Source organism: Urtica dioica, chromosome 5 (assembly GCF_054948205.1).
Source record: "Urtica dioica subsp. dioica isolate 48M chromosome 5, U.dioica_male_clone48M_v1_H2, whole genome shotgun sequence".
Lineage (NCBI taxonomy): Eukaryota > Viridiplantae > Streptophyta > Magnoliopsida > Rosales > Urticaceae > Urtica > Urtica dioica.
The window spans coordinates 39,903,125-39,973,532 of NC_142760.1; the positions used below are offsets into that span (position 1 = coordinate 39,903,125).

A 70,408-nucleotide genomic window follows, 5' to 3' on the forward strand; every position below is an offset into this window, starting at 1 on the left:
GAGAACGAGAACGAACAAACTAGTCAAAACGAGAACGAGAACGAGAACGAGAATGTGAATGAGAACGAGAACGAGAACGAGAATGTGACCCCGAATGAAGAACACGATAATGAAATAGGTTCCATTTGTTTTGACGAGGATGATCCGGCGAATTGGAAGCAAAGAAATCAAAGTCTTATCGATTTTCTTGTTGAAAAAGGTCCTAAAAGAAACATTGATATGAGATTTCCTAAAGATGAGTCTGATAGAAGTTTCTCTTCAAGTCATTATTGGCGAGTTTTACCGAATGGAGAGAGACAAGACAGGAGGTGATTGGTGTATTCAGCTTCAGTCGATAAAGTTTTTTGCTTTTGCTGTAAGTTATTTGCAACGAATCGTCATAATGTAGGCCTCTTTGGTGATGGAGGTTTAAATGATTGGCATAATATTTCTGCACGACTTTATAGCCACGAGAGAAGTAAGCTACACGTTGACGCTATTGCTAATTGGGTGGATTTGGAAAAAAGGCTTAAACAAGTGTCAACCATTGATTCGAGTTTACAAGAACATATCAACAAAGAAAAGGAGCATTGGAAACAGGTTCTACAAATGATACTTACTGTTGTAAAAAGGCTTGGGAGAAATAATTTGGCATTTCGCGGGGATAATGAAAAAATATATGAAGAGAGGAATGGGCTTTTTCTACAGATGATAGAATTGCTTGCAGAGTTTGATCCCACGATGCAAGAACATGTTCGCCGTATCTCAAAAAAGGAAATTAATTATCATTATTTGAGCCACAAAATTCAAAATGAATTGATTCAATTGATGGCAAACGAGGTGAAACTCTCAATTGTTTCTACAAGCAAGGTTGGGTCTGTAATAATGTTGATGACGACAACGACGAAGATGATGATGATGATGATCTAGCGAGAGGCGTTGCGAGACAGAGAAAGTTGCTTCGGACGATTGTGGATGGTGGGGTTTTGGTGAGTCAAAGGGTGGTGGTGGATCGGAACGGGACCGGGAATTTCACGACGATTGGGGAAGCGGTAAATGCGGCTCCGAACAACACGGTCGGAGGGAATAGCACCTACTTTGTGATACACGTGGTGAGAGGGGTTTATGAGGAGTATGTTTCGATCGGGAGGAACAAGCAGAACTTGATGCTGATCGGAGATGGGATTGATCAGACTGTGATCACCGGGAATCGGAGCGTCGGAGATGGCTGGACTACCTTTAACTCGGCCACTTTTGGTAAGTTCAACTTGTAAATCTCTCTCGGAGATGGCAGTGTGCAGATTCATTGAAATGGCCATGTTTGTTGTTGCAGCCGTGATCGGGCAAGGGTTCGTGGGCATAAACATGACCTTGTGGTTGAAGAGTTTTTTTTTTATAGAGTTAGCAATGAAGAGCAAATGTCTCTAGTAGTGAGGTGTGTGAATATTTCCAAAAATCCAATTGTGGTTGAAGAGTTTTTTTATAGAGTTCATAAAGGTAGATGACACTTCAGGGCTTGGACTCTTTAATGAACTTCTTTATGTTTTGGAGGCTCTTCATCTTAATGTTGATGACATAAGAGGGGAGGGATATGATAACGGTGCTAACATGAAAGGAAAAAATAAAGGTGTACAAAGTAGAGTGCTTGAAAAGAATCCTAGAGCATTTTATTCACCTTGTGCTTGTCATTCTCTAAATCTTATGCTTTCCCAAAGCTGTGTCATTTTTCGGTGTCATACAACGAATATACACATTATTCTCAGCTTCTACGAAGAGATGGAAAGTCTTTAATGATCATGTGAAAGGTCTCACTGTCAAGCCATTGTCGGAAACACGTTGGGAAAGTCGCATTGATAGTGTTAAAGCAGTAAGATACCAAGCCCCGCAGATAAAAGAAGCTTTAATGTTTTTTGGCAAATAGTAATGAAGATGCCAAGACAAAAAGTGATGCTGAGACTTTAGCCGTATACAATATCCAGAATTATGAGTTCTTGTTGGCATTAATTATTTGGCATGATCTGTTATTTGTTGTTAACAACGTGGGCAAATTTCTCCAAACTAAAGATATGCAATTGGATGTTGCCATCAAAGAATTAGAGAGTCTACTTGGTTTTTTGAAGCAATACAGGGAAATTGGATATGATCAAGCTAAATTATAAGCTACAACGATAGCAATTGAGATGGATATAGAGCCCGTGTTCCTTGAAAAACGAAGAGTACAAAGGAAAAGACAATTTGATGACAACGCTAGTGACGCGCTCTCACATTCCGAGGAAGAGTCCTTCAAAATTAACTATTTTTTCTACATTGTTGATCAAGCTATATCGTCATTCCATACTAGGTTAGATTATTTAATCTTACTATTCAACACCTACTATATCAACAAATATTTTTGTTCATAATTTATTGTCATAATTATCTTTGTCAATAGGTTTGTACAGTTTCAGGATTTTGAAAAACAGTTCGGGCTTTTATTTGATTTGAAGAAATTAAAGGTCGCCGATAAACACACTTTAAAGAGTTTCTGCGACAATCTTGCATCATCGATGGAGCATAATGAGATTTCAGATTTAGACAAGAATGATCTCTTCAAGGAACTGGAAATGTTGAGCCATAGTGTCCCAGAAGATACAAACAAAGCAATCGATGTTTTGAATTACATTAAGGACTTGGATTGCATTTATCCAAATGCGTGGATCGCTTACAAAATTATGCTAACTATACCGGTCACGGTTGCCCATGTAGAAAGAAGCTTCTCAAAGTTAAAATTGATCAAGTCTTATCTTCGTTCAACTATGTCGCAGGAAAGATTGAGCGGTTTAGCTACTCTGTCTATTGAAAAAGATATGGTCGAGAAACTTGATTATACGAATTTGATTAGTACTTTTGCATCTAAAAGTGCTAGGCGTGTTATGTTTTGACGAATTAAAAACTTGATTGTAATTTTTTGTTTATATTTAATTTTTTATTGTTATCAAAAGGCCCCAAAATGTTTATTCGCCTAAGGCCCCGGATGAGATCGGGCCGGCCCTGGTTCCACATATATGATTTCAGATACAGCTATCCATGCATGTATCAATCATCGATCAAGTTTTAGTTCACTGCCCGAACTTAGATGCCCAACATGTAATTCAGTTTAATACAGAGACTAAAGATGATAGTTGTTATTGATTCTAACTAGAAAACAACTCACTAATCAATAATGCTAATAAAGTAAACTTCTTATTAAATTCAGTAATCATTTATGTTTATTTTATAATCTTCAGTGGACAATAATCCTAACAAGTGCGATGGTTGAAACTGATGGGGTTGATGATTTGGTGGATGAAACAGCTTCGACGGTGGCGAGGACCTTGGTTCTTTCCAAAGGCGTTGCTGAAAGTAACAACAATGAAGAGGTTCATATGCTTGCCGGCAAACTAATTGTGAGGTAGCCGCTCGGAGCGAAAAAAAAAATTCAAGAAGGTTTGGTGAACGTGTGGAGATGCCAAAAGTTGTGAACGGTGAAGGAAGTCAAACCAGGACGAGTTTCATTTCCGAATGCTGGAGGACATGGAAAAATTCATTCGGAGGCGACCGTGGACACCGGACCTCATGGACACCGGACCTGCTCATACAGGAAATAAACTTCAAAATTTCTCATTTTGTGGAAAGCTTCTATGGTTTGTCGTCGACATACTAGACAGAACACTGTGCTAAGAACATGACAAACATGGTGGGAAATTTCAAAGGAATGATTGGTTGATCTGGGAACGAAATACGCGTAAGAGTATTTCTGGATGTGAGTGAAAGTTTATTTTCCGTTTTCTTTCTTAAACAAGAAAACATGCTATTCCTTTGGTTTCAATGTAGATATCAAATTTTGGGTAAATTCTGCTTCAAATATGGTTTGCTAGGCCATGATGAACCTCAATACAAGCAAGCAAAAGTTACAATGATTACCTCGGATCATTCCCCGATTGTGCGGATGTACGGGTCCTGGATAAGCGCAAATCTCAGTCCAAGACATCCTTTCGACGCTCTGGCGAGACTTGTGGGCACCATGAACGTTCATGTCAGGAGAAATGGATATGAAGTTGAAGGGAGTGAAGTCAGAAGAAACGATGAATTGGAAATACATTCCGCTTTGACAAAAGAAGGAAAAAAGGCGTTGAAAATGCCTCCGGAGAAGAATAGGCCCAGCTTTGGAGAAGGTTCCTCGAAAAAAGAAGGTATGGCTGGGAAATACAATGGGCTGAAGCTTGCTACTTCATATCTCTCACACGTGGCAGCTAAAGATCTGCGCCCCTACCTGGGCCTCGGGGGTATTGTTGGAGCGGCTAAAGCGAATAAAGTACTCAGAGATGGTGGAAACAACAGATATCTGGAAACTAAGGACAATGTAGGTACGAGAATTACGCCAGTCAAGGAGGGACACAGAGGAGTTTCAAAACCAAATATGGAAAAAGTAAGATGGATGACATTCCTCGGATCGGAGTTGGCAGCATTATAAACGACAAAGGAAACTACGAATGAGACTCTATAGTTATGGTGCTATATGAAGACAACCTGAGGGAGGTGGGGCCTCATTCCCATAAAAACCCTATGCAAATTGAAGGTGACCTATTTGTTTTGATAATGGGGCGAAAAAGCCCAGATGCGATTTGGAAAACAAAGAGGACCCGATGAATTTAATGAAGCACAAGAATGAGCTCTTTGATGTCGTTGTGTCGGACCAGATGGACTATGACAATAGTAGTGGAGAAAATTTTAAACGCGGGCTTTATTGAATGGAAAAGAGACAACAACTCAACAAAAAGAGTTTTCCAATTTTGCCTTGGATTTCAAAGTGGCTTTCAACCAAGGAAGAGTTTAGAGTGATAACAAAGGGAATTTATCCTTACGGAAAATTCTCAAGGCTAAGAGAAGAAATGGAGGGACAAAAGTTGGAGAGAAAAAGGAAGAAGGAAAGATTGGCATGGCCAAGGAGAGAGAGGTATCTACACCAATTGCTACAAGATTTAAGAGAGCTAGGTTGAGTTTTTTGGGCGAAGAAGCGGTGGGCGCTAATGGTTTGGCTGGGGGTATGTGTATTTGGTGGAGAATAGGTATTATTCTTGATATTTGGAAGTTTAGAAAAATAATCTTTGGGCCGTGATTAGAGGGTCAATAATTCGAGGGATTGGAACCTTTTTGGCACCTATGGGCCTCCTTATGATAGTGATAATTTTTTTTTGGATTCTCTTAGAACTACCATCACTAAAGTAAGGAGGCCTTGTGCAGTTATGGGGGACTTAAACCTCGTGTTGGAACATAGTGATAAACAAAGAGGTAAAAGAGTGTCGTCGGCTAAAGAGGGATTCTACAGAAGTTTCTCCACTTTATGGGGGGTGTAGACCTTGAGGTTAATATCAAGATATTTACTTGGTCGAATGGAAGAAAGGTGGGTCACCGGGATAGAGTGAGGTTGGATCGGGTAATATCATATCCTAGTTGGCTCGAATTCTTTAGCAAGGCCGGAGTCCGGGGCTTGCCGGCGAGTGGTTCGGATCATAACCCCATTCTTTTAGATTTTTTTCTTCTAGATGAAAAAGGAAAAAAAGCCATTTTGTTTTTATGATGCTTGGGGAGATGATTCGGGTTGTAGAGAAAGGAAAAATCGTGGTGTGGGGAAGTCGCCAAAAATGGCAAAATGAAAAATGGGGAATGTACATGCCACCATCAATGAACAAAGAGGATGAGCTCTTGAGGATTCAAAGCGATGTGTGGTCTTTCTCTAATCTTCAAAGAGAGATGGTCATTCAAGAGGAGCTTTCGGACCTATCTACCAAGGTGGAGAAAGTTTGGAGACAAGAGTTGAGAAAGGTTTGGCTCAAAAAGAGAGATGCGGATACTGGTTTTTTCACACAGCTACAATTGTTAGAAGAAAAATAAATTACATTGGCCGGTTAATGTATGATCGGGGGCAAGTGCTCGGGGCTAGGAGAAAGATAGGGAGATTTTTGAATCATAATTTTGGAGAGCTTTTCAAGTCTTCCAACCCCTATTCGTTGTACAACCTTGAAAATCTCATTCTGCCTCTTTTGGGAGACTTGATAACGAGTTGTTAAAAGCTATTCCAGTTATGGTGGACGTGAAAAAGACCATGTGAGCTATGTCCGCGCTCAAAGCTATGGGCCTGGATGGTCTCCAAAGAGCCTTCTATAAGAAGTATTGGGATATTGTGGGTGCTTCTTTGGTTGTCTTCATTCAAGAGTTCTTCGGGGGCAAAGAGCTCGATCCAAAAGTGAGTTTTGCGCATGTGGTGCTTATTCCAAAATGTAGTGGGGCGGAGTTCGTCGACAAGCTTCGGCCGATCAGCCTATGCAACTTTAGTTTCAAGATCATCACGAGGATCATTACGGCTCGTCTAAGGAGTTTTCTCAACTCCATGAATTCTCCCTTCCAATCCGTTTTTGTCTTGGGAAGATGGATAACGGAGAACACTAACGTGGCACGTGAAAATGAGGCCTTATTGGTATCAAAATGGACAACTAGGTCATTATGGTTAGCTTGGCTAGTATGAAAAATTGTCCTTGTTGTCCTTTAAATCATTTGTATAAGTCTGTTGTGGATTTAGTTTCTTAGTCCGAGGAGGTTAATTTTGATTGGTGTAGTAGCAATGTGAATGTTGTGGCTCGTAGCCTTAGTTAATGGGCCAATCGGTCTGATGTTTTTGACTTTTACTCTCTTGGGGAGGTCCTGCCCCCCTGTGCGGATCGATGTCGAGACTGATTTGAATTTATGATAGCTTTCCTGGATCCTTATTGCTCTACCGATCTTCCTCCTAGAATGTGCGCAGAGTTATAAAAGGCCATTGATTTTAAAAAAAGTTATTTTCCTCACATCTAGCACCCAAAAAATTATAATATTGATAAGGTTATTTTGATTGTATTGATACTATAGGACACATATTTTATAATTATTTGCAATATTGTTACTAATTTTATTGATCTAAATTTACTGAGATATCTGCTAATGCAAAAATTTGGATAAACACTTAGAATTCATGTGGATTGATTTAACTTGGATTGTAGTGTGAGGTGATGAGTCAAATTGGTCTATTAGAATTTAGAGAGAGAAGTTGAACGAAGAGTTGCAGAGTTTTGTCAAGTTAAGTGAATTTATCTTTACATTAGATTTTTTTGAGTTATTTATAGACAAGCCAAGAGGCTATAATGTAGAGACGAATCTTCTAGAAGATAATTTTCTAGGTAGGTCCCGTCCAATTAATGAGTTTGTTGGGGAAATCGAGGCAAATCTTTGAAGCTTGCCTTCAGATGACAAGAGAAGGTCGGACTCCTCCTCAAGACGAGAAGGAAAGATGACCCTCATTTTCGAGGTGGAAACTGATCTTTGAGGCCGGTCTCCTTGATTGAGGAGGAGTCTGGTCTTTAGGTTTTACCGATTTCGAAACATTTTTTAGGTTCGGAACCATTGGATCCCATCTTTTATTTTTTTTAGTTTGGGTGTATTTTTCTAAATGAGCAAAACGACTCCTAATGATATTAGTTACCAACATTTTTTTTAAAATCGTGGTATCCGGCTAGATCCGACTAAAGTCCACGAGTCCCTGAAATTATCGATCGGGAGATTATCCAAGTGACCCCAACTGTTGCGTCTAGTTATCCAAGTGATCCCAACTGTTGCGTCTAGTAAAAATCGAACTGGGGAAGTATAATATCCCAAGAAGGATCACCCTTACCATTACCGATATTATATCGACAAATATTTTATAAAATAATTTAACTAAAATAATATTTATCAATACTTAAAATAATATTAGTGATATTTGATTTAAAAATTAAGATCTAAATAGAAAAATGCCTATAAATTAGTATTTTATTTTTCTGACAATTAAAAAATTGTTTATTACAAGCCTTAAATTGAAAAAAAAAAAAAAAAAAATCATCTTTGAATTTTCGCAAAGGCATATCGAACTTGAGTTTAGCGGCTATAGCCAAGGCATTGAACTGAATCCGTCGCCGTTGGAAAAAATGGCCTCGCCGTGCCTCCACCGCAGCAACGCGTTGGGGTCAGCATCAGCCACGTGTCACCCGTTCCTTTCTCTCCCCGCTAAGTTCCGTCGAACTCGGCGAAACGTCGTCGTTTGTCAGCTGCGGAAGAGACCGGGGAGTCAGCGAGGCGTGGAGCCCAAGGGAAGGAAGGAGAACGTTTGGAGCGTCGACAACGCCGCGGTGGCGAGTCGGAGGCCGCGTGGTGTCGCCGGAAAGAGGAGGCCGAAGAAGCGTTCCGGCGAGATCGGCGGCCAGGTCATGGTCTCCGGCGCTATGCTCATGGAGGTCGAAACTCTTCTCCAAGCACAGGTAAAGAAGAACTTGCCGTATATTTGATTATCAACGCTCTCTTCTTTCAATTTTCAACATCGCAAAACGCTTATTATCTCCATTGGATAGCTAAAAAAAACAGATAAACTGTTAATTTCTAGTAATTGCCAAATATTAGCATTTAACTCCAGGTTTCTTAGTCACTCACGATGATAAATAAAAATAAATAAAAAACCACTCTGGTTTATCGGTTATTTTGACTGGATAAAATTTTTGTATCTTTTAGCTAAATAGCCAATTGAAAGCAATAGACTTGCAAAATAGTCAAATTTTGTCTAAAACTAGTTCAATAGTCCAAATTTGCAAAAAAAATGAGCAAGTAACTTTGGCTATTTTGTATAATTTTTCCTAAAATTTTAATCCATCGAATAATTTAGTCATAATGAATTGTTTGATAACATTGGTTTTACTGATTTTTTTCGTTCTGGCGAGAGGTGTTTCTCATGAATCCACATAGTAGTGTTTGGCAATCATAATAATAGGGCATTGCATTTTTCATGAGAGAGAGAGAGAGATGACTGTTTGTTTGTATTACCATGATGCATTCTCACGAGAGATGACTGATTGCATAATAGGACATTGCATATCTCATAATGCATTGTTTGTTAACATTGTTTTTTATCGATGTTTTCGTTTTGGCGAGACGAATTTCTCATGAATCCACTGATTTCAACCGCATTGCTGCTAGATTGGCCATTGGACTCGAAATTGGAGTTTGAAAGTTTGCATTTCATGATAGTAAATAGTAGTGTTTGGCAATCAGAATAATAGGACATTGCATATCTCTTAATGCATTGTTTGATAACATTGTTTTTTATCGATGTTTTCATTTTGGCGAGAGGAATTTCTCATGAACCCACTGATTTCAACCGAATTGCTGCTAGATTGGCCGTTGGACTCAAAATTGGAGTTTGAAATATTGCATTTCATGATAGTAAATAGTAGTGTTTGGCAATCAGAATAATAGGACATTGCATATCTCATAATGCATTGTTTGATAACATTGTTTTTTGATCGATGTTTTCATTTTGGCGAGAGGAATTCATCATGAATCCACTGATTTCAGCCGCATTGCTGCTAGATTGGCCGTTGGATAGTAAACAGTGCCGTTTACTATCAGATTAGGACATTGCTTATCTCATGAGAGAGAGAGAGAGAGATGACTGTTTGTTTGCATTCCCGTCTCAGGAGCCGGTGATAATGCCGGCGTGGAACACGTTTGCGAGCAGCGTGAGCGGTATCTGGAAAGGAGTGGGAGCGGTTTTCTCTCCGATCACGGCTCGGATGGAAGCCATCGAGATCGGGAGCAAGGACGAGAACCTCTACGATTCCTACACGTTGTCCCACATCGTCGAGGCCTCGCCGCAGAAGATTCAGAGGGAGACGAAGTGGGTCACGTTGAACCCCCGCGGCGAGACGCCGAAGCCCCGCCCGAGGGGCTTCGGGGCCGATGACGGAAGTGCTTCTCTGCCGAGATTTTCGTCGTTCGATTTCGAGAAGAGTGACGTGATGGAAGAGGATACCATGGGCAACGAGCCTGGCCTTGTTTATTTCGAGGTATTAATGATAATTAGTGGATAGATAAGTAAGGGGTTAAATATATATAATATGGGCACTCTGGATATACCATATGAAAACTCGGGTTTTGCCATATAGTCAACCATTGGTAAATTTTAAGTAAGTAGCCACGAGATTTTTTTAACAAAGCCAAAAAGACGCTGATAGTTATAAATATTCGTTAATAATTATAAATAACTATCAGACTCCAAGGGCATAAATGGAATGCTAAAAACGTCCAAAAAATGTTGGCTATTTTTACTTAAAATTTACAAAAGGTTGGCTATTTAGCAAATCTCCAAATTTTAGTGGTTTAGTTACTCAATTAATTGTATACAATACTTGGAAGTAAGAGTTAAGTTATAAATAAATTAGTGGAGAATGTCATCGGAGAAGAAAGTCCCAGGATTTTCTTGTAATTCGAATGTGGTTTCAGAGATACAAGAAACTTACCTTCTTTTTATCCAAGTACTATTCCGTGATTTTGTTTAGTATTCTGTTGATTATACCCGGTTGGTTTGCAAACTCGAAAGTAATCCATTATTATTGCACTCTTTTATTGAACTTGTAGGTATGATTTTTTTTTTTTTTTTTTTTTTTACCTATCCATTTTCAGGATGGTTCGTATTCTAGGGGTCCCGTTGATATCCCGGTTGGCGGTGCTGACGAGTCTGAATATTACTTGTCGCCAACTTTCAAATTCGAACAGGTAACACAGAATCTATTAGAGAACTAACGGAACACCCAATTACACGTAATAACTTATAATACAAGAAACACAGAGAAATAATGAATCCACAGATATATAATGCGAAATAATTTTTAATCCTTGGTTCAGATCAACAAGATCCTAGTCCAAGTTAGGGTACAAGAGTCCCTATTTTGTCAGTTACGATGATCGCAGATGAACAAGCTGACACAGAGTCTAAAGCTATTTCCAGGGACCAAAAGAACCCGTTTCTTGCTCTAATACAATATTATATCCCAACCCTCGTGTCTCTTTCTATCTCACTCTAAGCTAATGTAACAACAGTTACATATTAGCCTTTATTCAATAAAAGGCTTTTATACAACAGCTCGGTTACAGTGACATAAACTGCCGGTAATTAAGGGCTTTGACTCTGATGTGGCAGAATGCTGAGAACACTCTTGTCTCATCATGTATCTTTTATGAAGTTCTTGTCATTATTCCTGTATATCACTTAGCTATGTTGATATTAGTTTAATATTTTGTGGTCAAGTGCTTGGTCAAAGGTTGCCACAAGAGGCTACGCATTGTTCACACGATAGAGTTCAGCGACGGAGGTTCCGACATACAGATACTCAGAGTTGCTGTCTACGAAGAACAGTGGGTCTCTCCCGCCAATATGCCCGATGAAAATGAAAGGTAACCTTTTTCCCCTCGGTTTTTATTTTTAATTAATTTATTTATTTATAGCTATGTGATATAATATTTGCACCGCCGATTCCCTCACCCTTCGTTATGGCTTGGTTGATGAAGCCGAGAGAAATCTCATGTCAAAAGCATTTATTCTCCGCACGAAACGTTGAATTTTTTTTTTTTTTTTTATTTTATTTTTCCAGTTTCTGTAGACTATGTTTGGAACTTGAGGGAAATTTTTCGGAAAAGTCCGTCGTGCGAAATCTTACGAGTCCCTGGTTCGATTTCCCCTGGACGCAGCTATTGAGACCATTTGGGTAGTCTTCAGGTCGATAATGCCAAGGCCTCGTAGATTTTATTCGGGTTTAACCCGGACACGACGTTTATAAAAATATAAAAATAAACAAATTTGCGAAATCAGAATCCAGATAATTCGCTTGGGCGCAAGATTTCATCCCTCTAGCTCACACATGTCTGCTCTGCTCTGCTCTCTCTCTCTCTCTCTCTTCAATTATCTAAACATATCCAAAGAAGAACAGAAAAATATGAAAGAAAAAAAAAAACCCCCCTACTATTTTCCCCGCCGTAAATTATTTTGATTCTACCTCGCCGTATGCACCAAATATTCTTCATTTTTATGGATGGTTTGAAAAAAAAATAAAAAAATTCAATAACAGCGACGCGGAGTTCGAGGCGAAGCCGTTCTCGCAGCGGAAGCGGACGCAGCCGGGCCAGCTGGCGGGTCAGTGGAAAGTCTTCGAGGTCAGCGCTACGCCGATATTCGACGAGGAGGACAACGAGAAGAGCGAAAATAACAGCTCGCCGCCGCTGGTGTATTTCTGCCTGGAGACGCTGAAGAGGCGAGGCTCGCCGGAGCAGTCGGCGAGCTTCAGAGACGAAGAGGCGGCGGACGCGCAAGACGTGACGGTGATGTGGCTCCCCGGGGGAGTCACCGCCTACGTGGACGTGAAGAAGGACGGGGTGCTCTGCATCGGAGTCGGTTGGTACTCCGACGAGGGGATCAACCTCGTCATGGAGAGGGACTACGGCCTCGACGGCAAGCTCAGGGAGGTTCGATCCAAAACCGAGGTCAAGAGAAGGTGGTCCGGCTCCGATCCCGACTCTCATCCGATCCCATTGTAATAACAATAATGTCTTTCTCATCATCTTAATTTGTCTTTTATATAGAACTTGATTTTAAGGATGTCAACGTTTCGTTTATTTTAGTAAATTAGCCATTTACCAAAATTAACTTGTGAGAATGCTAGAGACGATCATGTAAAATATTATCTGATATGAGGCCACATAAAATGATGATGGGCTATTGAGGGGATCAACCTCGTCATGGAGAGGGACTACAGCCTCGACGGCAAGCTCAGGGAGGTTCGATCCAAAACCGAGGTCAAGAGAAGGTGGTCCGGCTCCGATTCCGACTCTCATCCGATCCCATTGTAATAACAATAATGTCTTTCTCATCATCTTAATTTGTCTTTTTATATAGCCATCTAGTTGTTAAAATTTAAACTTGATTTTTAAGGAAGTCAACGTTTCGTTTATTTTAGTAAATTAGCCATTTACCGAAATTAACTTGTGAGAATGCTAGAGACGATCATGTAAAATATTATCTACCAAAATTAACTTGTGAGAATGCTAGAGATGATCGTGTGAAATATTATCTGATTAATGAGGCCACATAAAATGATGATGAGCTATTAAGGGGATCAACTTCGTCATGGAGAGGGACTACAGCCTCGACGGCAAGCTCAGTGAGGTTCGATCCAAAATCTAGGTCAAGAGAAGGTGGTCCGGCTCCGATCCCGACTCTCATCCAATCCCATTGTAATAACAATAATGTCTTTCTCAACATCTTACTGCTTTTACTCTTGTAATATAATTTTGTCTTTTTTTTTTTTTTTTTTTTTTTTTTATATATATATATATATATATATATATATATAGCCATCTAGTTATTAAATTTTAAACTTGATTTTAAGGAAGTCTAACGTTTCGTTTATTTTAGTAAAATTAGCCATTTACTGTCATTTACCAAAATTAACTTGTGAGAATGCTAGAGACGATCGTGTGTAAAATATTATCTGATTAATGAGGCCACGTAAAATGATGATGAGCTGTTGAGATGAATATGATATTTAATGATGAGGAATGATGTTCTTGAGTTGAATATAATTATTTGTGATGATAAATTGATATTATGTATTCGTTGTATGAACTATGAATTTTGAACTATTAAAAAATATGTTTATTTTTGCAAAATATTCGTATTGAATACCCCTCGGTTTTTTATATTTTTTGTTGGTTTCTTCTACGGTAAGCAGTTTCCTGTCGATACTGATTTTTTTTGTCTGAATACTTATCGATTTCTTCTGCGGTAAGCGATTTATTCTCAAAATTGAAGTCTCGGTACAGTAAGGATTTAATGCGATAGCTATCATTATAATTAAGGCGAACCTTGTTCGTAATCACATGTATTAGATAGCTATCATTCGGTCAGTCACATCGATGTTGAGGCATGTAACAAGTAAGTGATTTTAATGTGAATATTAGCGGAAATTGTAACTCACTGACCATCAAATGGTAGTGCTTGGTGAGAAAAGTTGAGCTTGACATCTTTTACCATGACTGCGTTGTTGAAATAATGTTGAAGCGCCTCATTATTCGAGAGTTGTGGGGGATGAATGTTAGCGATTGTTGCATTAAAATTATATTCAAAATTCATGTATTTCAAACCGGTATTTTGTTAATTTTCTCTACAAAAATGAACGTATTTGCTAAATTATAATTTTTATTGAATGAAAGACTTTTGTGGACCAAGAATTCAATCATGAGTGGGTTAGGCTAGTACCCCCACTATATCCTATAGAAGGGACCTAGTTCGGATTTCCCTATTTGATTTGTGGAGATCATCACAAAACAGAAGCTTATCTTATGTTTTATAAAAAAATTGCTATTTAACCAACGTTTCGTAAAAGTTTCATATATTATATGGCCACCGATGTTAACATGAAAAAACTAATCTATATGACTTTTACGTAAATAACTTTTTATTTCTGTTATTTTATCCTCATTAATTTTAGTTAATAGCTCAAATATAAAATTAACAGAACCTTAACTATTTTGTAAAATTTAAATTTGTTATTAGTTAGTTAGTTACTGAACCCATAAATAAATACAATATTATATATATAGTCATAGGTAAATTTCTGTCAATGGGTAATGTTCCTACACTCAAATTTGGAAATATTGCACCATCTATATCTAATTTGTTTGCATAAATGTCTCTTGATCAGGGAGGGAAAAAAAAGGGAGATCACCACTCACTATTGCATATTGTATTTAAGAGCAATAAATATGAATACACGTAGTTAGAAGTTATAAATATGTCATGAGTAGTGAAGGTATATAAGTTTGATTTCTTTTTGTCCACCTTTCTACGTTAAACGACAAGAGCTTATTAGTTAATAGTTGACAAGTAGTATCTCCATGAAGCTAAGATTACGTTTGCTTGATGAGTTGGCGAAAGAAATTCGTGGAATCTAAAACAAGCTCACAAACTTGTTTGTACACTCATTTCCTTTTCATCCATTGCCTAAGATCTTCCGGAAAAAAAAAAAAAAAATTCATTGCCTGAGAGTCTAAGATCTTTTTGTTTAATGAGCATATACTCACAAGATAGATTTTATTGTTATCATCCAATACATTATCACCAAAGTTTTTTTTAAAAAAAAGTTATCGCACAGTGACACAATTCCACGACAATATCATTTTTTTTAATCATTTGCTAAAATGAATACGTTTATTTATTTTTGTATGGGAACTTTTTTTTTAGCTCAAATTTGTGAATTTGTTTATTTTTTTTTTGCTTTGAGCTCAAATTTCTGAAAACGATGTTGAATTTCGGAATTTTTCATTATTAGCCTAAATAGTTGATAATTGACATGTAAAGAAAGATGCCAATCAATTTTATAAGATTTAGTGATATAAGAATTTAATTAGCGAATTTAAATATAGGAGATTTAATTTCAGATGCCGTCACAAAATTTCAAAAATATAGATTTATTTAAATCTAGACATTTTTGACGATGATCGTGACCAGACCTAAAAATTACAAAACATAAAGATTGAGATAAAACGAATGGAAGACGATAAATTTTAGATTTTACATCAAATAAAATTGTTTAACCTTACAAATATTGGTGAATTAACAAAGTAACCATGTAATGCAAAATCAATATTCATAGAAGAAAAGTGACTATGATGGTATGTTTGAGAATAAAGTTGAAAAATCGATCTTAAATATAGTTTTTTTAAAAGTAATTTTGGCATATTACATGTGTCGAGAGCCTAATACGTACGCCGAAGCAACTTTCCCAAAATTGCTCGTTCTAACTTCTAAATATGTTTGTAAAAAAAACTTCTAATTCTAAATATGTTTTTTTAGCTTGCTATTAATTGCACTGTTCCATGTCTAACTAACGTGACGTGCACTTTTTTTTTTTGGGTCGTGCAATGAACTAAGCCACAAGTTTTTTCAAACAATTGTAATGCGTATATATTCTTTTGTTTTGTTTCCTTTTTCCTAATATGTTTCAGGCAAACATGGAATACCGTTTGAGGTGAAAATAGGAATGATATCTAAACTTTTAACGTTAAAATAGAGGTAATTTGGATAACTGAGTTTGTAAAATGCCACTATTAGAATACTTTTCGATATAGAGACAAACTTGTTTGCGTTATCCATTTATGTGTACTTAGAATGATTTATAAAATTAAGTGTAAATAATAATCATGTATTTTTTTTTTCTTTTTTTCCATGTAGCTTTGTATCTAAATACTCTCAACGATTTTTTTCATTAATTTTTTTTTTTTTTGTGAAAATAGTTTTAACATTAACTATTCTCAACAATTGTTGAGAATATCTAAATACTCTCAACAATTTTTTTCATTATTTTTTTTTGTGAAAATATTTTTAACATTAAATAAATATCAAATTCAATATAGAAAAATATTAAAAAATAATTATTATTTTGGACATTTTGCGTATGTGTGTGTCGAAATGAGTAAATTTTATGTTATTTTATAACATTACAATTATAATTTTGTTACATGTAAAATGTACAATACAAATAATCATAAAAAACTCATTTGCTGGTATATGTTAAGGACTGTTCATTTAAAATTATGTTTGATTTTATTTTTGCTAGAAAAAGTTATAGTTGATTTATCTATAATTTTCTAACCGATTATGATAAAGAAGACTTAAGCTCTATCTATTATTTGAGGTTTTACTTGCGAGGCAAGCCGTTCTTCCAGTAGAGCATAGGATACTATTTGACGTGGTTTATCTACTCTACTTTGTGGAACAGGGAATCACAAAGCTCTCGCAATCCTAGACGTCGACTGCGTTGACCTCTCAATTCCGCGTACAAGGGTTTAGTTTCAGTACGAAACTATCCACTGGAACGCTCATGGACACGTCCTCTCCAATAGCAATCACCTGTCCACATTATGGCAATCACGTAGCCACCATGTGTATTACTATTTACAACATTTTTCTTAAAAAAATATTTTTTTTGAACTATAAAAAAATTAAATTTAAAATACACAATATAATATATATATATATATATATATATATATATATTATGTTGTACTCGAAATAAATAAAATAAAATGAAATTAGAAGACTTTGTTGGACTAACCAATCTCTTAATTTTTTTTGTCCATTAAATATATAGTCATTTTTACACTTTTATATTGCTATATAACAAATCTTTTGTAAATATTAGATAAATGGTCATGTCCATATATTTATATGCGTAAATTGACGCGAATAACTCACCATTTTATTTAAATGAAAGAGCAAACTAAGGATGTCAAATCATGTTTGTAGTTATTTACTTACTATTTACGAAAAAGTGGTTATATAACAATGTAAAAGTGTAAATATGATTAGTTACCTAATTTTTTTTTAAGATTCTAGCAAAAATTTCATTTTATTAAAAAAAATAGCTTATCATGTTGAAATAAATTAAATTAATCAAAACAATAAATTTAATTTATTTCGATCTGGTGAATTATTTTATTAAAAAAATACTTATTTTTTTTTTTTTTAAAAGAGAGCTGACCATTGAGCTACTAACCTAATTATCACTTAAAATTATTTTTTTAATATATATTTCTTATAGGTACTTCAATTAATATTTTTTTTTCTCATTTAATTTTTTTGCTTGTGTACCAACTTAGATAAATGAGTTTTATTTTGAAGGGACAAAACACTAACATGCAAACCTAAAGAAAAACGATAGATACGATTTTTTTTATTTTATATTTTTAATACTTTTAATGGGTTCTATCGCACATATAATCATACCAAACACGGAAAAAGAAACATCAAAATTTGAATTAATTATCTGATAAAAAAAATTGGTTACCTTGAAATAAAAGGTTAGAAATACATGTTTCTCTCCCGTGTGTGTGTGTGTGTGTTTTTTTTTTTTTTTTTTTACTTTGATCTTCCATTTCTTTTGAAGAAAAAAAGAAGTTTATAATACACAACTTTTATCTTATATAATATGCTCCTAAGAATGAATGCTATTTTTTGTTCATTGCCTTAGCCTAGGTGTATATGAATGGTATTATAATTATTTTCTCCTTTCTCTTAAATATTCCATACTCTTATGAGCTTATCATAAGATTACGTTACCTCAAGATAATTAAGGCTGCAAAGTTACATTCACATCCTTGTTTTAAGCCATTTAAAAGCCTTCTTAGTTTTATTTACAATAATTATATTTCGAAAAATACCAATCGTGTTTGTGAAGTTGCGATTAATGTTGGACTACAAAAATATATCTAAAACCTACAAATCAAAATTACTGTGACTATGGAAATCCAAATTGCAAGTAATTAAAAAATAAATTTATTGGAGGAAGAGTCTGAAGAGAGACAGAAAGAGACGTAAACGAGGTGGAGTGTGTATACTGTATATATAATAATAATTATTATATATATATATATTATATAGATGAAATTTTTTTTCTTCTTCTTAATTATAATTAATTTATTCTCCTAAAACTTCAATAGAAATTCTCACGAGAAAAAAAAAATTAAACGGAAAAGAAAACACTTTTCCATTATCCAAAATCTACTTCTCTCTCTAAACGGTCTCTCTTTCTCTCTCCTTATTGATCTTCTCTTCGTCAAATTTCCGTATAGGAAACTCCAATCGATGAATCGAACAACATCGATAATCCCTAAACCCTAGACTTTGTACCATAGGTTGATTTTGACAATTTATAATTTTTTTTCCTAGTTTGTCAAATTCAGATTAGAAAATCGATATATATATATACACCAAAAATTTCGTTTGTATATCAGTTGAATTTCATTTTTTTTCCCTTTCCATTGCTTTTATTACAAAGTGTTTTTTTCCACTGAATTTATTTATTATTTTTGTTTTTGTTTTTTTATTTGTTGAAGATAAGGCCTTTCGGAATTTGGCCTGAATCGATTTCGCACCGTCTTTTTTTTCGTTTGTAGTTTTGTGAAATCAAAGCAAAAAAAAAAAGGCGTTATTTTGTTCTTTTGTTGTTATTGATTACGTTTCTTTAGGTTTTATTTCTCTTCTGTAAATTTATCGTGTTGTGTTTAAGAGAGAAAAAAGAGGGAAAAAGAGAAAGAAAATGGAAACACAGACACTTGGGACTTGAAACCGCGATTCTTAGACTGTTTCTTCGTCACAAAACATTATTCAATTTTTTTTTAATTTCTTTTTCAATTTTGTTTTTATTTTGGGGGACATAGAGACTTCGAAACAGTTCTCGTTGTTATGATCAAACCTTTATCACCATCATCATCATCAATTCCGTCACCATTGAAACTCCCTGAAGAGTCCTCTCTTCTTGTGGACTTCATTTTCTGGTTTTCGAGTCTCCGGCGATGAGGAGCGACGGCGGTTCAAAGCAACAGGTCGGCGTTCCCCGCCATGGCCGAGCGAACGGTTTCTTTCCGAGCTCGTTCCGCGCCATTTCCGGCTATCTCCGGGTCGTCTCCTCCGGCGCCTCCACGGTGGCGCGCTCCGCCGCGTCGGTGGCGTCATCGATCGTCGACCGTGACGATGATGTCTCTCAAGATCAGGTACGGACGTTTGGTTTGTTTCCGGTTCATTTAGCAAAGCTGAAAAGCGTGTTCGTGATATGTTTATTGAAGCGAGAGATTTAGAGTAGAATATGGGAAAAAAAGATTAAAGGTTGGAACTTTGAGCGTTTTTCTCGTGACATGTTTCAACGTTTGTAATCAAATGAGTTTCATTTATTGCATGTTGTAAATGATTTGACCATGTTTGGGAAAAAAAAGAATGGGAAGTTAAATTACTAGGTTGAGCTAGTAATAGTTTAAAGTAAAGGGTGGAAAAATATCCTATTTAGCCCAGTCAATGGGTGTTGGGAAAGATTCCAGAGAGACAATCTTCTTCATTCGGCTTACTAAGTTTGGCCTAATGTTTGTTGACATTGGGTGTTATGGCTTTGAACGGAATTCTGACCTATTGTACGGATATGCAAGTCTTTGTTCGATATTGTTAATAAAACAGTCGGGGCTTGTACGAATCTGTTAGCGATCAGTAGTTACGATTTGTAGTTATGATGTCTCATACGTTTTGATCACTTGTTGTCATGCGAGGAATATCGGGGTTTTTTGTTGTTTTTTTTTTTTAAATTTTTTGCGTTGGATTGGACGTTATCGGAACATGGTAAGTTCCTTCGTATGCTTTATAGTACCTTTGCATGTGTTTTGACGTATGAAAACGTCTCATAAATGGGTCGTGTAATTGATTATCGGTTTGTGGTATTGGACGTTTCTGCTAGTTTTTTTTAAAGGTTAGATTGTATGGAATATTTATTTGTTTGGTTCGGTAATCCCTGTTGGATGTGGTTTTTAGCGTTACTAGTTGGATGCGTCCAAGACTCGCCGCACGTTTCGATGTAGTTGCGTAGTCGCGTGTCACAAGTTCATTTCCTATTTTAGAAATTGGGGTAGCAATATCGACTTTTTATTATTATTAAAGAATTTTGTCGATTCTCGATTCCCTCTCCGGGAATGGAAAAGCAAAAGAAAAAAAAAAATCTCTTTGGAGTCCTGTTTTTACTTGGAGTAAATGGGCCGCTTAGAATTGTTATTGCTGCTATGATTTGGCTGAGTAGAATCAGATAGATTGAGTGTCTTAAATCTTCATAGGGGCCAATTCTGGATATCATTGGTGTGACATGTTTTTCCTTATTTAGATTGTTCTATGACTTTAATTCCCCATATTTAGAGTGGGTCTACTTTGGCCCTCAGTGCTGTGGCGTATATGGGTAGTGGGGAAAATGCTGAAGATACCTTTATCGACTAAAAAACCCATTTTTTTTTTCTTTCTGTATTTTACTAATTTACGATAGATCCGTATTTTGTTGTGTTATTGAAGACCTTTACCCGCTGATGTTTTCGAGGACTCACTTTCTTTCTTCTCATTTGGTATTCAAAGGTGAATTGGGCGGGGTTCGACAAATTGGAAAGTGACGGAGGACTCGCGCGTCAAGTTCTCTTGCTTGGTTATCGCTCCGGTTTCCAGGTCTGGGACGTCGAAGAAGCCGACAATGTCCGAGACCTCGTTTCAAGGCACGGCAGTCCCGTTTCGTTTATGCAAATGTTACCCAAACCAATCTACTCGAAGAGAACGGAAGACAAGTTCGCAGACAGTAGGCCGTTACTGGTGTTATGCGCCGATGGAAACCTCTCTGTCGGAAACAATAATAATGGCATGCTCGACGGGATTCCTCCCCCGAACCAACCCACCATTATTAGCCACGAGTCGATTAACCGAAGCTTTGTGCCGACCGCTGTTTTCTTCTACTCCTTGAGGTCGCAATCTTATGTGTACAATATAAAGTTCAGATCGGTCGTTTATTCTGTTAAGTGCAGCCCTCGGGTCGTTGCTATCTCTCTAGCAACTCAGGTACGGCCTCGCAATTTAAAATAAATAAAAAATTGTATTAGAGAATTTTCATATTGCAGACCTAATAATAATTAACAAAATATCAAGACTGGACTTGTTATTTGGAACATATCTGTAACTAGACTTCTGTCACATTTTTAGACAAAAATGTCCCCTGAGAGTATTTAAACCATGTTTTCCATCGGTAACCATCGCAAAAAAGAAAATTATATCACGATTTTTTTGTATACACTTAAACTTTCGTATGTTAATTTTTTATTTTTCAAGTACTTTCTTCAATTTAATTAGATGTAAATGAACCATAATTATGTAATCATAACGCTTAAATACTCTCAGGGGCAGTTTTTGTCCGAAAATGGGTGATAAGTGTTGTTTCAGATATTTTTAAAATAACAAGTCCAACCTTGATATTTTGCTAATCATGAGGTCTACGCGATGAAAATTTTCTTGTATTATAGACTGGCTGCTTGAGAATCGAATCTTTTGTGTGTGTGTGTGTGTGTGGTGCAGATACACTGTGTTAACGCTACAACGTTAGAAAGGGAATACACTATTCTCACGAATCCTATTCTGACGGGTTGCCCGACTTCAGGGAACATAGGATGTGGGCCTCTTGCGGTGGGCCACAGGTGGTTGGCTTACAGTGGAAGCCCGGTCGCGGTCTCGAACTCGGGCCGAGTCAGCCCACAGCATCTGGCTCCTTCCTCGAGCTTCGCTGGCTTCTCTTCGAATGGAAGCTTGGTCGCGCACTACGCAAAAGAATCGAGCAAGCAACTCGCCGTCGGGATTGTGACCTTGGGAGACATGGGGTACAAGAAGTTGTCTAGATATTGCTCTGAGCTTTTGCCCGATAACAACAATAATTCGCATCAACTCGGGAGCCCCGTCAATGTCAATGGCCATATGACTGATGCAGATAATGTTGGAATGGTGTGTATCTCTTTTTTTTTTTTTTTTTTTTTTCAATTTTATTTGTGTTAACTTTTTTTTTTTTTTTTATTAAAAAAAAAACAGGTAATTGTCAAAGATATCGTGAGTAAGGCTGTCATTGCTCAGTTCAGGGCACACAAGAGTCCTATCTCAGCATTGTGCTTTGATCCTAGCGGTACCCTTTTGGTCACCGCTTCAGTTCAGGGCCATAACATCAACGTGTTCAAAATAATGCCTGGTCTTCCTGGAAGTTCGGCTTCCGATGCATCTTCGTCGCATGTTCATCTTTTCAGACTGCAGCGGGGCATTACGAATGCGGTAAAAAAAAAAACATACATATATATTTTTTATTTTTTTTTATTATCGTTGATTATGTTGCTATTGAAATAACAGCATTTGATTTTGATGTGTGTTTTCACTACCTTCAGGTTATACAGGACATAAGTTTCAGCATTGACAGCAACTGGATAATGATCAGTTCCTCTCGTGGAACAAATCATCTTTTTGCTATAAGTCCCACGGGAGGATCAGTGAATCTGTCGGCTATTCACTGGATGCCGAATTCGAATGCACAAACGCCAAACCATCAGAACGCTCCGATCACTCTCTCCGCCGTTAGTCGAATAAGAAACGGAAATAATAATAGTTGGAGAGGAACGGTGAGCGGCGCCGCGGCCGCTGCGACGGGCCGGGCAAGCCCTCTTTCGGGCGCCGTAGCTTCGACATTCCACCACTGCAAAGGCAAAGCTTCGTATATGGATTCAAGCCCCTCGAAGGCCAAGTACCACCTCTTGGTTTTCTCTCCTTCGGGTTCAATGATCCAATACGGGCTGCGAATATCGACTGGTTTGGACTCTGCGACGGCTGTTTCTGGGTTCAGCGCTGCCAATGAATCTGGTCAGGAGTACGAAGCGAGACTGGTGGTCGAGGCTATTCAGAAGTGGAACATATGTCAGAAACAAAATAGGAGGGAACGAGAGGACAATGTCGACATATACGGAGACAATGGAAGCTCGGAGAGCAACAAGATATACCCAGAGGAAGGAGCTAGGAAAGGAAACGGCGTGTTTCGTGAGGGTCGAGGCTCGGGGATGAAGGGAAAAGTTACTCCGGAGGACAAGCATCATTTGTACATAGCAGAAGCTGAGCTTCAGATGCATGAAGCTCGGGGTCCGCTCTGGGCGAAACCCGAGGTACTATATAGTATTGGACTTGAAATTTTGTTTTATTGTTGTTAGGATCTTAGGAATAGGAGAATATCAATCTTTAGTAGCTACCTGAGGTACATAATTCTTTCGTTAAGGGGTGTTATAGCCAATTAGGGTAAATGAATTTGCAAAATCGCCATGGTTTGTCTAAAATGAGTGAAATAGCCCAAACTTTTAATAATGTACAAGTACCATTCGTCAATAAAACAAATTATAGTAGTAAATTGCTTATAGACAAGGTTGAATACTTTTTATTGATAGTGTCAAAAAATTTGGAAAACGCAGCTTTGACTATTTTGCTAAAACTACAAACTTTGGCTCTTTTACTAATCAATTAGTTTCAAATGACTATTTTGTATAATTTTTAAATCATAAAATGTTGGCCTATAATAGATGAGATTGAATTGGATAATAGGTGTAAAGGAATGGAAGAAATTTGTAAGGAATTCCGAAAATATACTAAAAAAATGTATTCTATTTTATCATTGTATTCCATTTTATTCAATTTTATTTACTCAAAAAAATGTATGAGGTCAGTATTTGTCACTTAATTCGCGAAAAATGGGAGCATCTTTAATAATACACTGTCTCACGAATTCTCTGTATGTTAATCATTCACTAGATATACTTTCAGTCCATGGTGATGGAGGGTGTGAACATAGATCAAGAAACTCCTTCAGGCGGGGAAATCGAGATCGAAAGGATTATGACTCGTACAGTCGAAGCCAGATCGAAAAACTTGGTTCCTGTGTTCGACTATCTCCAGACCACAAAGTACCAAAAAACAAGGTAAAACATATAAAGTTTTGGGGTCCTCATTTTAATGTCAAATCAAAACACGAAACCCATCCGGTTTCATGGATTTTATCTTTCTTCTTAACACAGGAACTCTGCCACGGATAGCAATCCTAACGGGCGATACCCACAACAGAGGTCCGGTGTGCCTGAAAATGAGAGGCTCTCACGCAGAAGCAGCTCGGCGTCTCTCGATTCGCTGACCGGCGGCGAGAGAGGTGTCGAAGAAACTCTGAAGATGCCGATAGAGGCCAATCACTTTGTACATACAAATAACGACACCTCTAAAACTCAGCTTGAGACTGTAAATAATAGGGAGAGCTTAAAAACGGAGCCTCGACTCAAGTTTGTAAATAATAATAACAACAACAGCGTAGACGAAGGCTTGAACCCGGGGAATCATTTTGAAGACGAGAGCAACTCTATTGGTTAAGAGGTACATAAAGAGTTTAACCTTTTTTTATTTTTTTTTTATTTCTTGCTGTTGAAGTCACAGGGCTATGTTTTGAGTTTTCATCATTTTCATTTTCAGGTGTGCAGGTATTCTTTTATTCTCCATGGGAAAGGCCAAATTGACAGTGTTAAATACTATATGAGTGGATTTTAGAGAAGCCATAATAGTAGGGAATTAAGCTTTACTGTTGCCGGAAAATTGTGGGTGTTACTGTTATGTATGTCATTGGGTTTCACGTGCCATTGACCGTGTAAATAAAATGTACTACATGTTTCGAATACTACAATAATATGTATAACGTGTAAATAAAAGCATCAAACTTCACGACTCTTTTCTCTCTCTCGTTCTGTGTCTTTCCCATATCATGGTATGATTTACATCGTTTTACAGTCACGAGTCTAAATCCTGCTGAAGGGAAGTTAAAATAAAATGAACTACATCTTCGAGTTTGTGGAACATGATTTTACGTGAAGGCTTTTAGTTTATTCTTCTTTTGAAATAGAGTCGTTATTAATCTTCAAAGTATTTGATCACATATAATCTGAGGACTGAAATCATTTGCTTAGTTTCAGGCCATGCACAGCAACACAATTTGTACCCCAAAAAAAAAAAAAAAATCACTCCTCAAAAGTCAAAGTTAATCCTCTTGTCATGTTTTGGTCAACTGACGTAGTCAATGAAGACGGCGTTAGCTGTCTACTTAGACCCTTTCCTATTGCTGAATTGTATTTAAGTTTAATTTTTGCTTTGGTTGACTTTTGACTAGTTTGCTTGAACTATGGCAGAGCCCAGAAAACTTTGCATCAGAACGCCAACTTCATAGGTAAGCTCGCTTTTCTACATGATTTGTTTCAGAAAAAAAGAAAAAGAAAAAAAGAAGAAGGAAGGAACTCGAATTCTCAAACCAAATTCTCAAACAGTGTTCCTCAAAATTCGTGCTTCCGATATTGATTTCCTTGGTAGATATTTGTACAGAGTTTCGAAACCATTTCTTGCCATGGAAGTTTTGGCTTCGATCTTGGGCTCGATAGTCGCAGAAGCTGGCCGATCGGTTTGCGGGTCTGTTAACTCTAAGATCACGAGCCTTTCTCGATGGAAGGCAAACATCCATGCCTTGGAAACGGAGATGAAGAATCTGACGGATCTCAGGATTGAAGTCAAACGCCGATTAGAACCTGCTGATGGAAGAGAATCGAGCAGACAAGTTGAGGAATGGCTTAGCACAACTGAAGAGTTTTTTATCAACACTCGGGCTATTCAGGCAAAGATATCGGCGAAAGCTAACAGACGATGAAGCTGCACTAGGATTAGATTCTGCTGGAAATTGGCAAGGGCTGTTGAGAAGACACAAAGGCTGGTCAAAGACGGTAACTTCTCCGGCGGTTATTCGCCGGAAAAGGTCGAGCACATTCCTGGACCGTCTATTCCGCGGGATCAAACGACGCCGTCGAGGACTTTGGAGAAGCTTGTCGAGATATTGGACGACGAGAGGTACGCGAGGATTGGCGTTTGGGGTATGGGAGGAGTGGGAAAGACCACCCTGGTAAAGAACTTGAACAACGAGCTCAAGAGAAGAAGCGACCGATTCAAGAGACCGTTCAGCGTCGTGATATGGGCGACAGTGTCAAAAGACTCGGACACGAAGAGGGTTCAGACGCAGATAGCCGAGCGTCTGAATCTGGAGGTGAGAGCCGAAGAGAGCGTCGAAAGGACGGCTCGGAGGCTGTACCAGAGGCTCGACAAGGAAGAGAGGTTTCTTCTCATTCTGGACGATCTCTGGGAGGGGATCGACTTGGATTGCTTGGGCGTCCCGCGGCACGGGGGTTCGAAGCTCGTTCTCACGACTCGGTCGCTGGAAGTCTGTGGGTCGATGATGACGAACATCGATGTCAAAGTCGATACTCTCAGCGAGAACGAGGCTTGGCAATTGTTCTGTCGAAACGCCGGCGAGGTGGCGAGTTTGGAGAGAATCAAGCAGTTCGCTGAGGTGGTCGCCCGAGAGTGCGGCGGATTGCCTTTGGCCATCGTAACCGCCGGAGCCGCGATGAGAGGAAAGACGATGCCGAGCCTGTGGAAACACGCGCTGAGCGAGCTCCAGAGATCGGTCCCTTTCGCGGGAGGGATTAAAAACCGAGTCTTTAGTCCTCTGAAGCTGAGTTACGACTCTCTGGAAAGTGAAGACGTCAAGGCTTGTTTCTTGTACTGCGCTTTGTTTCCCGAGGATTTCTCGATCGACGTGGGAGAGCTGGCGAGGTGTTGGTCGTCGGAGGGTCTGATCGACGAGAGCCACGACCTCGAGAGCTCGTACCACAAGGCCTTGGCCATAGTGGAGGCTCTCAAGGACTCTTGTCTCCTAGAACACGGGGATCAAGAGGACACCGTGAAAATGCACGACGTGGTCCGAGACGTCGCGATATGGATCGGATCGTCGCTGAGCGATGGTCTCAAGTTCCACGTCCGGTCGGGGATGGGATTGGGCGAGGTATCCGAGTCGGAATTCTCGGATTCGCTCGGGCGAGTCTCCTTCACGAACAACAAGATCAAAAGGCTTCCGAGCAGCGAAATGCGATGCTCGAAGGCCTCGACCTTGCTGCTACAAGGGAATCTTGCGCTCGAAGAAATCCCCGAGAGCTTCTTCCGGGCATTCCGAGCTCTCAGGGTTTTGAATCTCGGCGGGACCCGGATTCAGTCGTTGCCGCGTTCTCTTCTCGAGCTCGGCGATCTCAGAGCTCTCCTTCTGCGAAACTGCTTCTTTCTCGAGGAATTACCTCCGCTTGGAGGGTTAGTCAAACTTCGGGAGCTCGATCTCTGCGCGACCCGCGTGAGGGAATTACCCAAAGACATGGAAAGTCTGACCGGCTTGAGGCAAGTCAACCTATCTCGAACTCATTACCTGCAAAGTGTTCGATCCGGGACCCTGTCGAAATGGACTTGCCTCGAGGCACTAGACATGACTCTGAGCTGTTACCACTGGGGCACTAAAGGAAACACCGAAACCGGACAAGCCAGCTTCGAAGAGCTCGGCGGTCTCGAGAGGCTCTTCTCCTTGTCCGTACGACTGAAGACGATCCCGAGTCTGGGCGATGACACGACGTGGATCGACAGACTCAGAAGATTCCAATTCTTCATCGGCACGGCTGCGAATTCCTTGCCCGGCAAGCACGACAAGAGAAGGGTCACGATCAGCGGGCTCGATCTCTCGGGGGAATGGCTCGGCTGGCTCCTGAAGAACGCGAGCTCTCTCGTCCTCAACAATTGCAGAGGACTCAACGAGATGCTCGGAGCCTTGTCCGTGTACAGCGCCGATAACTACGTGGACTTGTCCAATGTCAACGCCTGTAGTTTCATGTCCCTGAGATCTCTCACGATCACGAGCACCGGCGATCGGATAAAGCAAGGAGGCTGTCCCGCTCTGTACGACCTCGTCCCGAATCTAGAGGAGCTTCGTCTCCGCGGCTTGGGAAACCTCACGAGCGTGTCCGAGTTCGTGGGCCATTTAGGCTTGCTCTTCCCGAAGCTGAGGTCCATCGAAGTCACGAGGTGTCCGCAGATGAAAAGCCTGCTCGGGTACGGGAACCTCATCCTCGATCTGCCGCGCCTCGAAGTCATCGAGGTGAGCTTCTGCGAGCGGTTAGAGGAGCTCTTCGTCTACACTTCGGACGAGGGTCGGGGCACAGAGCCGGTCGCGCCGAGCCTGAAGGTGTTGGAGCTGAAGAGCCTTCCCAAGCTGAAGAAGCTGTGCCGGGACGGAGAGTCGTGGCCGGGGCTCGATCGGGTCTGCGTGGCAAAGTGCAATCTTCTCGCCCGTCTGCCTATCTCGACCGTGGTCCGCGAGATCAGAGGCGAACCGCAGTGGTGGAGCGGCTTGAAATGGGACGATCCGAGCTTAGGATTGGCCTTGAATGCTTGTTTCAAACCAATCGGCAACACTTAGAAATCTGATGCCATGACATGGAAATATAGTATTTCGAGCGGATTTGGATGGCCTCGAACTCCGTGAACAGCCTCTTCTAGATGGGTTCCAGAAGAAGCTCTGGCATAGCAAGCTCTCATATTCGGTTTGGGTCGTTACCAGAGAGGCTCGGTGTAGGAGACAATGGTGGCTGTGTTGGGTTTGCCATCTTTTTTTTTTTTTGCCCGAAGTTAGTCCCGGCGCAAAGTGATCTTCGAAAACCATTCACTTGTGGAGGTTTTGTCGAGTCCGAGTGGATTGCGAAGATCTTCCCGGTTGACATTGATGGCTCGTAATTACGTTTCTTAGCCAAGAAGGTATATGAGGTGGTGAGGACCGTTGGACTCTCTGTCATTGCTCGCTGCCTCATTTGGTTTGCCTTCGAGTAAACAAATAAGATTTATTTATTTATTTATTTGTTTATTTATTTATCTTTTCATCTGCTATTTTATATCTTCCTATTTTGTCATTAGTTGTCTTCATGTTTGGCTCTCTTCTGAATTGCTCCACCAAAAGAAAATAATGGTAACGTATGTTCTCTTTTTTCTAAAAATAAATTTCCCTTGTTAGTAAAGTGGGCAAGTAAAGATTACAGTAAATATATACTTACCCTTTTGCCCCCCTTTTTTGGTAGCAAATGAATACTTCCAAAATCATATTATATGTTTAACTAACCTACACGGAAGGTTTCATATAATTGAAAATCCATTAATCCACTAATAAATCTCTCATTTAATTATTTGATTTACTAAACTTTTTTTATTATTTTTTTTTGTTTATCTTTTTTTCACTTTTTCTTTACGGTTTCATTTTAAAAACAAAAGCATTAGAAATTAAGAATAGAGTTATTTTAAAAGGTCTGAAAATTTGAGATGTTTAAGGAATTACCATCATAAAAGAAGGTATTTGTGTAATTCTCATTAAGTTTAACGTAACTAGTTGTCTATTTCTGGGAAGTGGCTCGGTGGTAACGAGCTGTGATCTGATCACTAAAAACTAATTATTTTAATAGGGATTATTCCTATTCTATGACTTCCACAATGATTTTGGACCAAAATCAAATAAGTCTAATTTAATCCTATTCTATGACTACCTATTTTCTTTAAGTACAAAAATACCCTCAATTTTATTAACATTTTGTTTTTTATTTTATTTTAGTATTTGAATTTCCTGGTCTCTCTCTTCTTCTCTCTCTCTCTCTCTCGGGTTCATCCCGATTTTTTTTTCCTGCTCAACTCATCTCTCTCTCTCTCTAGTTCTTCTCCATTTCTTCGACAGAAACCACCCAAAATGACAAGCACCCCGACCACTATCGATGAACACCCTTTTCTCTTCTTCTTCTTTCCTTCACCTTCGCGCGCCATCTTCACCAGCCGGGCTCCTCCATTCACGCGCGCTCCAAACTGAGGTAAACGAGTCTCGCCGCGAGCCACGGCGGCGCCGGAGCGAGGGAAAACGTCGGGGAAGAAGTGAGAACTCACCAAGGAAGGTTAATTTCGTGGATTGAGGTAAGAATTCCTCTTTCTCGGATTGAATTCCAAATTTAGGGTTTATGCTCAAATTTGGGGATTTTTCAATTCCGTGAGGATTCTGTGAAATTGGCTGGTGATATTTGGTCTTTGGACTCCATTAGTGAGGATTATGTTTAGAATTTGAGGATTGCTTTCGGATTTCTTTCAACTCATATCTCTCGCTCTCTCAAAAAAGTTTCTTGTTGTACTAGCGTTTTAGTCGTTGAATTCCTGTGGTCTTTGAAGTTAAAAAACAATGAAAGAATGATTATTTGAAGCATGGAAAATCTGTAAAAATTTCTGAAAATTTCTGGAAATTCGTTGAAGATTTATTGACATTGTTGCATTTTTATTGACATCAATGTCAATAAAAATGCAATTTTATTGACATCAATGTCAATAAATCTTCACAGTTTTTTAATTTTTTTGTTATGATTTTAAATGTTTATAAATGAATTTTAAACGTTTAAAATATGAAATTAACATCCCGATTACACTCTTTTATGCAGTAATGGGTGATATTTTAGTGTATGTCAAGCATAGTGGTACATGGGTTAAACCTTCATGCTCTTTCTACTTTAATGTTGGTAGGATCTATACTAATGTGATATGTTCTTTCTCACAATTATTTTTCAATAACTTACTGTGACTTTTTATTGACATTAATACTAATAAGTTCCAATGATTATTGACATTAATATGAATAAAAAAAAGAACATGAATTAATTATTTTTCTATAACTCACAGTGACTTTTTATTGACATTAATACCAATAAGTTCCAATGTTTATTGACATTAATATGAATAAAAAAAAGAACAGGAAACTCACTATGCTTTTTTATTGACATTAATATCAATAAGTTCCAATGTTTATTGACATTAATATGAATAAAAAAAACATGAACTAATTATTTTTCTATAACTCAGTGACTTTTTAATGACATTAATACCAATAAGTTCCAATGTTTATTGACATTATTATGAATAAAAAAAAAGAACAAAAATTACTTATTGTTCCAGAACTAACTATAAATACTTGTTCATTGTAGGTGAGACATTTTTCTGTTGAAGTTATTATTTAGGTGTCATTCACCCTCATGGCAGTGCTAAAGCATGGGACATTCCTGTTGAAGTTGAGCAAAGAAGCACACAATAGAAAGACATGTGACGATCTTGTTCCTTTGTCTCAGAGAAGTAGTCGTTGAATAAGTTTTAATTTTGTAACCATTTTGTAATTCTGAAGATGATGTAATACTTTATAATTATGGATGTTGACTTTTGTGAATATGAAATTCTTCTACTTCTCTTAAAACCAACAGTTTTATTGATAAGGATGTCAATAACGTTGAAGTAACAATGTCAAACCTCTCAGTTTATTGACATTGATTTCAATAAACTATCAGGTTTATTGACATTGATGTCAATAAACTGTCTGGTTTATTGACATCAAATAAACCAGACAGTTTATTGACATTGATATCAATAAACTAGCTACTGTCAATAAACTAGCTACTGTCAATACAAAACACATGTTATCAAAATTGGGTAACAACATACTCTCCAGTTTGCTATTTCATATGAAATAAGAAAATTACAACATATGAATCAGGAAAAAAACTGAGTAACATTACTCTCCTCTAGGCAAGATCTCGACACTCTATTCCATAGTTGTGTAACAAACTGTACATCATTCCAACATTCATGATACTGCTAATAATTACAAGGTAATAATAATTAGATAACTCGTTGAATTTTTAAAACGGACGTTCCGCGAGTGTTCGAGCCTAAACCGAAACGCCGTTATTCACCCGGTCTCGGCTTCGCCTCGTCGATGCTCGAGCGTAGCTCCGTCATTTCCCGGCCTCATCCTCGCCGCCCCGAACAGTCGCTGTGGGCTCTGCGTAGCCCGCCTATATCGAGTCTAGACCCTCGACAAGTAAAACTCACAACAAAGCGACAAAACACGTTAACATGTTAGAGCCTCCGGTGAGTTTGGGCCGGCCATCATAGATGACTACTCTAGAAGGGCATGGGTCTACCTCATCAAGCACAAGAATGAAGCCTATGAAACTCTTCGACATAGCAGAGATTGTACTATGGGAATGTTATAACCTCGCTATCCTCATAAACTCTTCACCAGAAGTCTAGCGTGACCCACGAAACATAATATCATTCTCACAAAGGACATATACAAGGGAAATACTTGACCAATATAAAGATAGAGACATTGTTCAATGGGATTTTATAACCAGCCCTATTAACACTGGACTGACTAAACGACGAGACTTGAACCACACTCTAAAGCGAGTGATTCTAAAATAACTACCTCAGATAGCCAGTACACAAAATAAAATTCACACATGTTTGATAACACCATCTAATTTCCAAAATATCTTCAGTTTCGTAACTATTCTTTGTGGACGATTCCGATAAATGCCCACCTAAGAGTCTCCAAGTTAACACCATGTCAATATTTACAGCAGGCACACAGACCAAGTGGCCACCAAGAATTAGGACATTAAATTGATTCAAAACTATATAAACACAATATCTTTGCGCCAAAAACGAATTCATCGATAACCATTAGAAATATCCATCTCAAATAACGAAAAATAACCATAAGATTCTATAAGGACGATTCTGAACTCGATAAATGCCCACCTAAAATTCAACAAGTTAACTCTCTCCATATTTACAACTCACGACCAACTCCAAAAATTCAAATCAAACCGTCCAAAATTCAAGAATAAATTCAAACCATCAATCTCAATCTCTCAAATCCATATGATAATCATCACCAACAGAGTCTAATCATGATCCAAAACCTGCCAATTTCACGAAATCAAAATCCCAATTTGAGCTACAAACCCTAGAATCACACAAATCCATTTCGGGTTTGATTCCTTACCTAATTTTCGTGGATTTGGACTCTCCGGGGTGTGTTCTCTCTCTCCCGGCGCTCGCTTCCCGGTCGGCCGGCCACGGCGGCTCGCGGCGATTTCCTTTCCCTCGGTCACGGCGTGCACGCGATGACTCGGTGTTGAGACTGGCGGCCGAGCGCAAGGAAGAAGATGACGAGAAGAAGATGGAGAAGAAGAGGAAGGGACGGTGATGGTCGATGATCTTGATTGTTGCTGTTTTTTTCTATAGAGAGAGAGACGAAGAGAGAGAGAGAGCGAAATGGAGAGAGAGACGAAGAGAGAGAGAGAGAGAGAGAGAGAGAGAGAGAGAGAGAGATTTTGATTTTGGACGAAGATGAAGGTTTTAATTATCTAATAAAAAGAAACTAAATAGGAAGGATATAAATGTAATAGCTCATTTTAGGTAGTCATATTTTAGGATAAAATTGGACTTATTTGATTTTGGTCCAAAATCATTGTGGAGGTCATAGAATAGGAATACTTGGTCCAAAAACACTATTTGAGTCATTTTCTTCGCCCTCATTTAACTATTTTTTTTTTGAGCCATTTGGGAAGTCTCCCCGTAAAATTGCATCGGCCACTCGTAAAAAAATGTTATATTAATTCGTATGACTTCGAATTTCCTTTGAACTTTTAGTACTATTTTTTTTTTAATGATTTTGTCAAATATAGATCGATATTATTCACTACATGAAATAAACTATTAAATTATGATGCTTGTGGTGGCTGAAGTCCAAAAAATCGCAACTAAATCAATTTTTACTTTGAAAATATCGTGGTTAAAATCTAGTCTATGTTTCAAAATAGCCGGGACTTCTTGTTGCTATCTCAAGTTGTAACTAAATCATAATTTTACCGTACTGATTCATAGCATTTATTCGCATTCTCAATGTAACACCTACAAGCACTTGTTACAATAAAGAAAACTAACATTTGGTTAAAAAAAACAAACACACCATAAGTGGTCCAAACATTAAGGCCACAAAGCGAAGAATTAATGAGACATATCAATATTGCATGTTCAAACTTTGCATAATGAAACTAATTTATCTAGTAAAAGACTATTCAAGGTCATTTCACAGACTTCTAAATACCAATAAAAATATTCTATGTAAATGAACTCGGATTCACCTCTTAAATATATTAATGTTGCTTTTAATGAATTTGCCAAACACGGAGAAATATTTATAGCTTTCACCGGTCACAAGGTACAATAAAGGAAAATAACATTTCTCAAAACAAACACACCAAAAATGCTCTAACACTCTTAAAGCCACACAAAGCAAAGAATTAATGAGACGATCAATATTGTATGTGCAAAAATTCCAAAATATTAATCACTAAGTTTTTTTTTACCATGAACTAATGTATGGTGATACTTATATTATTGTAGTAAAATAAGCTCAAATGATTAGGGATGGCAACGGGTACGGGTAAGACCGGGTACACCTATTCCGTTACCCGTACCCGCTATAATTTTTTACCCGTTACCCGGACCCGTTTACCCGGATTTTGAGACGGGCCGGGTAACGGGGATACCCGCCGGGTAAACGGGTTAAAAATGTTGGACCCGTTTACCCGGTTTAAAAAAAGGGTAGCAGGTCGGGTAGACCTGCTTACCCGTTTATAAAATAAAAATCCATCAACAATATAAAGTTTAAAAATAATATATCATCTTTAGGTAAACATATGATTTATTATATTTTTAAAAACAATGTTTAAAATATATCATCTAATTATGTAAACATATGATTTATTATATTTTTAAATATTTAAAAGTTAACGGGTCGGGTCCCGGGTAACCGGGTACGAGATGGCTATTCCGTTACCCGTACCCGGACCCGTTAAAACCTTAACGGGTATTACCCGTTTACCCGTTTACCCAAAAAGAACGGGTATTACCCGACCCGAATAAATCGGGTAACGGACCGGAACGCGGGAACATGTCAAATTGCCATCCCTACAAATGATATTATATGATATAAGATATAGTAGATGAAAATCTTATAGAGCCTTAGGGGTGTGACTTACCTTATAGTATTTAACGGAAATGGCATTAAATGTTATCACTAGATGTGCATGATCTTGATTTGCGGTGGGTTCACTTGCATGGTTTAAATTCAATAAAGCGTTGTCCATGGCTTGTAATAATTAATGGTGAGCGTTTTTCATCATTTAGTCTTCACATTGTCCTTGATGCCAAAAAAACAAAAACAAAAAAAAAACAGAAATCACAAAGATGTTGTCTATATTGCCCTTTTCCCAAACATTGAGTCTTCTATGAACGAATGGATCGGATCTGAATTGAAAAATGGAAAGATTTATACAAATTATACCTTTCGTCGAAAGCTTTCTATATTTACAAAAGAGAAACTCTCCAAATGTTAGACATATAGCGCATTCAAACTCGCAGAGTTAAAATTCTAGTCAAATTATTTAAAAAATTAAGAAAGTAGTTAAAATTAAGACATAACGCATGCATCATAAACTTGAGACTTATTGGGTTATTTATTTAATTATTTAAATAAAAGATAACTATTTGGTTAGTTGATGTAGTTTCTTCTTTTTTAAATAAGGTTTTAAACTTTAATATTATTATTATTATATTTTCTTATAATTTTGTGACGCACAACTTCCTTTTTGGCAATATTTAACAGTGTTCTAATTGTCTCTTGTCCAATAAAAAAAAATTCTTATTTTAATCAAGAAAAGAAAGGATAAATAAAAAGAAAAAAACTACCTTTTTAGGTATACTCAACTTTTAAGCCAACAATGGTTTTGGAAGCTCTTTAACCTAATCCAATTTATATTAGCATGTTGAGAAAACAAGTATTTTAGTTTGCTATTATTAGCTAACATAACATTCTTAGCTCACTAACCGAATTATTATCATTTGTGTTAGGTATTTTCCATGCTGTATATTTTAACAATTACAAACGAATACAATGCTTCTAGTAGCACATGAACTTGCTAGTACATTCTACTTTGCTAATAAATTTAGAAGCGTTTTTAATGCGTTCTCACAATATAGATTGGACTTTTTTAGGCTGTTTGTCATTTTATGAATATTTTTCAAAATCTTTTGGGTCCAATAAGAATTGTGCAAAAAAGCTATTTGTGATTGAATAAAGTTTGTTGACTAATAGCAATTACTTCTATGGATTTAGAAAGTGGAAAAAATCAAGATATGTATATATAAAGGTGCAAGGCTTTTTATGATTTAATAATAATTTCGTTTTTTATTGTTCGGACAGTTTGTCAAGTTCAAAATACTTTTATGTATTTTAAATGTCTTATGATAAAAAAAAAAAAATTTAAAGAAAGAAATAAAAGTGTTATTATGTGTGTTGTTGACTTATTTTTTTATCATAAGTTTATTCGGCAAAATATCTTGCAACATGCTTCAGGATATGTTGAGACATCTTGACCGCTCGTAAAATTATAATTTCGACAAGTATCCTGTTTCACGAAAATTTACATCAGAAGACTTTTTGCATTTTTTTCTTTGCGTGAATGGATAAGTGAACCCTATTTTCGACTTCTAGAGATGTGCGGTGGCTGTGGTGTAATACTCTGGATGATATTCATCTTCTTATTAAGCATTAGAGTTTATTTTTTGGGTTTTGCGATTTCGTGATTCAAGATTCAGTTGACATCATAGATTACCAAACACTTGAGGAGTGTTTGAGAGTGGAGTTGAAGGGAGCTCATAGTAAGGGGGAAGGTATCAATAGGAAAAGAGCCTTGAAACGCGGATCGTTCATATAAGTCTATTGATGTATTATTGACTACTTATTGATTAGTGAATTTCATTTCCACTGAGCAGACTACCTCCAGAGTAGATGACGTTGCAATGAACTGAATTATCAATATTTGTGTCATTTATTTTTACGCACTACTTTTTGTTTATCCATCTATTGCATAAGAACAAATTGTCGAATACATTGATTCTACATAATGGATATCTTATCTCAATCTCTTACTAAACAAAACTTCCAAAACATCCAAAAAAAAAACATAAAAAGGGCATCATCAATTTATATAATGGCAACGAGCTGAACGCCTTTAGGAAGAGCATATATATTTTGGTATTAACTTAATATCTAGTTATTTTTTTCATTTTACGTGAGTCATAATTATTTTATAATTTAATTAATATATATTTTTTAAATAATATATTTATCGATAAGCTTTTCAATATTTTGATTTAGATAAATAAGTCAATAATCACTTATTTATTATTTTAATATTGTTAAATATTTTTTTTTATCATGCTATTTTGTGGAATAACCATAATCCAAAATATTAGTATATTAAAGGGCACTGTAGTTTAATAGCCAACAAAAATATTCATGTTTTGAATATAACCAACGTTTGCCAACTTTTGGAAAAATAGCCATAACAACATATGTGACATAAGTGATAGCTAATAAAAATTATTTTCATGACCTTAACTTTTTAAATTCGTCACTTTCTCTCTCTTGGTTTTGAATTCGTCATTTTCTCTCTCTTGGTTTTGAATTCGTCACTTTCTCTCTCTTATTTTCTTTCTTACATTTTTTTTTCATAAAAACTTCAAAAATCCATATCTATCTCATATGAACTCGAAATTGAGTGATTTCAAATCCTACGAATTCGTGATGCCGAGATCTTCAAATATAGATCAATTGTGTTTGATGAAAAATCATGTTTAATGCGTCATGTTTACGTGTGTTTGTAATGGCTTTTCCAGAAATATTCAATAAATTTCCATTTATTTCCAGATGATTTCAAAAAAATTTCAGTTATTTCCATATCTTTATAACGTGATTTTTCTACATCTACGGCATTAAAAATATTTTTCATCCAACACAATGGGTCTATTTTTGAATATCTCGGCGCCACAAATCCGTAGGATTTTGAATCACTCAATTTCGAGATCATATGAGATAGATATGGATTTTTGAAGTTTGGATTAATGATTGGAAAAAAATAGGAGAGAGAAATTGACGAATCTAGAAAAAAAAACCGACACTTTTGAAATTTTAACTTATTATCCCCACTGCCACCTCATACATTTGTCTATTTTCTCGTAACTTTTTAAACGTTGGCTAAATCTCAAACGTTAAGATTAAGATAGCTTGTTAGTTACAAAATTCTATATTAAATAATTATGAAATGTCTGTCAACAAAAAATCATACTATTGATATTGGTTACTTATTTTTCCCTTTTTTAATAAATATTATTTTTAAGAAAATAAATTTGCTCTTAAAAATATCATATGATAGTTAGCTGGAATAAGAAGAAATACTTGAAAAACTCGTCACATAGAAAATGCAATGCTTTTATCCACTTTATGAGAAACTTTGAACAATAAAACAGATAACACGACAAAAAAGAAAAAGAACAATTATAAAAACGACGTTTAGAGTTTAAACAAGCCAATTCCTCGTAGACTAGAGAGGCTCACAAAACGACAATCGTATGAGAAATAAACAACAACTTTGAGTTTGACAACGAAACATACTTTTTTTTAAACATACTTAACCATCGCTTACTCCAAAAGTTTCCATTAAATTATTTTACCTAACAATATTTTATTAAAAATAAAATAAAAATAAACACAAAACCGTAGATATGAGAATAAATAAATAATTATGAATAATATAAAAACTATTATTCTTTTGGTTTCATTTCATTTCATATGCTTTGTTGTTGTAACGTTGGGTTTATTTATTTTTCTCGGCATCCAAACAGATCAAGTTCCGAGAATTTTTTTCGCTCTTTCCATGGAAGCTAAGTTGACGGAGATTCCAAGTCACAGAGAAATCTTCCGACATTGAAGTCGCGGATTAGAGTTCTGAGAAGGTCTATTCTTCGCTTGAGTTTTTTCTCTTTCTCTTTTTCTTTCTCACTTTCTTTCTAAGTTTCTAGTTCTTATTATTATTTTTTTCCGAAGTGATATTAAGTTTGTTCAATTATTGATCGTCGAGTCCGTATATTTTTTTTCCATATCAAATTTGAACTTATTGTAATGATTAGAAAATAGCTTTTAGTTTCTGCAAGAGTTTTATTTATTTAAATTAAAATTTTGATAGTCGCAGTGTAAAATTAGGTTGAAATTTGGTTAGCTGTGTAAAGTAGAAAAAAAAAAAGAAAAAAAGAAGAAGGAAGTAGAGAATGAAATAAAAAAAAGATTCAATGTCTTTGTTGAGTACGTTGTGGTCTATGTATGTTCAGAGACATCACATGGCATTTGATTAACTTAAAAAAGCTATTTAATATATCTTGAAAAGGAAAACGAAAGCTCTGTATTTATACATTCACCAGCGTAAAATTCAGCCTTCCTATTTTGGTACTTTCCAAATTCTTTCGTTGTTGAAAATATGATCTCACATTCTCACTGGTTTTTGTTAGTCTCAGAAACATTTGATCAGAACCTGTATTTGACATTTTTTCTCTCTATAAAATAAGACCCTAATTTATCCCCAAATAATGACTTGGTTGTTGTTTCAATTGTCCTGTTTTTCGGTTTTGGAAAATCTTATGGGAAATACAGGTAACAGAGAAAAGGGGAAGAAGAAGAAGAACTGTGAGTATGTTTGCGTTGATGAATCAAGCATTGGATTGAGTTGAACCGAAAACGATACCGAATGGGTTCTTGTTATTCGACGTCGAAAGTGGTGCAAGGAAAGAGGAGCGACAACAAAGTCGAAGTCGATTCGACGAGCAATGTAGGTTCGAGCGTTGAAGAGACGGGGTCGAAATCTCCGCCGGAAAGCTCTCCTCTCCGGCGGCCGAGACCCCGGAGCCGGAGGCACAACCACCACCAGAGGCACGGCTCGGGGCGGTGGAAGAGGCGGAGATCATCATCGGGCGGGGACGAATCGGGGTCGCTCTGGGGCTCCGACGGGATCGAGATCCCGGGGAGGCTCTGCGTCAACGGAGCCTCGAAGATCGCGTGCTTGTACACCCAGCAGGGCAAAAAAGGGACGAACCAGGACGCGATGGTCGTCTGGGAGAGCTTTGCCTCGAGGGACGATACCGTCTTTTGTGGGGTCTTCGACGGGCACGGCCCGTACGGCCACCTCGTCGCGAGGAAGATCCGGGACTCTCTCCCCATCGCTCTCTCCGCTCGCTGGAAATCATCCGACGGAGACGGAGACGGAGGCGGAGACTCCGGCGAGGAAGAAGAAATGGACGAGGAGTGGCGCGAGCCCTCGGAGGAAGACGGAAAGAAGCTTCCGGAGATGTACATTCCGCTGAGGCGGTCGATGCTGAGGGCGTTTCGGTCAATGGACAAGGAGCTGAAGCTCCACCCGACCATCGACTGCTTCTGCAGCGGCTCGACCGCGGTGGCTCTGGTGAGGCAGAGCGACCACCTCGTGATCGGGAACGTCGGAGATTCGAGGGCGGTGCTAGCCACCAGGGACGACGACGGTAATTTGACCGCCGTCCAGCTCACCGTCGACCTGAAACCCGACCTCCCGAGAGAAGAGGCTCGGATCCGACAGTGCAAAGGTCGAGTCTTTGCGCTCCAGGACGAGCCCGAGGTGGCTCGGGTCTGGCTTCCGAACAGCGACTCGCCGGGGCTGGCCATGGCGAGGGCTTTCGGGGACTTCTGTCTCAAGGATTTCGGGCTGATCTCGGTCCCCGAGATTTGCTACCACGGGCTCGGGGAACGGGACGAGTTCGTGGTCCTCGCCACCGACGGGGTTTGGGACGTGATTTCGAACCGCGAGGCCGTCGAGATCGTGGCCTCCGCGCCCGGCGGGCCCCGGAACGCCGCCAGAGCGCTCGTCGACTGCGCCGTCCGGGCGTGGCGGCTCAAATACCCGACGTCCAAGAACGACGACTGCGCCGCCGTTTGCCTCTTCCTCGACCGCCGAGAGCCCGAGCCCGAGGCCGCGAGAGCCCCGGAAGTTGATCACCGCTCCAACGAGATCGTCGCCGTCGTCGAAGATGATGATCATGATAAGGCTGCTCCGGCGAACAGCCCGGCGAAGAGAAGCTTGGCTGAGTACATTTCGGCCGCGGAGGACGACGAAGAAGGAGATTGGTCGGCTTTGGAAGGAGTTACCCGGGTCAACAGCCTTCTGAGCATCCCGAGGTTTTTTTCCGGCGATAAGAGATCGGGTAGTTGGAGAAAATGGCTGTGATTGAGTTCACTTTGTTCAAATTTTGCTCAACGGAACCTCTGTTTTTTTTTTTTTTTTCCCCAACCCCATTCGAAAAGGTAATTTTTTTTTTTTTTTTTTTTTTAAATTGAAATTACAATTTCATTATATTAGAACTGCTTCACTGGCTGTGAGTTTTCAATTCCACTTGCAGATTTACATGTACTGAATATAACTTGTCCAAGAGTTTGAGCAAAAGCCAGTATATATGTTAGGGGTGTTTTTTTTTTTTCCCAAGATTATTCATTTTTGTGTAGACTATGCTTTAATTTTTTTTTTTACCCAGTGAAATTGAGAACTCTACAGATTGGTGAGCATTGTGAAATTTTGTTCCGATGTTTTTCTTTTTTTCTTCATGATTTACATGCTATAATTTTTCTTTTTATTAGGAAATCAAAATCTAAAGTAGTTTCATGGTGGTTACAACATCAGTTCCGGAGGGTTTAGTTAATAATCATGGAATTATTGTAGTTTATTAGCCAAAAAGAATAATACCAAAAAAAACAAAAACAGGGAAGCATTCGGGTCCACAGAGAGTATGTATTATTTATAGTAAATCCTTTAGGATATGATTTGATTTTGACTAGTGGGGTTTTTTTTCCATATCTTTCTCCATTGTGGAATAAAAAGTAATTTACTTTTCATTCTGATTTATTCTTTCTTTTTGGACTGTCAAGTTAGGTGCCTTTATGAAAGAGCAAGAGCACATATCAAAAGAAGCAAATGAATTTACTATCACAAAACTGCTTGTAAAAGAATGGTACACAGAACACAGCGTATTAGTCATTGTAATGGTAGCAAAATAGCATGTAATGTTATATCATAATGATGTTTAAGAAAGGTTAGTTTGGAAAAGATCTTCAGTTTATCTTTATAAACCAATGAGAAGTTTTGCTTCCAAAAGTTGACTTATATATTACTTGTCTTCAGTCCAACATAACATCACTAAAATTATGAATTTCTTCAGCATGATGATTGGACTTATCTTCTATTCTTAGCATTGTGGAAATTTTACGAACATTTTATTTTAAGATGGTTATTCTCCAAATATCTCAATTTTGATATATCATAATGACCTAATTTTTTTTAATAAGATTTTATTAATATTATTACAATAAACACCTTAGAACCTTGTTAACACATATTCTCATAATAAAAATGATAATTAACATGTTCTCGGAATTATTTTTTAAATTGGGTTCTCGAATCATTTTTACTATGAAATTTGGCATTGATCGATGCTGTTTTTTTTTTTTTTTTTTTTTTTTTTTTTTTTTTTTTTAAGACAGTTTTGCTGTAAGTGAGGATTGAATCCACGACTTTCACATTGGAAGTGGTGTGAAATTACCAATTAGATTATGCTAGGTATCACTTATCGATGATGCTGTTTTGTGAAAACATTAAGTAGGATATCAAAATAACTTGAAATCAGCCTTTGGAATAAATACAAGTTTACAAGCACAAGATTTTTTTTCTTTCAGAAGTGAGTTTTGGGATCCGGATTGTTATGTCGTTATTTTCACATGGTATATGTAACACCCGGATAGCAAAAATTGACATAACAAGCGACAAGCGCCAAACGACAAGCGCCAAGCGACAAGCGCCAAACGACAAGCGCCAAGCGCCAAGCGCCAAGCGACAAGCACCAAGCGCAAGCGACAAGGGACAAGCAACAAGCGCCAAGCGACAAGTGCCAAGAGACAAGCGCCAAACGAAAAGCGTCAAGCGACAAGCGTCAAGCGCCAAGCGCCAAGCGCCAAGCGCCAAGCGCCAAACAACAAGCAACAAGCGACAAGCGCCAAAATCCTATAGCTAAGTCATTAAAAACTCAGAGAAGTCATTCTCGACTCAAAAATTCTCTCTGAACTTGAAAAGTTCTCTCTTAACTTGAAAAGTTCTCTCTTAACTTGAAAAACTATGCCTCTCTCTCACTAAAGAAACATTTCCTCTCTCTACCCTCTAGAGACGAGATGAGACCCCCCACCTCTACTAATGTTGAGCATCGGAGCGCGTGTCGGGGGAAAACCTTCAGCGCCCCCCTAGTTCATGATTCTTGATTCTCAGGTTGAAGAACACGAAAGCCGACTATACGAAGTGACGAGGAGCCAGAAATCACTTTCCGGCGAGGCAAGGACGACACGTGTCCCGCAAATGTTATCCGAGAAATCGCATTAACATTTTGGCGCTAGAAGGAGGGGTTCCCGAGAACAACCGCGGGCTCTCCACCAGCAGACTCTTTTTCTCCGCGGAAAACATTTCAATATGACGAAGATTGACCCCGGATAGCTAAGGTGGGATCGGCCCCGAATGGCATAATGACTCCAACCCAATATGGCTTGGACTAGTCCTAAGAAGGGCGAAGCCCCGACCTCAAGGGGTACGAGCGAGCCTAGCCAAAAAAGGCACCGACCTTGGCCGTAAGTGGTTGAGTCATCATGCTACTCGGAGTTCGTTTCACTTAAACTCTAGGCGGTTTGAAAAAGATTCGATCCTAAGAGAGACCCTAACAAAATCTACACTGATGAGTGCAATGCCCCGTACCACTAGTGGCTCGAGTTGGTCTCAAGCAAAGCCCGCCTTACGAGGCATGGTCTCCCAAAACCATGATCTTTCGAGATCGAGCACAACCACGAAAGAGACTTACTCAGCCATAAGAAGTTTGGGTTGTTGCACTACTCAACATAGGTTTTTCTTGGGTCCCTCAGCCTTACGAGGCCACGTCCCACCGGACTCAATCCTACAGGATCAAGCCTTACGAGGCCACGTCCCACGGGACGCAATCCTATGGGATCAACCCCACGGGGTTAGCCTTACGAGGCCACGTCCCACGGGACTCAATCCTACGGGATCAGCCTTACGAGGTCACGTCTTACGAGACGCAGCCCCACGGGGTCAGCCTTACGAGGCCACGTCCCATGGGACTCAATCCTACAGGATCAAGCCTTACGAGGCCACGTCCCACGGGACGCAATCCTACGGGATCAACCCCACGGGGTTAGCCTTACGAGGCCACGTCCCACGGGACTTAATCCTACGGGATCAACCCCACTAGGTTAGCCTTACAAGGCCACGTCCCACGGGACGCAATCCTACGGGATCAATCCCAGTGGGTTAGCCTTACGAGGTCACGTCCCACGGGACTTAAATTTTGCAAAATCGCGCCCCACGAGGCGTATCGCTACAAGATACGTATCTAAATCACAAATGGAAAACCAAACAGTCTAAAGACATCAACGACGAAGCTCTCGGGGAATTCAAATTAAATTTCTCGCTCGACAAGTTGCTCAAGAAACTGGGGGGTTAATGTTATGTCGTTATTTTCACATGGTATAAATAACACCCGGATAGCAAAAATTGACATAACAAGCGACAAGCGCCAAACGACAAGCGCCAAGCGACAAGCACCAAGCGCAAGCGACAAGCGACAAGGGACAAGCAACAAGCGCCAAGCGCCAAGCGCCAAGCGCCAAGCGCCAAGCGTCAAACGACAAGCGCCAAAATCCTATAAATACCCCTTCTCTCTCTTTCTCAAGGTAAGTCATTCAAAACTCAGAGAAGTGATTCTCGACTCATAAGTTCTCTCTGAACTTGAAAAAATACGCATCTCTCTCACTAGAGAAATATTTCCTCTATCTACCCTCTAGAGACGAGATGAGACCCCCAACCTCTGCTAATGTTGAGCGTCGGAGCGCGCGTCGGGGGAAAACCCTCTGCTCCCCCTAGTTCATGTTTCTTGATTCTCAGGTTGAAGAACACAAAGAATGCGAAGAACACGAAGGCCGACTATTGGCGAAGTGACGAGGAGCCGAAAACCACTTTCAGGCAAGGCAAGGACGAGAATAGAAGAACTTCATCACACCTGACCTACGTGCGGTCATAGGGTCCGACCCTAGATCGAACCACGGACGGTTCTGAATGCTAATCCAAAAAACGCGATTAACACGGATCATGTCTCTTTTGTGCCTCATTATGCATTTATGCTTCTCAAATAAAATTGTAACTTGTAACCGACTAAAAACAAACAAATAAAATATAATTATAATATGAAAAAACATATGATATACCAAAAGGTGACATGGGATCTGAATTCTCAGCGGTAAATTTAGACATGATACGAAAAACAAGTTGTAAATTGCCAAAATAAAAAAAAAAATAAAAAAAAGACATCATTTTAAATTATAGACTAGTCTTAGGGTATATATGAGGCACAAAAAAAAAGACATCATTTTAAATTGCAACTATTTTGAGGCAACCATACATTGTTTATGAAGCTTGTTGATCTCCACCAACAAAACATCGACTTCGTTGCAAACCCTAGTCCTCCATTTAGACTCCGCGTAATACGTACGAGCCCTTTTGCTTTTGGCTCTCGCCGCAACCTTTTCTCGTACCGATTCCACGCTCTTCTCGACCTTTGACACACTATCGAGCCATGCCTTGGCTCTAGACTCGTCTCGCAAATCGACCAAGCTCTTCAATTTTTTGTCTAATTCTTTGAGGCTTGATTCCAAGTTACTCGAGTCCTCGTAGATCTCGAAACAAAGACATGGAATGGTTAGTAGTTCTAAGAATTCCATTGCGCAAAATAGTGCCTCTCTCTTTTTTGGTGTTATTACTATATGAATTGTGGTTATATTGCTTACTCTCCTTTTATAAATTTTGTGGGAAAGGAAAAGTCTCTCTAGAGATTAGAACTCGGTCGTTTTCATGATTAGTTCAGGGAAACAAGTTGAGGAAAAAAAAAATGGATTATGCCTAGCTAGTTTGCTTATGTAAATTAAGTTGACTTTAAGGATGATTATGAAAGAGAACAAGTTTTGAATCTATGTTGTGCTTTCATATTTTTAGCTTTTGCAGGTATGCACTACAAAATGAGTCGTATATGTATTTAGTGTTATGCATAGAATTTAATTTGGTAGGACAATGTCAGCGATGGGATCATGATTAAATCATAATGCTATTTTACTTGATCATATGAACCTCAGAAATATATATATATATATATATATATATATATATATATATATATATATATATTATGGTCACCGATTACAAAATGAGTTTGCTTATACCTTGCGTGTTTGTTGTGGCTATAGCTATCACATTGGTCTTATAAAATCATGAATGAAACTAGGACTTAGTAACTAATGAGTCATAGATATAGACTATATTTAAAAATGACATTTTCCCACAGAATGATAAAAGGTATATACCTTTTTTTTTTTTTTTTTTTTTTAATTTATAAGCAATTAAGTCACAACGTTTAATTAATTATTATTAATTATAGTTAATTAGTTCGTGTACGTTTAACTAGTACACGCTAAAAATCGTAAAAGAAATGTTCACAAGAAATAAGTCTTGCAGCCATATAATATAAATTTATGGGCACTGTAGTGAAATAGCTAAAATGAAACTATGAAATTTGTTTTTAGCATATGTTTCACAATTTTTAGGGAAATAGCCAACACCCTTATGTGACAATAATTAAGGTTTAATTTACCCTTATTTATTAACAAATTCGTCACTTTCTCTCTCCTACTTTTTTCATACACTTATTTTTACATAAAAACTTCAAAAAACCATATATATCTCATATAAACTCGAAATTGAGTGATTCCAAATCCTACGGATTCGTGACGCCGAGATCTTCAAAAAATAGATCCATTGTGTTTGATGAAAAATCATGTTTAATACCATAGATGTAGAAAAATCATGTTACTACCTTAAATATGGAAATAACTGGAAATTTTTGAAATTATCAAAAAAATAAATGGAAACATAACTATGATGCATTAAACATAATTTTTCATTAAATACAATGGGTCTATTTTTGAAGATCTCGACGCCACGAATTTGTATGATCTAAAATCACTCAATTTCGAGTTCGTATGAGAAAGATACGAATTTTTGAAGTTTTGATGCAAAAAAAATTATTTGAAAAAAATAGGAGAGAGAAAGTGACGAATTTGTTAATAAATAAGGGCAAATCAGACCTTAATTATTGCCACATAAGCCATTTGACTATATCCCTAAAAATTGTCAAACATAGGCTAGATCCAAAATCACATGTTTAAAGTGGCCTAGTTACTTACAAATCTCTAAATTTATACATAGAAATATAAAAGAACAGTCATGAAAATGAAGCACTAAACAAAATAACTATGGAGAATTATATCTCTCCTCAAAATTAATAATAAAATCATCCAATAATTTTTCTAGCCTACTCATTTTTGTAAGAGGAGGTTTCGCTACTTGAGATTTTTCAAGCGGGACTTTTTCCAGAACCCATAGAACCATTGATGGAAAATCAGCCGTTTTTCGGGTCGCCGACTTGGCAGAAAAAAAAGTCCTGTAACCTCTCAACCTATCTCTCAACTCTATTTCTCCATTTGAACCTGATAACCAACCAATATCCTAGCGTTTTTACCTCAATGGTATTTTTTTATCACCAAATCCGCTATTCTCTCGATCATCTCGATGTCTTCGAGCCAACTATCTTCTAATTATGTCTCCAAACCTAATCTTGAATATCAATCAAATCCTTCGTCTGCTTCTCGAGAGCACTGATTTTCGACTCAACCTTTCCATAATTCTTGACGCTTTGACGCGGGGGCTTAATTCGGCTAACATCGGAAATATGATGGAAAATATAACATCCATTAATTTAGACACAATTTTCTTTCCTCTTCTTGTCTTGTGTGTGTATGTGTTTTGGAACTACAAAATAGGTATTGCTATAAATATAGAGGATTATAAGAAGTCATGTAAGGACAATAAGAAGTCATGTAAGGAAAACAAAAGTACTATACCATGATTGCCCTCTAAGCAATCTACACTTTTCATCAACTTATTGATAATTCCAATATTTTCTAAGTTCCAGCAAGGGTCAATCACAATCGTTAACGGATATTTTTTTTCTTATAAATAAATAAACATTTATAATATGTATATCAGTAACATCTTTGCATTTATTATACATAACACGTTAGTGGTCCAAGTTGATATCTTGGTCCTTTGATTTTTCCCATTCAAAGTTTTTAATCTAATAATCACACGCTGATAAACCTGGAAAAATAAATACAAGGTCATGAGAATAAACTATTATGAGCATTCTCTAAATAAATAAATAAAGCTATTATGAGCATTGGACCTTTGACGATAATTACTTTATGAGTACTGTATATAACCCTAGGCCAGGGGAAAAAAAAAACACCCCCATTTAAGTGTATGAGCAATATAATTTAATTTTTTTTATATGAATAATAAAGAAATTGCATGATCATCTTGGAAAATTATTCTCTAAAAGTACAAAAAAATTATAAAATAGCGATTTCCTCTTCTTCTTCTTCTTTTTTTTTTTTTTTTTTTTAACTTCACTATGATATTCTATTTTAAGGAAGTTGAAAATGTTAGTTTTAAAGGTAATTTAGTAGCCAATTTCAAACACGAGTTTAAGGATGTAGCCAACGCTTGATAAATTTTACAATCTAGTTATTTACATAAATAAACGGTTATAAAATATTGAAAATACCGTTATGTTACATGAATCGTAGAAATCAACTACTAACCAACGTTTCAGCCAGTCAAAACTTATCGCGTGTAAATAAATGGAAATTAACTCAAGAAAACTTAATATCGTAACTAATTGGACTACAAAAAGAAGAAGAAAATATTAAGAAACCGAAAGTTTATCTTCTAATGTATGATATCGCGTGTAGAATAACAAAAAATTAACTGAAATTATCCCAAAAAAATAAAGATTAATGTAGTAATTTGTTAAATGATAACAAAACCACATCATTATTTGTTACTACATTTGAAACTTAAATATAACGTTGGCTAGATTACAATACCAGCGTTTCAAGTTACTTAATCCGTGTAATTTTTCTAGTTTTAATTCTCTTGAAAAAAAAGTTGATTAAAATTTTGATTGGCGAATTAACATAATGTCCAAAAAAAAAAAAAAAAAAACCTCTTAAACTAGAACAGGGCTCTTGCCGTACTTTCGTAATTGTTGTTTTCTTGGCCGATCCGATTCAATTATTTTTTAATCAAGCATTGTATCGTCATGAAGATCCAGACTCGTGATCGGAAGCTTTTCTTTTCCTATACTTTCGTCGTTCAAATTTGCATGTTTTGCAATAATATTTTATGAGACCACTCGTTTGCTTTTGTTTGTCGTTTTCCTCCTTCGATTCAACTTTCCGTCGAGCATTGTCATGAAAATCACATCTCTCTAGATTCAACATTGAGCATTATAATGAATAAATTTCAAACCTTTATTCTCTGGTGCGCCAAATTTTTCTTTTTTAGCAAACTTACTTTGATGTCGTTTTTCTATATCTGTTCAAGATTAGCAAAGAAAAACTCAATTGTGTAGCATCTTTTCACATTTAATACAACACATGTTTTACCTTGTTAAGTATTGTAGAGTAGAGACACACCATGGGACCAAGCAAAAGTGCAACAAAAAAATGAGATGACTCAGCAATTAATAATATTAAGGATAATCTAGCAACGTAATTCAAACATGATTTTAAGGATGTAGACAATGTTTGGTAAATTTTGTAAATTATCTATTTACAGAAATGAACGGTTAAAAAATATCCGAAATACCTTATGTAACATCAGGGTCGGCCCGAACTCATTTGGGGCCCTAGGCGAATAAACATTTTGATGTATTTTGATAACAATAAAAAATAAACATAAAACAAAAAATATAATCATTAAATAAAGGTGCTAACATGTTGATGACATAAAGTCGTGCAGAAAAAACAAAGTCGTCATAAGTTATGGCTGGTTCCTTTTATAGAAAAGATCAAGAAAAAAAACTCCGAAAAAAAAATTAATAACATTAAATACAAAATTTTGTTTGGGGCTCATCCAAATATGGGGCCCTAGGCCTGGGCCTAGCTCGCCTTAGTTCAAGACCGGCCCTGTGTAACATAAATTATAGAAACCAAATAAACTAAAATTAACTGAAATTAACAAAAAAAAAATGTTGGCTACATGTTTATATTCAGCATATTTTAATCAAAGTTAATGTAGTAATTTGTTATATGATTAATAAAGTCACGTCATCATCTGTTGTTACATTTGAAATTTTAATGAAACATTAGCTAGATTATAATATCAATGTTTTAAATGGTTTAGTCCGTGTAATTTTTTTAATATTAATTCATTCAACCGTGTATGCTTTCACATTAAGGCTGGGTAAAGAGGCAATACAAATTATTTTTGAAACGCAATCAGAACGGAATGTTTTGTTCCAAAACTAACGGTCAAATCAGAAAGGATAATATTAATAAAAAAAAAATAACGAAAATATCTTTTGCTTTTCGAAGAAAAAAAAGTCTAGAATTGTGGCAGACAGAATAGAAATTCCTTTCCGCCACTATTCACTATCTTCTCTAGTTGGAACCGGAAAATATTTGGATTCTAATTTTGCTATTGCAATGGAAGAGATTTTCGGTTCTATTTGATTCCAAATTGCCTAGGTTTATCCCACATGCTTCAAATGTCATAAAATAAATAATTAATTATATGCTTTTGTCTCTTACAAGAGAAGCGTTGATTGGCCCTATTGCTAGTCCTATATCTTGCAATGTCCTATGATAAAAATAGGGATCCCATAAAAATATCACACCCATTTAATTATTTATTTATTTCTAACAATCCGATTTTGGTCTTTTGGTTTTAGTTTACAAAGAAAAGTCACCATGATGATCAAGGGAAAATATAAGCATTACTTAACACATTTCATATCATATTGGTTTTTGGTAAAGAAAATGAAATGGAATTAGAAGTCCCTGAGCTTTTACTCCAACAACCAAAGTCCTAACTACACATTTCTTTGTTGGAGAAATAAACATGTCGTTTTCCATTTAGCAAATGTGTGTCCTTCAAAGACCAAAGTCTCTGTGTTCTACAAAGATTTTCATGTTTATTTATTTTTAATAATATAAATTACAAACTCTCATGTGGAGGCAAAGCCAAGCAAGCAAGCAACTACCAAACAAACCCCTCTGATTTATTCTTATTTTATTACTCCGTTTTCTCTACTCATAATAATAATAAAATAAAATAAAAACGCCATAATGCCATTTTTATTATTGTTATATTCCAACTTCCCTCCTTCAAAAACCAAGCCAAATTCAATCATCAAAATTAAATAAAGTAAAATAACATGCATACCACATTTTTTACTCTCTTTTTCCCTCTCTTACTCTCATGTCTTTTTCTTCTTAACAACTATCTCTACCTATATTAATAAGACCCAAAGAACTACAAACGAAAATCAAGATCCATGATATATATATATATATATATATATATATATATATATATATATATATAATATATATATATATATATATAATATATATATATATATAGCTCAAATACTAAGCAAGGTTAGGTGATAGAAAGCAACTTGATGATCGAATGTACATCAAAAACCTTCCTCTTTTACATCCTTGTCTCTTCAACTCTCTCAAACTCATCTCAACACTTTCTTTGCCAAATGAAACAATAAACAAAAAACTCTTATTAGCGAATAGAACACCACATCTCTTTTCCCTCTAACCATTTTTGGAGAGTGAGTGAGATCTCTCTCTCTCTCTCTCTCTCTCAAACAACCACAAAATGCAGCTTCATATTTCGCCGAGTTTGAGGCACGTCACGGTGTTCCCGGGCAAAGGAGTGAGAGAGTTCATCAAAGTCAAAGTCGGGTCGAGAAGGGTTTCGTATCGGATGCTATTCTATTTGCTCTTGCTCTTCACGTTTCTCCTCCGGTTTGTGTTCGTCATGACCGCCGTTGACTCCATTGACGGTGAGGTCAAGTGTTCTTCAATAGGTGTGTAATTTTTTCTATATATAATCATTCATTGCCTACAGTTTTATGATATCAGAGAAGATTAAAAACTATGTTGTACGTATTAACCGCACATGCCCACATTCACATGATACATAAAGATAAAATTGTTGGAAACGTAATGTTAGACTTCAGATTCCAACATTTGAGAAACTTAATACTAATAAAATAATCAAACAAAATATTTGAATCTTGATTAAGATGATAGTTGATGCTTAAAAGAATTCAGTTCGCCTGTTAAGAGAAAAAAAAAATTATGCTTTCTGTTTTTTAATTTAATCCATTTGGACTTGGAAACTAAGCAAATAATTTTAAATGTTTGTCATTATCGTACTAACGAATTATACAAATATTCTACCGAGTGTTTAATAAGAAAATTGATGATTAGTACACGTGCAAGATACAGTCGCCATCCACAAATTTTACTGTATATTACAACCAAAAAAAAAAAAAAACTCTTATAATCAAAGTGCTCATAAGCATCAATAAATTCCTTAAGGAATTTTGAATTAGTTGCAAAGGCCAATACCAATTACAAAAATCTAAGCAGTAGTCAGTCAACACGTTCTCTAGCTACAAGCACAGACCCCAAAGATGAAGGATTCTTGAAGTTAATTTAATAAGCATATTTTTGACCCCAACATGTTTCTGTATTATTTATAAATTAATAAATAAATAAACTAGTGGAAAATCATTGTCGGTGTAATTTTCCCTGATGTTGCTTTAAGATTAGATAATCAAGTGCAAGCAAATCAACATCCTTATACTTTTTTTTTTTTTTGGAAATTAACATCCTTATACTTTCAAATCGTATAGTAAAGATCATAACACGTGTCTAACTTTTATTAATACATTACATTAAAAAAATACTTAAATTAATTACAAAATATCAATAATTACTGTAATGCTGATTTTTTTTTTTAATTACTTGTAGGTTGCTTGGGAAAGAGGCTAGGACCAAAGATTTTGGGAAGAAAGCACGACTCAAATGTTAATTCTCCAACCCTTTTTTCGTCACTATATATATTCATAAGAATGTTTTGTTATATTATTGTGAAATTCACATCTATTTCCATATTTCAGAAGGTCCCAGAAGTGATATATCAAGTACTACAAGAACCAATGGACAAGGAAGAGCTACAAGGAAGGTCTGACATTCCTCAGACTCTACAAGACTTCATGGATGAGACGAGAGAGACCAAATTAGACGCAAAGACCTTCGCTATCAAGCTTAGAGAAATGGTAACAACAATTGAGACACTAATTTCTTCATGAACAAGTAACCTAGCTAGTGGTTGATCTTTCCCTCTCATTAGGTGACACTTCTTGAGCAAAGGACAAGGAAGGCCAAAATCCAAGAGTACTTGTACCGCCACGTGGCGTCTAGCGGTATCCCGAAGCAGCTCCACTGCCTCGCCCTGAGGCTAGCCAATGAGCACACGACAAATGCCAACGCTAGGCTACAACTGCCCTCGCCCGAGCTTGTCCCGGCCCTCGTCGATAATTCCTATAGACATCTCGTCGTGGCTTCCGATAATGTCTTAGCGGCCTCTGTGGTGGCCGCTTCGGTCGTTAGAAATGCCCTCCGGCCCCACCGGATTGTCGTCCATGTCATCACCGACCGGAAGACGTACTACCCGATGCAGGCAAGGGCGAAACCCCCGAAATTTTATATATTCGAATAAAATTAAATATTTATTTAATCTAATATTTTATTAGAGCAATGATATTCACCATTGGAAATCGAAACGCGCAAATCAGCAACTAACGTGGGCCCATATATTTGAGTGACGTGTCAGTTGCTGCTGATGAAAATCATTTTCAATTTTTTTTTACCTCTCTTGAATAAAATTTATGGCTTTGTTGATGCAGGCATGGTTCTCGCTCCACTCACTAGCCCCCGCCGTGATTGAGGTCAAGGCACTTCACCACTTCGATTGGTTCGCCAAAGGGCGGGTCCCGGTCATGGAGGCCATGGAGAAAGACCAAAAGGTCCGCTCCCGGTTCAGGGGAGGGTCGTCTGCCATCGTGGCCAACCAAACCGAGAAGCCTTACGTCATCGCTGCTAAATTGCAAGCTCTTAGTCCCAAGTACAACTCGATCATGAACCACATAAGGATAAACTTACCCGAGGTAAGCAATTATCCACAAGTCCGAAGCACTATCGAGTAAAAAAACAGTACTCATATGAAAATGCCCAAGTATTGGGCAAAACATAAGGAAGTCTTTCACTTTTCTAGTTTCATTGGTGTAATAATAGTTTGTTCGTTAATTGTCGTTGTAGTTGTTTCCTAGCCTCGACAAGGTGGTATTTTTGGACGACGACGTCGTGGTCCAGACAGACCTGACGCCACTATGGGACATCGATCTCAACGGGAAGGTCAACGGGGCCGTGGAGACGTGCAGAGGCGGGGACAAATTCGTGATGTCAAAGACTCTCAAGAGCTACTTGAACTTTTCGCACCCTTTGATCGCGAAAAGCTTCAACCCTAACGAGTGCGCTTGGGCCTACGGGATGAACGTCTTCGATCTCAAGGCTTGGAGGAAGACCAACATAAGCATTACATACCACCATTGGGTTGACCAAGTAATATATTTATAACAAACTACTTTTGAGATGGAATATATTGCGATACTTAAAATACATATTACAAAAGCTTCAATTATTTTTTTTGTGACCCTTTTTGGCCCTCTTGCAGAATTTGAAATCGGACCTGAGTTTGTGGCAGCTCGGGACATTACCTCCCGGGCTGATAGCGTTTCACGGGCATGTGCAGCCCATAGACCCATTTTGGCACATGTTGGGCTTGGGATACCAAGAGAACACCACTTTGGCTGAGGCCGAGAGCTTCGGGGTAGTCCATTTCAATGGCCGAGCCAAGCCATGGCTCGACATCGCGTTCCCAAATCTCCGGCCTTTGTGGACTAAGTACATCGATTTCTCCGATAAGTTCATCAAGAGCTGTCATATTAGAGCTTCCTAGTCTTGAGTTTTTTTTTTTTCCCTTTTTCTTATTTTTGGTAAGAAAGTATACATTTGTTTGTATAGGAGAAAAATGGATGAGGAGTAAAAAAAAACCGAGAAAAAAATTGTCAAGAGACCAATAACTCTTCAAAAGCAATAAGATATTTTTTTCTTTCTTTCTGGCTGGTGATATGCATGATTTATGCAACACCATGTGTTCAATTTAAAGCTTGTAAAGATTGAACCTTTTGATAATTATTATTATTTTAAGAGCCATAGCAACCAAAAAAAAAAAAACAACTAACTTAACTTCATACACAAGAAAAACAAAAAATGTCGAGATTCAAGACCAATAACTCTTCAAAAGCAATAAGTTTTTTTTTTCTTTTCTTTTTGGCTGGGTGCATGATTTATGCAAAACCATGTGTTCAATTCAAATCTTGTAGTGATTGAACCTTTCCATTATTATTATTATTATTATTTTAAGAGCCATAGCAATCAAGAAAGCAATTAACTTGACTTCATACACAAGCAAAATAAAAATGCCAATACACAAATAAATTGAATGAACTACACACAAAACTAATCTTCTTTCTTTCCAGTTATGTTGGAGACCAAACCTTTCAAGAACCCGATGCTCTTCGTGACCGGAGAATTCACGGCGATCAAATTGTACAAGACGTTCTCGACTTCCCCGATGGAGGGCCTCGATTTGAACGTCGAGACCGCCTTCAATTCCCCGTTCTCTTCTTCGACGAGGACCGACCATCTCTCTCTCTCCCCGCACTTGAAGACCACCCCGTTCCTCCGGCTGAAGATGCCTTTGACCTCCAAGCCCATGAAAGAGTAGACGGTCTCGATCGACCCCACGAAGTCCCTCGTCTCGCTCCCGAACCCGGCCTCGTCTTCGAAGCCCCACCTCGGGTTGAACAGCACGACCGGCCTCGGGTACGAATCCTCCGCGAGGCTCTTCACCGCATCGAGGTCCGAGGCCTCGGACGCCGCGAACACGACCACGTCAGCGGAGCTAGGAATTTCACCGCTTTCCATATCAGAGTGCGAGACTCGGCAGCCCGGCATTTCGTCGAACACCTTGAGGGCGGTTTTCCTGTGTCTCGCGTCGGGCCACACGATCGTGATTTCAGATTTTCTCTTGATGGGCAGCGAGGTGAAGACCTCGGCGGCGAGTCGGGAGAGAGATTCCGGCGAGTCGTCGGCGACCGGAATCTCGAGGCCGAACCTGGCCTGTTTGGGTCTCTTGAGCTTGGTGGTGGTGAGTCTCGTGGTGGATGAAAGAAGAGGCTTTTGAAGAGTGGTTGAGAGACATGTCTTGGCTTGGAGAATCGCTGCTTCCTTTGAGGTCGGTGGTTTGGTCGGAGGAGAAGTAGAAGAAGAAGAAGATATGGTCTTTAGGAATGGCTGAGAAGAGGGTTTGGGTTTGGGTTTGAGTGACACAGTTGTTGAAGTGAATGAAGAAGATGAAAAGAATGTTTTAGTGAATTGAGTTGTGTTGTGTATAGGAATCTTCAGAAGACTGGAAGCCATTTCTTTTAGGACAATAAGAACACCAATGGATAAGATTTCATTTCATGGAAGGTCACTCATAAGTCATATCTCTCTCTCTCTCTCTCTGCTCCTCATAAAATCCAAATCTCTGATAAGATTTGCATTATTAAAGAGAAACTCTCATAAAAAAATGATTTTTTATTTTTTTTTCAATAGCAAAAGAACTCTCATTTGATTTGAATGATTACTAATTCTCCCTAATTACTCAAAAAAAAATTATGATGAATTTGTTCTTATTTTAAATAAAACGGTGAAAGATAAAAAAAAAAAATATATATATATATATATATATACACTATTAAAAAGGAATTTATGGAATCAAAAAGTAAATGAAGTACTTGAAGGACTAAGTTTGAAGAAAATGTCAAACATATCATTTGTAAACTTAGGCTACCGGACAAAACAAACTCGAAATTTATTTCGTAGAATTATATATTCCTGTGATTTCGGTACTGTTCCGGTAGGAGTCATCTAAACTTTTAATTATTTTTGAAGGATATACTATATTTAAGGATTCAAAATTATTTTTCTTTTACCAGGTGAATTGCGCCAGAATTGACCGGAACGAAATGCTTCGATCTGGTTTGGCCAAAATTTTAGCATTGTTCAAATTGGTCAATTTTTTTAGGAGAAACAAGACTTTTATTCAATTAAAAAAATTAAGGCAAATGGTATGACAGGACTCAGAAAATTCTGGCCGATTAAGCACCGAAATTCTCATTCGGTCAGAACTTACAAACTCCTTCAGCTATCTACTCACCTACTGAAAAAAAAACTGACACATTACATTAAAATAAAATTCCACTACTGAAACGGCATAGATTTCCCAGCCATGACTTACTGATCCTAAGTTAAAGACACAATTAACTTTATTCCCATTTACATTAAAAATACCAAGTCACACAACCAATATTCATAGAAATAAAGTAGGCAAAGGTTGCAGATACATAGTGCTCTGAGTTAACCACCGATCTCAGTTAGAACTTTAGAATAAGAACAGGAAGAAGAAGAAAAAGACCACTACTTTTAATTTTTAACTTAAAACGGCTCGTAATAAAAAGCGGTTTCTGACAACAATGGTAAATAAGACTTTTTGACACTCGCAAAGGCGATGATGATGATGACTAGGCGACAGGCGGGCGGAGGACGTGATCCTGCGAGGTGTCGACCGCGGCGGGAGGCATGAACTGCCACATGGCGACGCCTGGATAGCCGATGAAAGGGACGAGCTTGTTGCCCTGAGCTTGGCCGTGATGAGCGAACGCCGACGGAGGATGAGGTGGCAAGAATCCGGCGTTCAGACCCTTCACTTGAATCTCCAGCCTCTCTTTCTCACCCTTCAGCCTTTGCTTCTCGTCTCGCAGCTCGTTCTTCTCCGCCTGAAAAAAAAAAAAAAAAAAAAAAGAGAGAGAGAGAGAGAGAGAATAATCAGGTCTCGCACCCATGACGTGATAACTAAAAAGGGGAGGGGAGGGAAAATGAGAAGAAAAATGAGATTTGGGGCGAAAATGAGAGCCCAGAGAGGTTGGTCTAGTGGTAAGGAATTCGATTCCCTCTGGACGCAACAATTGGAGCCGCTGAGGTAATCTTCCGATCGATAATGCGAGGGCCTCGTGGAGCTTAGTCTGGTTTCAATCCAGACACCACGGTTATAATAAAAATAAAAATTTGGTGGAAAATGAGAACCATCCGAATTTGCCCACGTTTGTGTCTCTCTTCTCGCTATCGGCCTTTATTTTCCCTCGTATTTTCCATGACTAGGAAATACAACATGGATTTTAAATTTCCCCTTCTGTTTTCATTTTCCTTCATACTTTCACTTTTCCCATCCTAAGAGGTGTTGGTCTATAGCAATTAGACCCTTGATTTATGTTTGAGAGATTCTAAGAGGTGGTGGTTTAAGAAAAAAAATTTAGTAATAGGTAATCCAAAATATGCACATGGCATTTTGATCCTTCAACTATTTTTCTGAGCAAAATAGTCCATCTTTGTCCTTTTAGTAAAAAAAAAAAACATCTAAGATAAATTATCAAATTCAACTCCTACACAACTTAATACATAATTACAAACAAAAATAATTTGTTTATGATTTTAAAAAGTATCTCAAAACGAAATCTTAAAGTATCATTAAACAAAATTTTACTCTAGAAATCATAACCTACAAACTTCTATTTAAAGTTTTCGGGTTGGAACAATTTAATGAATAAAATCAACAATCTACTTAAGTCAGGAATATATGTTTTCAGTTGCTTAGTTGATGGATATAATGAAAAAGTTTTATGTTTATATGAAAATGACTAAAATGCTACAAAAATATACAGTATGGGTGTCATTTTGCTCTAGAAATCAGTTTTAAGGACACAAATGTCGGTATGGAAATCGTAAGCGGGTCTCTTGAATACCCGATTATCTAGGTATCAATCAAAATTCGTGGGTTCTTAATCAGAGTTGTACGTACTTTCAGCTCCTTGATTTTCTCTTGGAGACTTGAATTCGAGTCCTTTAGCTTCTCGGCTTCCGATCGCAGCTGATTCACCATTCGGACTGCGTCGATCAAAACGGCAGCCTTGTCGGTTTTCGGAGGCTTTCCTGGCTCCAATATAGAGCCCAATTCGACAAACCTGTTAGCTATCACATTAGTCTTCTCGTACGAGAGAGAGAGAGAGAGAGAGAGAGAGAGAGAGAGAGACTACTTGTCGTTTAGCCTGTCTCTGCGCTGCTTTTCCCTACAAGCCTTTGAGCTCGTTGCACTGCGAGATTCCGGTCGAGCCCTGCACAAAAGCGTCCATGTCATCAAAGAGATTTAAGGCACTTACTCTAAAGACCGAATATGAAATTAGGTATCGATAGGCGATACTATCAAGCCCTTTAGAATACTTCATTTTCACTCGGAAAGTTATAAATAAAATTTAAAAAAAAAAAAAAAAAAAAAAAAAAAAAAAAAAAAACTCATACCTCTTCTTGGAGCCAGACTCTTTGAGGACTTCTGGCTCTCCTGCTCCTAAACACCCATCAATCTCGGTGCTAAAAACAAATTTTGGTCATGAAAATAGTAAGGATTTAACAATACCACATCAAACCGATATCGATGGAACAAAAAGACACTACAAAAAACAAAAGCTACTAGCTTTTCACATCTAGACCCCTTAAAACTTCTGTTACCGATATACAGAAAACCAAAAACACAAGAATACAATAAATAAATAACTTTAAATGAATCCATAAACTAAAAATAAAAAATAAAAAAATCTCTTCAAGTCAGGTAAGATCTGATACACTCTTTTTAACTATAAAAATTATTTACCTTGCTGTTAGAATATAGTCCTTAGTACCTACCTACACAGTACAAGCATATCAAATTTCTCTATACAATCTCAAACTATCATTAACCCATATATATATATATATATATGGACACTTCATTTAGGAGATGAGGAGCAAAATCATCAACAAATAACTCAACACTCAAAATCCTAAAACTATACTAGATCCATTCTAGCCATGCAAATAACATGGCTTCCGAAATAAATTTATACATAATGAAATCAAATCGCTCCAACTTTTCTATCCCCGGGCAAAAAAAAAAACAAACGATCCCGATTCTTCACTATTACTCTAATTCTCAGCCCCATAGAAAAAATTAACCTAATTTATATCTCTATCGCGATATCAGTCTACAGCACACACTCTCTCCTTCTTCTCTAAATTCTCTAACGACCAAAAAAATTTGAAATTTCTGATTTTTGACGATCGATTCGTTACCTGACGGCGGCGGAGCCGGTGATTGGCTGCACGGGCCAGGCGAACCCGGACGAGGATACCTGGAAATTCTCATCCGGGACAGGGATATCGTCGATCATGGCGTAATCGAATAGCCAGTTGGTACTCTCCGGGGACACCATTTTTTTTTCTCTCCCTCTCCTTCGAAATTAAGCGTAAAGACCGAAACTTTTGATCCCCGCGGAGAAGAATCGAGCCAGGTTAGGGCTATATTCGATTTCTAACAGCCAATCAATGGTCTGAATTTTTTTATTTTTTTTTATTTTTGTTAGGGTTTGAATGAAAGGGGAAAAAAATTAGAGAGGAATGAAATTTGGGAATTTTGGAAAGATGATTATGGTGGCAGGTAGTGTGGTCATCGTTCCACCTGGGAGGCAGAGTAAACGCTTTATTTTTTTTATTAATTTTATTTTTGTATATTTAATATTCATTATTATCAGAATTTTGTCTTTTAGTGTATTTGGGTCTCCGTGGCGGTGTGGGCCCAAGCGACTGTTCTTGTGATGTTGGGCCTCAGTGGTGCTGTGGGCCCACTTTGCTGTTTGGAATTAGTCACGTTTTAGTTGAGTTAAACTCTCAGGCTCAAAAGGTAAAGCCATAAAGACATGTTTATCGACTATTGGTGGTATAGTAAAGAGAAATGGACTATTTTACTATCATTTAATAACTTTTTTATTTAGCAAAATTGTAATTTAGATAAATCTACTAATAACTATTGGAGAGAGAATATTTTTTAGGGTAATGTAGCAAAATAACAAAAATGAAACTATAAATTTGTTTTTAGCATACATTTCACAACTTTTAGTGAAATAGCCAACAGGTTTATGTGTCAATAATTAATGTCTGATTTGCCATTATTTATTAACAAATTCGTCATTTTCTCTCTCCTACTTTTTTCATACACTTTTTTACATAAAAACTTCAAAAAACCATATTTATCTCATATCAACTCGAAATTGAGTGATTCCAAATCCTACGGATTCGTGACGTCAAGATCTTCAAAAATAGATCCATTGTGTTTGATGAAAAATCATGTTTAATACCATAGATGTAGAAAAATCACGTTACTACTTTAAATATGGAAATAACTGAAATTTTTTAAAATTATCGACATAAATATAATTTTTCATCAAACGCAATGGGTCTATTTTTGAAGATCTTGACGTCACGAATTTGTAGGATCTAAAATCACTCAATTTCGAGTTCGTATGAGAAAGATACGAATTTTTGAAGTTTTGATGCAAAAAAAAAATATTTGAAAAAAATAGGAGAGAGAAAGCGACGAATTTGTTAATAAATAAGGACAAATCAAACCTTAATTATTGTCACATAAGTCATTTGGCTATATCCCTAAAAATTGTCAAACATAGGCTAGATCCAAAATCACATGTTTAAAGTGACCTAGTTAGTTACAAATCTCTATTTTTTATCCATTTTTATCCTTTTTTCTTTACTTCCACCTACTCAACAAATAATAATTTAAATATCGTGGATCCGTACTACATTGCACTGCCGTAATCCATGTATATAATAATTCTCTTTCCATGGAACCCCCTTTCACCTTGGTCCATTGTGACAAAATGTAGGGTTGGTGCCAACAGCTCAGCATGAAGAAAGAACTCAGTAAGCTGATATGACTAACTATTATAAAATCATCAATGAAATCGGAATTCTTCCTCGCGCACATGGTAAGGAATGCGATTTTAAGATCCAATCGTTCGTTCAGAGCGTAGAAGATCGATGGAATGGAGTCAGAGTTCTTCCTCGCGCACATAAGGGAACAATGTCGGCGAGGCGACAAGTGAGCGTGGGTGTGGTCCGACGTTTTTCTGCTGTCTTATCAGAGTTGAACGTACTTCATGGATGGTAATAACCATGGGCGTAGATTTTTTGGATGTAATGAGTATAAGGTTCATGTCTATTTTCAAATTCGAGTTTTTAAAGTTTTTGAACTGGTGATAACAATTCAACATTGCAGAAGAATAAAGATTTGAAAGGATGTGGGTTTCTGGAGTGGCTAGACCCACCTACGTGTTCAAGATCAAGGAGATAATTCTCGGACTGTTGAAGAAGATTAATTCTTTTGAAAGCACGATGATAGAGTCGGCCACTAATGAATTTCACGAACAATAGCGCCTGGAATTCAAGGAACAGAATTATGTGAAGCAAATTAAGTTGATGATTATTCTCATTTTATTGATTGTTTGTGTATTGTTGTTCAAGTACCGTATTCGGTTGTGAGTGTAACTGCGTAATTGTTACTTGGTTATGTTCAAGTAAATGGGTTTATTAAATGTGGTAAATACGGTGTGGAGAATTATTTAACTGTGTTGTTGTAAAAGTAAGAATTTAATGTGAATTTAACATTTCACTTTACTTTGAATATGACTTGGTTGAAATACTTGAACACTACATTTCAGTGGTCTCTGAATATCACTTGAACAGTTGCACATCAAAGTACAAGTGCACATTTCATTTCACCAAAATGATGCTATACTAAAGCATCAGATTACATTTTTTTTCTCACAACATCAGAGAACATGATAATAGTCGGTCAAAGAGATACAAAATAAGAGCCAAAATACACATCTAAGTTTTTAGCTTTTTTACAGAATACACAAGCTTGTACATCAAACCTATAACCTAAAAGAGTAGTCAAAATAAGGACTTCAACAAGCTTTATCCTAGTTCTATGAACACAATCTAATTATCTCTGAATAAAGTCCACATTCTTCATATCTGCTCTTTCTCTAAACTCTTGAAACCGTGGGATTTTTTTTTTTTTTTTGGTTTATCTTGTGCTTAAGCTTAGCATCCTTTGCTTCTATTTCTTCTTCTGCTTCAATTTCTTCTTCTGAGCCTATGTCAATACCTCCAACATCAACGTTCATGTCATAGTCGCTACCATCTTCAGAGTTCTCGTCAATAAGAACATTCTTCCTTTTATCACATAATCCTGCAAGACCATGATCTACAACTACCTCCATCAACTTTGATTTTGTCGTCGCTCAACTCGAATCCAAATTCTTCCTCATTTGGATTTCTCTGATATCCTGCCCATGTCTCCTCATCCATGTTATCAATATTATGCTCTGCGTCAGGTTTATCATGGTCTTCTTCCTCATTGTAAGCTTCATCGTCGTGTTCTTGCTCAGTGGCCACTTTTTCGGGCTCTTCTTGCGCTCTGGTCACTTGGTAAGTGACACATTGCATTTCTTCTTGCTCAGTCAGAACTTGCTCATACTCTGCTTGCTCGTTGTCACTGACAGCTTGTGCTTGATCATCCTCAACACCGATGACGAATACAGAATCTTCAGTCGTCAATTGGAGAACCGACTGGATGATCACAGTACACATTTACCTCCCACTTTGTCTTCAAAATCTCAGATATTTGTTCCAACAAATCCATGTCATCAAGAACATACGACACCTTCCCGTACTATGTCGCGTCCATGTAGTAGATACCACCATTAGAGTTCCCCAGATCCTTCGTGAGCATCCCATTTAACACCACCATAGACATCTTGTCTAAATCTTTAAATTCAAAATGACTAACAATTCCACCAACGTATTTGGCTACGTCAGTATGAAATATCATCGATCCTCCATGGTAGATATTCACGTCATAAATACCCTAACCGATACCCTACACCTATACCGTACCAGACATAGCCCACAACAATGGACCACAACCATGGACAAAAACAATAAAAATAGAGATAAAATACGAGCACCCATCCGCGCTTTTCTTTTGTTTGTGACAAAATACGAGTACACGCCTATGTCAATATCAAATGGCATCGATCCTCCATGGTAGACAAAAACAACTGATACCCATCCGCGCTTTTCTTTTGTTCGAGACAAACAAAACAACCCACTTACCATAACGCCCTGTGTGAATCGGTGTTCTATTTCTATCCCACGCATATTTTGTTGATGCTTTACTTTTCACAGGCGATTTCTATTTCGTAGTTGTATACTTCGCCTGCGATTTTCTCTTCGTCATCTTCAGATTAAGGCTTACCATTTTCTCCAGTCGCGATTCATGTATTGATACCAATTCCAAATTTTGATTTTTTTCCCTTTTAAAATATATATTTATATATATGAAATATATTAATAGTTATTTGATATATATTATACGTTATATATATATATATATATATATATATATTCCTTTTTTAATCACCCTCAGACCTGTAATTAATGAGATTACAAGATTGTCCTTGTGTTGACCAACACGTGATGGGTACGTAGGCATTTTTCGCCTATTTTGATACCAAAATTAACAAAAAGGTTAAAAGTGAAAATTTAGCTATCACAAAAGATTGATAAAACACTTTTTTTTCACTCAGAGTACAATCTGTTAATCGTGTAAAATTTGAGGGGCCAAAAATATCATTAATTTTAAATTTATTTAAAATAGAGGTACTTTATGACGAGAGAGAATAAACATATATTCAATTTATAAAAATAGTGATTTTTTTTTAAGTATGGTTGGAAATTGAACTAAGTATTCAGATTTCTTCTAATTTTAATTTATGAAACGTTCATTTCCTAAGCATTATGAGAAAATACTTATATTTTCATGTCGAAGTGTCCACGTTAGAACTATTCACTGCATTGCTTCAAAACGTCTTATTCTCTATTCACAAATTCTTATCAACGTTCAAATTTTACAAAGCTGGTAATCGTAACAATGAAAATTATTCTCAATCTTATTTCATTTTTCAAGAAAACATATATATCATACAGAATCTCGCCATTTGTATAATACAAATAAACAAAATCAGTTTCATAGTCTTGTTATATATATCAAGCAACCACATGGAAGTAACAAAACATAAATCAACAACTCAAAAACACTTAATTAGTTACGAGAATTAACAAAGCCATTAATCCTTTTCTTGATCTCATCCGGATTAGCTCCCACAAGCTTATCAACTATGGCTCCATTTTTCATCAACAAGAAAGTGGGCATAGCTTTTACCTCCATTTTGGAAGCTACAACCTAGTAGTGAAATCACATGCATCATATTAAATTAATATATATGAAACCCATCATATATTAAAGGTCTCTTATATTATCTTGTTTTGGGGTCGGTAGTGATGTCACAACAATATTTTAATTTGTATAAGTTATGTTCTTTTAAGCCATACTTCTATTTTATCTAACTACCAATGGTTTATTGACCTAATACATGATGTCACGCATTGTCACTTGCTAGTTGCCTTGTTGATCCCATCATATACATTGCTCTTGATCAACACATTAAATATATGTATTTATGGTTACTAGCGATAGTGCATTAATTAACTCATTTATCATGGTTAATAATTGATTACATTAATTATCGAATAAACTATTTTATATTTTGGTACGACCTTGTGGATTACACTCTAACCTAGTGTGACGTTATATAAAGCAAACAATATAAGTCATGTGACGCAAGGTCATAAAGCTTAAATCACTTTATAGAATAAACAACGGTGCAGATTTTTATAAATATTTTTAATTACTTGGCAGCAAGTATATAAGAGGCCTTTTTTGTGCTAATGACTTTTGAATTAGTTCGGTAGCAGTTCATACTTTTTCCTTTTTTTATTATTTCTTGCGTTCTCTTTACTGAATTTTTTGTTTTGTGTACATTTTTAGCCTCTCAGTCTCAACATATTCCGTTATGTCTTCAATGAAAAACTACATATAATTTCAAGCGTAAAACAAACTATGAAGAGATTTAATGTGTATATCAACAAACGTCACAATATATATTATTAATAGAGATTTAATTGTAGTAATTAATAACATTATTTAGTTAAACTACTAAAATTATATGCTCGAAATATGCTTTTTGTTAAAAAAAAATATGAGTATTTAAGAGATTCCCAATATATTCAGGGACTAGCTTACAGTATTTTGGACCCAGGAAGTCAAATACCTCCCCTAAACTTTTGATAATTGAAATTTCTACCTTAAACTTTTTTATAATTTTAGCCTAATGTATATGATTTTTCTAAATTGTTACTCCTTAATTTTTTTTTTCAAATTTACCCCATGTGATGGGAATTCTTAGGCTACCAGTTGTCAAGAAATTAATAAAATAATATATATATATATTATTAGCCGTTTTGCCAGGCCCTCGTTGATTATATTTATATGATTCTCAAACCTTCCAAATTTGTATCATATGTATGTACTTGATCAAGCTCTTTTAGAGTAACATAATAAGTTGACTTATATTCTAAAAAAAGTAGACTTTATACGAATCTTATTCCATGAGACTGGTAAGCACGGACAGACGCGTGAGATAAGTATTAGTTGGAAAATACTCATTTTTCAACTAATATAAGATACAATCAAATTCCATTTACATGCATTTGTGCTGAAACCTTGTTCATTTCAATTGGTTTGAAAGCTTGTTCGTGGTCGACATAGCTACAGTTTTTTAAGGCTTTTATTTTTACATTTTTTGTCAATTTTTATTTATTTTATTTTATTATTTTCATACCTTTTAAATTTACAAATTAGCTTCATAGGACCTTTTTTTTGCATATTAGCTCTCCTAATTTAGATCTCTGGTCATGTCCGGTATATATACATAAATTATCTCATTAAGAAAAAAAAAACATGTATTATAACTTTAACAGAAATAGAGACATAGAACAGCTCTATTTCTTTTTCGGTTATCGGTTAATTCTTAATTGTTATCCGTTAGCATTTACGAAATCGGTTATTTCTAACTCGCTCAATAAAAAAAAAAATCAAATATTTAATTAATTTTAATTCAAAACCGAATAAAAAGATACGAAATAAGACTAAATATGATCAAAAACACATATCTCCTATGTCTACGCATATTAATATATAACAAAAAATCAAAGTGTTTGTTCCTTTACCTTGACTTCATCCACATCGACCACGAGAAATAGAATATATTTGTAGCTCGAGGCCAAATCCTCAATGATTGGATTCATGGCTAGTGAGGGCAAACACCAAGACGCTGTGAAGTGAACCAAAACCTTTTTTTTTTTTTACATAAATGAAAAATAACATTTTTTAGTACTTAAAAACAATCCGACACATATATATAGATACCGGAGTTGGGATTTTTGCAGTCAGGTAAGCATAATTTAAACTTCTAGCTCTAGGGGACATATAATAATAATAATAAATAAATAAATCAGAGGGTATTTATAAAACAATCATGAATGTTATGCTAAAATATAGAAAATGGTATAAATTAGGGGTGACAAAATAAATTTTTAAATTTACAGGGATATATGCACACCTCTCTGGTCACCATCTCGCATATATATATATATATATATATATATATATATATATATATATGTATATACACACACACTCATTTCAAAGTAGGAGAGTTCTAAGCAGGTTTATTTTTATCAGCAAGTTCGCTGAAACATAATAAACAAAAAAATTGCATGACAAATAACATGAAAAAAGTAGTCATACACTTTTCAAATTTGCTTTATCAATTAGCTAATAATTGTGTCATGGCTTGATTCTCCTACACAGATTATATATATATATATATAGACAATAATGCATGTACTGGAGTTGACACAAGAAGATAGCAATGAAATGGAAAAGAAAAGCACTGAAATTAATTATTATAAGATACTCACAGGGCAATCTTTTTCGGTTGCTTGACTCACAAGCAAATCCCATGATTTTTCCGAGTTAACTTTGACAACCCTAGATTTCTTGAATTGTGCCTGGCCTTCCATTTCCGTCTATTTTTTCTTCCAAATAATTTGATGAACTTGAAAGACAGATATCCTAACTTACTGTTTGTTTCTCTATGGAAGTTTGTATGAAAGCTCTTGGACTAACTAAAGACATTGGTGATTATCTAACCCTGGTTTATAGCTATAGCTCAAATTTCTTCTCATTTTTTTTTCAATGCAATTTTTTTGTTGCTTTCGAGATAGGATAGGATAGGAATCAATTGAGGAAAATCAGGACCCACATTTGTATGCTTCTTTATTTAGTTTGTAACTTTATTTCTTTGAAGTTATCCAATTTTATGATGAGATTAATTAATCCTAAGCTCTGCTACATATATAACCTTGCCTATATACATACATTACATATATATACATACATATAACCCCTTTTACTTTTAAGAAATTTTATAATTAATTTTTTTTTTTTTTTTTTTTTTGTGCGCGAATCACTCGACATGAGCTCGAGGATAAACATTACCAAGAAAAAATGTAATTAAGAAGTCAATAAATAATTTTCATTCTACTTCTACATTTTCAGGAGAGAAAATGAAAATATTTTCACCGAGACAAATAAATAAATTTAACGTTTAAAAATATATTTCTTGAATTTGATTAAAATTATATAAATATTTAACATGTTATCCATAAAGGTACTTGGAGAAGTAGTGAATCCGTTGCTTGTTGACTTAAGAAGGCCAAAATAGCGTGTGTTTGAGAGATGTGTGTGAGAGAAATGAGTCTCACACTGAGAACATATTAAAGAAAGGGGAAATGATCTTCGACACGACTCACGACTACCATCAACAAAAGCAATAAACACCAAAAACTGCTTAAAATTGTTCCACTTGTCACACATTGTGTGGATCGTCCAAATTCGGGCCCGTGACAAATAGCAGTACTCAAAGAAGTGATGGGGAAAAAAATCTATTGATGGATATTGGGCTAAGAGAGTGCCACTTGGCACATTCTGGTCCGTCGCAGAATCGCAGGCGCACTAGATCTTGTAGGCACACGCGCGATGTTGCGTGGCCTCAAGCGAGACCGACTAACTTATGTGGCCGACACTTCGTTTATCTAAATTACGGGTGTGCAAAAAAATCGAAAAATCGTAAATCGGACCAGATTATCGATTTTTTTAAAACCACCAATCTAGTTTAAACGGTTTTTGTCTAATCTGTTTCGGTCCAATATATTGGACTAGTCTAAAACAGTTCTATCCGGTTTGAAAATTTCAAACTGCATTTTAGACCGAGCCGGACCGGTCTTAATTTTCTAAGGGTTTTTTTTATGTTATTTTAAATAATTCTAAGATATTTGAATGAACTAAATTGAGTTAGACATCTAAATTAATATATGTTTATGTTAATATTTATTTATTTTTTATTCTTTTTTGCTATTTTAATTAAATTTGTACTTAAAACGGTTTAAACCGGACCGGTCTAAAACGGTTTGGTGCGGTTTGATTTATTTTCTTAAACAGTCCGTTCCGATCTAAAATTATTCAAACCATTTAAAGCGATCCGATTCGATTTGGAGGTCGGGTTTTAGGCTGCACCGGGCCGTGCATGCCTCTAATCCAAAATAATGGCTATTACCATCTCCATTTTGGAGATGCATATAAAGATCAAGACATAGCCATAAACTTAAATTAGGAGGGACTCATATGAAGGAAAAAAAAAGATTTAGGGTTGGGCTAATTTATACCATTTTTAGAGTAAAATTAATAAAAAGTGAAGAATTTTTTTTTGAACGGGGGATTTAGCCCTGAATCGGACCATTGTAGCTACATCCATGTATAGAGATGGTGTTCGACCTCATCTCTATCTAGAGATGCATGTTCCATATTTGCATTATAAATAAATAGTTGTCTTGGATCACCACTATTCATTTATGTATTTTTATCTTTTTTAATCCTGAATTTTGTAACAATTATAAAATTGATCCCAATTTTAATTTATGTTTAAAAATTTTACAAATTGTTTATTTTAAAATTAATATATTCTTAAAAGCATTAATATGAAGAAGAGAAAATTTGTTGGGAAAACTTGTAAAATATAAACATAGTAAATGGGTAAAACTAAAATTCTAAAAAAATATAGTGAGAAATAATGTAGTTAGAATATTCTTTGAAAGATATGTAAATAGTGATAGGTTAGAGAGATAAAACTGATGCAAAGACGATTTTGGAGAAAATATTTGGAGATACATTAGAGATGCTCTTAATCGCTTTTGTTCATAAATTGGTA

At 36.8% G+C, this 70,408-nt stretch overlaps 6 protein-coding genes and 3 pseudogenes across 12 annotated transcripts; 6 read left to right on the plus strand and 3 right to left on the minus strand.

The window, feature by feature from the left end:
- The first annotated feature begins 235 nt into the window (after nt 1-235).
- LOC149398452 (uncharacterized) lies at nt 236-2,900 on the plus strand (annotated as a pseudogene).
- Nucleotides 2,901-7,918: 5,018 nt separating this feature from the next.
- On the plus strand, nt 7,919-12,839 carry LOC149398453 (dihydroorotate dehydrogenase (DUF3598)). The gene is made up of 5 exons (XM_089615996.1): nt 7,919-8,324; nt 9,534-9,902; nt 10,519-10,611; nt 11,144-11,289; nt 11,961-12,839. The coding sequence occupies exons 1-5, from the start codon at nt 7,995-7,997 to the stop codon at nt 12,424-12,426; spliced, it is 1,404 nt and encodes a 467-aa protein (XP_089472122.1). The 5' UTR covers nt 7,919-7,994; the 3' UTR covers nt 12,427-12,839.
- A 5,537-nt stretch (nt 12,840-18,376) lies between these two features.
- On the plus strand, nt 18,377-25,016 carry G18F (autophagy 18 F-like protein). Of its 2 annotated transcripts, none has more exons than XM_089614097.1 (8): nt 18,377-19,440; nt 20,828-21,298; nt 21,809-22,228; nt 22,313-22,546; nt 22,657-23,421; nt 24,059-24,225; nt 24,322-24,667; nt 24,772-25,016. In XM_089614097.1, exons 1-7 carry the CDS (start codon nt 19,243-19,245, stop codon nt 24,662-24,664), a joined length of 2,598 nt encoding a protein of 865 aa, XP_089470223.1. In that variant the 5' UTR covers nt 18,377-19,242; the 3' UTR covers nt 24,665-24,667; nt 24,772-25,016. The 2 variants fall into 2 exon arrangements, with proteins under 2 accessions (XP_089470223.1, XP_089470222.1); XM_089614096.1 differs by having other exon boundaries at nt 18,378-19,440; nt 24,764-25,016.
- A 119-nt stretch (nt 25,017-25,135) lies between these two features.
- On the plus strand, nt 25,136-29,212 carry LOC149398455 (disease resistance protein At4g27190-like; annotated as a pseudogene). The gene is made up of 2 exons (XR_016296949.1): nt 25,136-25,508; nt 25,661-29,212. The product of XR_016296949.1 is annotated as a disease resistance protein At4g27190-like (transcript).
- A 9,477-nt stretch (nt 29,213-38,689) lies between these two features.
- LOC149398456 (putative protein phosphatase 2C 6 pseudogene) lies at nt 38,690-42,092 on the plus strand (annotated as a pseudogene). Of its 3 annotated transcripts, XR_016297082.1 has the most exons (3): nt 38,690-38,917; nt 39,609-41,285; nt 41,908-42,092. The product of XR_016297082.1 is annotated as a putative protein phosphatase 2C 6 pseudogene, transcript variant X2 (transcript). The 3 variants fall into 3 exon arrangements; XR_016297081.1 differs by lacking the exon at nt 41,908-42,092 and having other exon boundaries at nt 39,609-41,736; XR_016297083.1 differs by lacking the exons at nt 38,690-38,917; nt 41,908-42,092 and adding an exon at nt 39,033-39,404 and having other exon boundaries at nt 39,609-41,736.
- A 9,563-nt stretch (nt 42,093-51,655) lies between these two features.
- GAUT12 (galacturonosyltransferase 12) lies at nt 51,656-55,336 on the plus strand. 2 transcript variants are annotated; one of them, XM_089615033.1, is made up of 7 exons: nt 51,656-52,057; nt 53,034-53,089; nt 53,183-53,341; nt 53,416-53,745; nt 53,972-54,232; nt 54,384-54,686; nt 54,799-55,336. In XM_089615033.1, the coding sequence occupies exons 1-7, from the start codon at nt 51,871-51,873 to the stop codon at nt 55,081-55,083; spliced, it is 1,581 nt and encodes a 526-aa protein (XP_089471159.1). In that variant the 5' UTR covers nt 51,656-51,870; the 3' UTR covers nt 55,084-55,336. The 2 variants fall into 2 exon arrangements, with proteins under 2 accessions (XP_089471159.1, XP_089471158.1); XM_089615032.1 differs by having other exon boundaries at nt 51,663-52,081.
- Nucleotides 55,337-55,423: 87 nt separating this feature from the next.
- Nucleotides 55,424-56,787, minus strand: LOC149398458 (plant/protein (DUF1995)). The gene has a single exon (XM_089615034.1). The coding sequence runs from the start codon at nt 56,607-56,609 to the stop codon at nt 55,647-55,649; it is 963 nt and encodes a 320-aa protein (XP_089471160.1). The 5' UTR covers nt 56,610-56,787; the 3' UTR covers nt 55,424-55,646.
- A 694-nt stretch (nt 56,788-57,481) lies between these two features.
- Nucleotides 57,482-60,784, minus strand: ILR3 (basic helix-loop-helix (bHLH) DNA-binding superfamily protein). Its single transcript, XM_089615029.1, has 5 exons — nt 60,393-60,784; nt 59,586-59,654; nt 59,324-59,401; nt 59,089-59,251; nt 57,482-58,009 (listed from the first exon to the last, which is right to left on the minus strand). The coding sequence occupies exons 1-5, from the start codon at nt 60,530-60,532 to the stop codon at nt 57,755-57,757; spliced, it is 705 nt and encodes a 234-aa protein (XP_089471155.1). The 5' UTR covers nt 60,533-60,784; the 3' UTR covers nt 57,482-57,754.
- A 4,314-nt stretch (nt 60,785-65,098) lies between these two features.
- Nucleotides 65,099-68,355, minus strand: LOC149398460 (thioredoxin-like protein CXXS1). Its single transcript, XM_089615406.1, has 3 exons — nt 68,061-68,355; nt 67,308-67,430; nt 65,099-65,421 (listed from the first exon to the last, which is right to left on the minus strand). Exons 1-3 carry the CDS (start codon nt 68,160-68,162, stop codon nt 65,281-65,283), a joined length of 366 nt encoding a protein of 121 aa, XP_089471532.1. The 5' UTR covers nt 68,163-68,355; the 3' UTR covers nt 65,099-65,280.
- Between the last annotated feature and the right edge of the window lie 2,053 nt (nt 68,356-70,408).

Excerpts from the sequence above, each read along its gene's own strand:
- LOC149398453 (XM_089615996.1), top strand. The coding sequence starts at position 7,995 with ATGGCCTCGCCGTGCCTCCACCGCAGCAACGCGTTGGGGTCAGCATCA. Across the intron at positions 10,612-11,143 it reads CAACTTTCAAATTCGAACAG|TGCTTGGTCAAAGGTTGCCA; the intron begins GTAACACAGAAT and ends TTTGTGGTCAAG. Across the intron at positions 11,290-11,960 it reads ATGCCCGATGAAAATGAAAG|CGACGCGGAGTTCGAGGCGA; the intron begins GTAACCTTTTTC and ends ATTCAATAACAG.
- G18F (XM_089614097.1), top strand. The coding sequence starts at position 19,243 with ATGAGGAGCGACGGCGGTTCAAAGCAACAGGTCGGCGTTCCCCGCCAT. Across the intron at positions 23,422-24,058 it reads CGCTCTGGGCGAAACCCGAG|ATATACTTTCAGTCCATGGT; the intron begins GTACTATATAGT and ends ATCATTCACTAG. Across the intron at positions 24,226-24,321 it reads ACAAAGTACCAAAAAACAAG|GAACTCTGCCACGGATAGCA; the intron begins GTAAAACATATA and ends TTCTTAACACAG.
- GAUT12 (XM_089615032.1), top strand. The coding sequence starts at position 51,871 with ATGCAGCTTCATATTTCGCCGAGTTTGAGGCACGTCACGGTGTTCCCG. Across the intron at positions 53,090-53,182 it reads GAAGAAAGCACGACTCAAAT|AAGGTCCCAGAAGTGATATA; the intron begins GTTAATTCTCCA and ends TCCATATTTCAG. Across the intron at positions 53,746-53,971 it reads AGACGTACTACCCGATGCAG|GCATGGTTCTCGCTCCACTC; the intron begins GCAAGGGCGAAA and ends TTGTTGATGCAG.
- LOC149398458 (XM_089615034.1), bottom strand. The coding sequence starts at position 56,609 with ATGGCTTCCAGTCTTCTGAAGATTCCTATACACAACACAACTCAATTC.
- ILR3 (XM_089615029.1), bottom strand. The coding sequence starts at position 60,532 with ATGGTGTCCCCGGAGAGTACCAACTGGCTATTCGATTACGCCATGATC. Across the intron at positions 59,655-60,392 it reads ACCGGCTCCGCCGCCGTCAG|CACCGAGATTGATGGGTGTT; the intron begins GTAACGAATCGA and ends ATTTGTTTTTAG. Across the intron at positions 58,010-59,088 it reads AGAAAATCAAGGAGCTGAAA|GCGGAGAAGAACGAGCTGCG; the intron begins GTACGTACAACT and ends TTTTTTTTTCAG.
- LOC149398460 (XM_089615406.1), bottom strand. The coding sequence starts at position 68,162 with ATGGAAGGCCAGGCACAATTCAAGAAATCTAGGGTTGTCAAAGTTAAC. Across the intron at positions 67,431-68,060 it reads CAACCGAAAAAGATTGCCCT|GTTTTGGTTCACTTCACAGC; the intron begins GTGAGTATCTTA and ends AAAAAAAAAAAG. Across the intron at positions 65,422-67,307 it reads TCGATGTGGATGAAGTCAAG|GTTGTAGCTTCCAAAATGGA; the intron begins GTAAAGGAACAA and ends TTTCACTACTAG.